The 60,948-nt window shown below is 40.4% G+C and overlaps 4 protein-coding genes, 2 long non-coding RNA genes and 1 pseudogene across 8 annotated transcripts; 1 reads left to right on the top strand and 6 right to left on the bottom strand.

The window, feature by feature from the left end:
- Positions 1-4,861: 4,861 nt before the first annotated feature.
- LOC146389984 (alpha-tectorin-like) lies at positions 4,862-15,210 on the bottom strand. Its single transcript, XM_084923065.1, has 17 exons — positions 15,165-15,210; positions 13,667-13,752; positions 13,251-13,466; positions 13,002-13,073; positions 12,766-12,859; positions 11,882-12,011; positions 11,185-11,422; positions 10,807-10,963; positions 10,592-10,679; positions 10,421-10,483; positions 10,077-10,276; positions 9,814-9,945; positions 9,533-9,720; positions 5,993-6,144; positions 5,646-5,891; positions 5,404-5,563; positions 4,862-4,948 (listed from the first exon to the last, which is right to left on the bottom strand). Exons 1-17 carry the CDS (start codon positions 15,208-15,210, stop codon positions 4,862-4,864), a joined length of 2,355 nt encoding a protein of 784 aa, XP_084779191.1.
- Positions 15,211-25,390: 10,180 nt separating this feature from the next.
- Positions 25,391-30,074, bottom strand: LOC146389983 (uncharacterized; annotated as a pseudogene).
- A 1,538-nt stretch (positions 30,075-31,612) lies between these two features.
- LOC146389982 (Fc receptor-like protein 4) lies at positions 31,613-37,368 on the bottom strand. The gene is made up of 6 exons (XM_084923066.1): positions 37,325-37,368; positions 36,895-36,930; positions 35,211-35,471; positions 34,886-35,131; positions 34,613-34,810; positions 31,613-34,525 (listed from the first exon to the last, which is right to left on the bottom strand). Exons 1-6 carry the CDS (start codon positions 37,353-37,355, stop codon positions 34,476-34,478), a joined length of 822 nt encoding a protein of 273 aa, XP_084779192.1. The 5' UTR covers positions 37,356-37,368; the 3' UTR covers positions 31,613-34,475.
- Positions 37,369-43,093: 5,725 nt separating this feature from the next.
- Positions 43,094-44,935, bottom strand: LOC146389981 (uncharacterized). The gene is made up of 2 exons (XR_014799778.1): positions 44,562-44,935; positions 43,094-43,663 (listed from the first exon to the last, which is right to left on the bottom strand). It is a non-coding gene; the product is annotated as an uncharacterized LOC146389981 (long non-coding RNA).
- Positions 44,936-50,143: 5,208 nt separating this feature from the next.
- LOC146389980 (uncharacterized) lies at positions 50,144-53,802 on the bottom strand. The gene is made up of 5 exons (XM_084923070.1): positions 53,711-53,802; positions 51,511-51,661; positions 51,393-51,428; positions 50,630-50,866; positions 50,144-50,550 (listed from the first exon to the last, which is right to left on the bottom strand). Exons 2-5 carry the CDS (start codon positions 51,539-51,541, stop codon positions 50,459-50,461), a joined length of 396 nt encoding a protein of 131 aa, XP_084779196.1. The 5' UTR covers positions 51,542-51,661; positions 53,711-53,802; the 3' UTR covers positions 50,144-50,458.
- Positions 53,356-56,735, top strand: LOC146389979 (uncharacterized). 3 transcript variants are annotated; one of them, XR_014799777.1, is made up of 3 exons: positions 53,356-53,616; positions 55,527-55,742; positions 55,977-56,735. XR_014799777.1 is itself a non-coding variant. In XM_084923067.1 (3 exons), the coding sequence occupies exons 1-3, from the start codon at positions 53,924-53,926 to the stop codon at positions 56,147-56,149; spliced, it is 465 nt and encodes a 154-aa protein (XP_084779193.1). In that variant the 3' UTR covers positions 56,150-56,735. The 3 variants fall into 3 exon arrangements, 2 of the variants coding, with proteins under 2 accessions (XP_084779193.1, XP_084779195.1); XM_084923067.1 differs by lacking the exon at positions 53,356-53,616 and adding an exon at positions 53,924-53,999; XM_084923069.1 differs by lacking the exon at positions 53,356-53,616 and adding an exon at positions 53,986-55,196.
- A 1,995-nt stretch (positions 56,736-58,730) lies between these two features.
- On the bottom strand, positions 58,731-59,295 carry LOC146389978 (uncharacterized). Its single transcript, XR_014798989.1, has 3 exons — positions 59,213-59,295; positions 58,962-59,137; positions 58,731-58,875 (listed from the first exon to the last, which is right to left on the bottom strand). It is a non-coding gene; the product is annotated as an uncharacterized LOC146389978 (long non-coding RNA).
- Positions 59,296-60,948: the final 1,653 nt, after the last annotated feature.

Here is a 60,948-nt window from a genome sequence, read left to right as displayed (position 1 = left end):
AGTTTGCACTTTACCTTTGTTGCCTGTGTTAAGACAGCATTTGGGGTAGAAAGTTTGTGTGTGCTACCAGGTTACTTGCAACAACATGAAAATGGCAAAGCAGTGTATGTACATTACGAACATCTCATCATGGCTCCCGATTCATTTTTCCCACCAGAGTTATTCTGTCTCGTGTACCTGGTTGCTCACACTCACCACAGCTGTAGAAGCACAGCTGGATCGAGGGTATTTTTGGGTTAACAGCATATGAAGAATCTTTGCAACACTGTTCAAGAGTATCTGCAATGTGCATGTTTTAAAAATCTTATATTGTGATAAAATGGCTATACATGATTTCTCAATGTTGTCAGTGTGTTGGTGGTGAGTTAAATAACACACGGATGAACACAGCAGCACATTTTTCACACCCTAAAATGTCTTAAAGTCACAAAATTTTACTTAAGTCAAACTCTTACCCACTTTATTCCCAGTGTGAGCGGAAATCAGCATTATGACTAATAAAATGAATTCCAGTTTATTCAATAAATATCCATCTTTAAACACTGACCTGTGTTTCATTGTGGAGCTGCTCAGCTTCAGGACAAACTAAGCACTGACAGGAAGCTGCCACGAGGTGGCAGCACACAAAAACAACTGTGCCAGAGGAGCTTCAGTGGAGTCAAAAACAGGTGTCACACAGCTGGCAATGTGATGGCTGTTAATTTCATGTCTATTTCATGGTGAAACTGGTAAAACAAAAACCTTCCTGTTGTGTTAAAAAACCCTGCCCAGCTTTTAGTTTTTAGATGCATAAAAGTCTCTTTTAAATTTGTTTATTGGACCAAGGTTTTATTTGACTTTGTCAGGAATCTCTAATTAAACAGAAAGACACAAAAAATAGAATTTCACTAAATTATAAAATGCTCTGGTGAAAGTCATAATGTTTGTGATGAGTATGAAATGGGGATCATATCTTTGCTGAAGATGAGGAAGAACCAGAACAGCAAAGCAATATGGATGAGCCTCTTCCTGAGGACGATACAGATCCACTAGTGGACAAAAATACATCTGATGAGTCTGAGGAGGTCAATCCCTGGACATAAGCCTTTCCTTCGGACTGAGAATGATCACATCCGTTGTGAAACAGATGTACCAGTTTGTACAGCAGTGGCTCTGACCTTCCTAAATGGGCCACACCTGACCTCACTCCCAGCTGACTGAGAGTCATCAACTGTAAATGATGTAATCTCTAGTAGTCACAGCTTAAACACTTCATAATCATGTTGCTGAAATAACATTACATGTCATTAAGTAAAAAGGATTGTTTCACCTGTAATCTTATGAGGCTGTTTGTATTCTGGTTGTGTTGTCAGATAACTTATAAAGTTTTCTAAAGGAAACTGTCATGGTCCTGGGTCACTGATCCACTCCTTTGTGTTTGTGGACCTCTTGAATCTTGATTAATCATTAGTGTTATGTTTCTAGAGTGACTCATATTTCCTAGTTTAGTTTTCTTACATTTATTCGTTTTTCTGATTGTGTTAATCCCTCGTGCTTCCGGTTTAGTTCTCTTAATGTTTTCCTTTCCCTGTATGTTGTCCGCAGTGTTTGTCAGTCTTGTTGTCATGTCCCGTTTATTATAGTTGTCGTCGCTTTAGCACACTCCTTACACACTCCCTCGCCCTCAGCGTCCCTCTCTCTCACTGTGTTTGTGGTGTCTCTGTGTTCCATATCTGTTCCAGTGTGGCTCTCCATGTGTCTCATCTCATCTCCCCAGTCTGTCATGTGTTTCATGTCTGCTTGTTACCTGTCCTCTTGTCAAGTTCGCATGTCTTTGTCGTTGTCTGGGTCTCAGTTTGAGTGTCACTTATTGTTTTATCATGAAGCTACCTCGTCTCATGTGTTTTATTTTCAGTTTTGCTTCCCTTGTTCCGTTTGTCAAATTTATTCCATCTGTGTTTGCCCCTGTTGCCCATCCTCTCATGATCCTGTGTATTTCTGAGTCCCCAGTTTTAGTTTTGGTTCTCAGGAATAAAGCTGTTTAAGTTCATGTGTCGTCTCTGGGGTCCTGCATTTGGATCCATTTGGCACTGTGTGTGGTCTTGCAGACTGGGTCTGGGCCACAAGCTCTATCCAGAGGAGACCTGTTGTATTTTACATCATAAACCTGAAATTTGAGTTTATCAGTCCAGTCGGATTCCTTTTGGACCACATTTCTCTTTTCCTAAGTCCTTATCAGTTCTCCTTCACACATTTCCTTGACGTCATGACCAGGAAAAGTGGCTATTCCAATGTACCAAATCACTAAGGACATAAAAACTCATCTCCACAGCAAAACAACAAGTAGTAAAGAGAGGAATAACAAACACAGGAACATGACAATGAAAAGAAATGACAGAGAAAAGCGAACAAAGGCAGCATGGGAAGACAAAGCAGTCAAAAAATATTTGACTGCCTGATCTACATGTAAAATAAAGTAGCGATATAGATCAGACTCTCCACCATTTAGTCTTAGAACTGAAGAAGAAGCTTTTCGAAAAGTTCTTCAAGAAACTTAAGCAAGTCCAGTGGCTTCTTTGTAAGCTGCTTTGACTCTGTTACCCAACAGTATTTTAATGGGTTCTTATCTTACATCAAATCAGCTTCTGAACCAAAAAAAACTGAAAGAAACTGAGATTGGTTTTTAATCATCCCTTTATTTGATTTTTTCCCGTATTCTAATGGAACAAACAATGAATGATATGGGAGATGGAGAGAAGCAGCTCAAATCAACAAAACAGACCAACTCCACTGTTTCAACAAAAAAAACCAACCCCTCAAACATCTGCCATGGTCTCAGATTCAGCTGAATGCTGGTGTTGTTGGATACGACAGTATTCTGTCACGCAGTGATTCAGTCTTTACTGACATGTGCCAATAAATCTGATCACCTTATCAGTTTGTCCACCTTAATAACCTTTAATTTCTATAACCATCAACAAAATCAGGTGCTGTCCTTCCTCCCTCAACTTTGACAGGTCTTGTTTCCAACATTATCTATGTGCAGCATATTTAATCAGCAAATCTGAGCTTTACAGACTCTGAAACCTAAAACATTTCTTGAGTTTACTTAATTGGTCTCCTAAGAAACTATAATTAGAAATCCACCCACATACCATCAACAAGAAAACCAAGAGTAGGAAAATAAATGATAAAACTCTCCTTCTAATGATTCACCATGGCAAAGAACTGATGTTAACATACTTCAGTACCTTTAAAGCAGCATTTTGTTTTAACAGTCCCCTAATCTTTGCATTTTTTGTCAAATGCTTGATAGTTTCATGCCTTCATGAATAGAAAAAAAAAAAGTCTTCAGCTTATATAAACCTGAGAGGTAAACACGCCAACAAGTCATTACTCTCAACTCCAATCCAACATTTGACAACTTAGAGGATTCCTGAAAGGTCCTCAAGTGCCTCCATGCATACTTGGATATGTTTTAAGAGTGTTTATGTACCACATAGATATTCATTTGGATATATATCAAAAACAGACACTATTCCCTTCACCAAGATATCAATAAAACAGTGTACACACATACAGGTATAGAGTCATTATCTGTTAGAGACAACAGTTTGTTCTTGTCTTCATTTCCACTTCAACATCATTTCCACTGCTGTGGTCAGTCCGTGTCACCATGGAAACCACCTGAGAAGATAAACCAGACCACAGCGTGACTGCTGAACAACCCTCCATCCTCTCTGTCACATCCCTTTGGTTTCTTTTCAGCCAATCACCTGCCACTTCTTCGTCCTATCATAATTTGTCATTGAGATGGACCTTCACACTGATCCTGGACTGTCAGGCTACAAACAACCAACAAGAACATTTAACTCACTCAGATCAAACTCATAGGATGGAAAGTTTATAAACATTTATTTTTATTGGCCTGATAAGAGATTTTTTAGTTTTGTGATTATTGTTTAGTTGTAGCTTCATTTAAGATAGGAGAGCTTGTGAGTTGGAACCACCACAGGAAAGGAAAGTGGAACCAGATGTGTAGAGGAATGCGGGGACATACGATACTACCTCCTGAGATAACGGTGTCCCCCCTCTCTCACTCTCCTTTTAAGGAAATGTTTAAGTTTCTATACATACCAAGCTGCCTCCTGTTTCAGCAGATAAGCGAACAGTTTTTCTTCTATTATGGAAATGTTTTTGTATACTGAACATACCACTCCTACTTCCTTGTAAGCTTGCTTGGTATAAATAAAGAATGCTCTGAGAGCCCTGGGCGGTTTTTCTGTCACATCTGTTGTGCGCACTTTGACAGCAGAGCAGATCGGACCGTGACCGCCCATGCACATGTAAAAAATTAGATATCTGAGTGTGACTTCATTTGCCTTTCTAATAATTTTCTCTTCACATGGCCCTTTTCAGCCTAATTGACAGATACAGTGAAGAAATTACAGGAAAGCGGAGGGAGGGAGAAAGAGAGCGGAAGATATGTGGGAAAGGACCGCGAGCCAGACTCGAACCCGGGCTGGCCACTCTCAGTCATAGGCCATGTGGTTCCCTGCTCAACACACTGAGTTTATAGATTTATTATGGCAATACTGAAAACATTTGCTTCAAGTAATTGAAAAGACATGAAATCAAAGTCCATCAGTAAAATTATTGTAGCATTTCTTTCAGCCTTTATCAGTGAGGTTTGACATGTGTCTGTTAAATTTACTGGAGAGTTTTCTCTGTCTGAATCATTTTGCTGCTTTAACTTCACTGATCTTTTCCCCCACAAGTTTTTTTTTCCTTTTGTTCAGTCAGACCTCATTTAGTAATAAACATAACTGATTATCAGCACAGGTCTCAGAATGGTGTCATCGAAAACAACAAACTCTCTCACCTAATGAGTCCAGGCCATGCTGATGAAGGCTTCACCTTCATATTTGGACCTGGCAGATCTGCGTCTGCGAGCACCTGCAGGACAAGTCTAAAGACAAAGAGAGACAAAGTCCAGACTTTAGAAGATCAACACTGATCCTTTCATTCAGAACTGAATCTGCTGAGAACATTTGAGCTTTTGTGTCAGAATCTTTTAATTCGACTATTTTAATGTTTTATTCTACTTTTATAAAAACAAGAATAAATGAAATCAGTTTAATAACCATAACAGATGAGGGTTTAACTTGATGTCACATGTCAGATGGCACTAAACATCTTCTAAAAGCACTTATTTCTTAAATTCAGCTTCACAGAGAGTGTTGAATCTATGGCAACTTTTCAAGAGCAGAGCTCTGTGGTGTAAATTGGCCTTTACATATTCATATACTGTAGTAGTAATTTAAGTCCACTTTAACAGACACAGAATTAGGACACAGTCTTGTTCAGACAAACATCTTGCATAAAATCAGTAAGATGCAGCCATATTTAATAAATAAGCTGTACCGGGACACAGTTGTTCTGTTTGGGGCACAGGTGGAGTTTGCAGTGCAGGTAGACGTCACCAGAGCTCCCAGTAAACTGGAACATGTTGAAGAAGAAGTAGTTGGAGGTTCCCAGTCCATTTTCCTCCACCTGCACAGTCTGGTCAGCAGGGTTGGCACAGCTGCTCACAGACAGGAAAACACACTTTGTTCAGGAGTCCATGAGAGAGATCAAAACCACATGACTCTCTGAGTCTGTCTCACCCATTTATGATCAGGTCGTATCTCGGAGTGCTGTTAGTTGATGGCTGGTTAGTGGCCCAGCAGGAGTCGGTCACCACGACGACCATGTCTCCATCCAGCCCGTCAGTCTTCAGCTCCACCCAGATCTTCTGGTTCAGCTGCACCTCAGTGTTGGACTCCACAGCTTGTGTGCGGCTGACGTCAGTGAAGCTCTGCATGGTCAGAGTATAATCCCAAACTCCAGATGTGATGTGCTGGATCACAGAGCTGCAGAACACAAACACACTTCAGCTTTCTCTGACCCACAAACCTCATGAGAAGCTTCACATCTTAAAGTAATTCAAAGGAAACCAGCAGCCACCACACACCTGTCTCTGATCCTGAAGGTCTCAGTCTTGATGTCCGGCTGAGTTTGGACGCAGGAGAAGTCGATGGAGACTTGGTCGTGACGAGTGATGATGTCAGAGGAGCTGTTCTGGGTCATGATGGTGTTTTTGTAGATCACTTGGCTGTTGTTGGTCTGCAGAGTCACACAATCAGATGTTGCTACTGAATATTTTTGTTAATTTTTCCATGTTCCGTGTTTAAAACCTGACAGTTTTCAGGAGGTGTTAAAAACAACTCTGCTAGTGAGAAGAAATGCAGGAGTAACATTAATGGGGGCTCATCCAGGATATATATTGCCCTTCCAGAAAAGCTGGGACACTGTTTAAAATGAAAATAAAAACGGAATGCAGTTGGTGACAGTGGGAACCAAAAACACACACTATTGATCATTGATCATATTGTAATATAGATTGGGCAGCAGCCCAAACTGTCATACAATATGAAAAGTGAGAAAATATCATGGAATGCATGAATAATTGAGTTGTTGAAGGTATATATTGTTGAATTAACTTAAAACACTTCAGATTGGCCACAACTGTCTTTGAAAACTTCTTTACATGCTCATCAAATTTTAGCTGTGGATCTAAAATTATTCCTAAAAACTCAAAATCTTTAACCTCTTCTATTCTTCATTCCTTAATGTAATTTTAAAATCATCAGAAAGACTATGTTTTCTAAATAAAAAAGCACATATAAATAATAGTGCCGTCAGCGTTAATCTCGTTAAAATGACGTTAATGCCATAACCGCATTAACGCGACAAATCTCCGTTAGCAAGTTATCGCAGATCGCCCCGTGCGTGAGGCTAAACAGCGCTAACGCATTAACGAGCTAACCACGCTAAAGCGTTGACGCCGGCCTCTAAATCCTCTCAATTGCCTTTGACAGGACAGGAAGTATGGAAATTGGACAATAGCTGCATGTCAAATCATGCTCCTCTTCTTTAAAAACCAGAGTAACTAATGCCTTTTTCCATTCATTTTGAAATCTTCTATTTCTGACTCATACATTTCTAAGATGTGTCAATGCCTTTGTGAGTAAATTCCTGTATTTTTTAATGAAACAAGTGTCCAAACTATATATAACAATTAACCTCTTGAATGTGAAATTAATCTGGTGATTCAAGAGCTATTTTATTGGTTAGAACTGAAGAATTAAAAAATTTTAAACTTTAATTTTTTGTCAATTCTTCTACTGATTATACAAAGTATTTAATAAATTCAGGTGCCATAGAACCCTTATGTGTAATAATTGTATCATTTAAATTCAATTCCTTAATTTTCTTCCTACCTAATTTTTTACCACCTAGATCAGGGGTCAGCAACCTTTAAGACCCAAAGAGCCACTTGGACCCGGTTTCCACGCAAAAGAAAACACTGGGAGCCGCAAATACTTTTTGAAATCTAAAATGAAGATAACACTTTAGATATTGGGTTTTTTTTTTTTTACCTTTATGCTTTGTGTGAACAACTAAAGTAAGTAAGTAAAGTTTATTTATTAAGTGCTTTTCACAGACAGGCAGTCACAAAGCGCTGTACACAAATATTAAAATAAACAATACAATCAATAGACATTATACACAATGTAAAAGATCAAATGTAAATAATGTAAAGAATATAAAATACATAGATCAACAAAAGGCTTGTTTGACCAGAAAAGTTTTTAACTGCTTTTTAAAAGAATCCACAGAGCAACTAAGGTGTGTTGCTTATGAAATCCATGAAGTGCTACAGAGAAAATTACATTTTATTCATGTAAATAACACATTTTGAACTCTTAAAGAAATATAACAAAAGGAAAGACACCCAGCTGAACTAAAATGATCCAGCAAACAAAAACTGTTGTGAGCCGCCACCCTTATATCTCCTTTGGGCTTTTGGAGCCTTGACCTGACTTTTAAAAAAATAATTGGAAAAAAAGCACTATGCTGCTAAAAAACAAAAACAAAACAGATATTTGCGAAATTCTGCCTAAATATGTATTTTACCTGGTTAATGTGTGTGGCGGGGCGTGGTCTGCAGCACTGCTGCAGGCGAGGCGGACGCACCTGAGCGGCACCCACAATCACACCTCGCCGCCTTAAAGTCTGTGCTCTCTCTGCTGTTGTGTTGTCGGGCTGTGAGCTGAAAAGCTACAGCCGGCTGTATGCGTACAGCAACCGTGTGTGAAAAGTGGTTAATAAAGAGATGCTGAAAAGCATGTTCATGCAAACATCGTCGGGTGTGCCGTGATATGTTTACAATAAGACTTATGGTCTCGAACCTCTGCGCACAGCATCTGCAAATCGGGGCTTTCATCTTTACGCAAGACTGTAAGCTGTCATCTGTGAGGCGTGAGCGGTGTTTGTTTTTAACATAGTTCACGGTGGAGAACAGCTGCCGACATAATGTGGATTCGATGATCCATAACTGGCCTACCTGGGGTCAAAAGTCTCGATAAATCCACGGCGTTTCGGCGGGTATACCGGCTTCCGCGAGTGTGACGCTTATTTTGAGCGATGACAAAATAATAAGATATAATTTTATTTTTATATTTCAAAATCACAATAATCTTACAATTTAGAACTACAAGTTAAAAAAAAGAACTAAATACAAATAAAATACACTTCAGCTAAATACTTCTAATTTATTTTCCCAAACCACCCGGAGCCGCAGTATAAGGACAAAAGAGCCGCATGCGGCTCCGGAGCCGCAGGTTGCCGACCCCTGCCCTAGATGATCTATTAACAAAATTATTTAAGTGATTCCAAAGTAAAATATTATGATGTTTAGCTTTTTCTCTAACATGAGTGTAATACAAAGCTTTAGCTTTATATTATATTAATTCCAGGACTACTTTTTTTCTAATAACGTATTTCTATTTGCTAGACTAATTTATTTCTTAGACTTTTATAGATCATATGATAAGTGTTGATTGCTATTTTAAAGTATTTCACTATTTAACAATGGTAAAGTTGTCTTCTCCTGGTTGCATCTGATGGTTTTGTGTGGATGCTGGAGTTTGGGGTACGGCCTTTTAATGACAACTGTCATGACTCAGGCTCTAGCTGTTGATTATCTGCAAAACTTCCCCTTAGCTTGCTGGAGTCAATGAACTCAATCTTGGGATCTTGGTTGTATTGATGGTATCACACTTTTAAAGCAATTATTTGTGGTTATTTGATTGTACTAACAAGCTGCCCAGGAAGTCTGTCATCCAGATTGCGTGTTTTCTCTTTAGTCTTTTACTTGTCAGATATCTGTGTCTTTGCATTGACCCAAAAAGTTTGATCTTGTTCACCAAGCTGTGCTACTTCTTGTGTGAGCTGCGATTTGTGTTTTTCCTTGAGCTAGTTTGTGGCTGGAACTGTCTGAGTAGAAAATAACTTCACAGATCATCAACATGATGAGAAGCCACAGAGGTCAGAGGTGAAGCTGAACCCACAGAAAGATCCCAAACTGGAGCAGAGCAGGAGAAGCTCAGCAGATGCTGGAAGATGTTTGGCTGCTTGCAGAAGGTAAAGAGGAGGAGATGAAACCCACCGTGACCCTCGTCCCACAGCTGTTGCTGCTGTTGAAGCTGAAGGTCACCATGTGGGTGAGCTCGTCCACCTGACCCCTGCAGGTCGGGTCGTTGAGGTGTAAGGCAGAGTAGTCGAGGCCTTTGTCCTCCAGGAGACAACCGACCAGAGTGACTGAAGCAGAGTCCTGCATGCAGACTGTTGGATCACCTGAACGTCACAATATCAGTCAGAAAAATCACAGTTAGAAGTTTTCCTCCATTATTCAGCTCTGTTGTCATGGTGATGTCACAGCTGTCGTACCCAAAGAGTTGTTTTCTTGGTACTTGGAGGCAAAAATGGCCCGACAGAAGCAGCGAGTGTCACCACCGACCGTCTTCTCACCACAGAACTCGTGATCGCTGCAGGTCCTGTCCTGACAGAAGGCCTCAGAGGCTACAGAGGGACACACTGATGTATTATCCTGAAAACATGTGAGCTCTAAAAATCCAGAGTTTAGGTCTTTAACAAAGGAGAGCTTATTAATGTCTTATTAAGGTCTTATTAAGGTCTTATTAAGTTCTTACAGCAGCCGGTCTTCGATGTCCAGCCGTCCAGAGTGTGGTTGTGTAGACTGCAGGCTCTGGCGTAGGCCTTCAGGAACTGACAGTTGAGTCCGTCCACTGCAGGATATTTACACAAAGTGTCGGTGCAGGCGGTTATGTAGGGCTCTGGGTCAATGTCACTGTTACAGGAGGAGAAGGGCGCCTCCTTCAGGAGATTACAGCTGTACCACAGATGGAAAAACATAAAATAAAGAAAAAAGTGATCATGTGTGATCAGGTGTTTTTATCTTTCATCTGTGCTAGAGTCACATGATCAAAGTTTAACACAAACAGATGTTTCCTGCTGTGTGGATCAGTCTGCTCACCGTTCAGTCACACTGGTGCAGTTGATCGTGCTGTCAGCAGGCTCACTGTACTGCATCTCACAGCTAGGGGGCGACAAACAACAAAGTTCAGGCTCATTCATGCAAACACAGAATATCTGCAACATCAGCAGCAGCAGTCAGAGGGACTCTGAGCTTGTGATGAGGTCTTACCTGGTGGAGCTGTACTCAGAGAGTCTCAGGTCACTCACAGACCTGCTGGAGTTTCCACACAGACCCTCCACAGATGAACCAGCAGGTCCTGCACAGGATCAGGACAGAATGAGTCAGATCAGCATCAATATTCAAACTGGACAAACACAACAGCTCAATAAATAACAGCACAGTTTACAGTTTATGTTACATGAATTAAACTTTATTTTCTGTACCTTCTAAGAGGATCTGTGCGGTGTCGCCATCAAAGAAGACAGAGATGTTGAGGTTGGAGAGCAACAGCTTGGCGGTGACTCCAGTTTGGTCCTTAGAGAGCTGCACACCATGAACCAGCTGAGATGAGCTGCTGAGGGTCAGTGTGGAGTCGTTCAGCTGCATCACAGCAGAGACAAAGTGGAGGAAACACTGAGTGAAACATGTCAAACACACAAACAGGCTGATTTCACAGCAACAACCACTGAGTTCAGCAGCTCTGAAAGAACTGCTTCTAACAGCCCTGAGAAGAAAGCTGAGAGGAGACACAGCAGAGGATGAGGGAGGACTTTGGATCAGACTCCACTCTGACACATGAACTGTGGCTGTAGGTCACTTACCTGAACTCTCCCACCTTGTTCCAGGTGAATGTAATTCCCGTCCACACGCAGCGTCACACTGTCCAAAAAGCTCACATCTTTACGACGCCGGTCCTCAAAGTTCCCCTGAACATGGAAATCTGGGAGTGACGGAGTCGAGAACAGAGAGTACGCACACCGATCCTGGATGGAGTTAATCTGGCCGTGGACGTCGATGATAGTGGGGCCGGTAAAAGTGCAGGTGGTGTCCAACACACAGCTGACAAAAGAAAAGAAAAAAAATGAGCAACCAAAATGATCATCATGAACTGGTGTTCAGTGCTGCAGCCACCAGGGAGAGCTCTCATGTTCAAGACATCTCAGAGAAAAACCTGATGGTGGCGCTACAGAAAATACCAGCATGACAAAGTGAGTAGGCTGCATGATGTGGGACCATCTGCAGCTACATTTAAGCATCAGGAGGAAGCAGTCAGTGTTTTATTAATTCCTGATTCATCAAATAATCCAGTTGTGAATCAGCAGCTGTGTATGAAGTGTGAGCCTTTTATCAAACTCACTGTTCACTGATCTCTTTGCTCTGATTAGAGCTGCTGTTCAAAATGAATTTCAGTCACTGCTGATGTAATACCCACACTTCCTGCTGCTGCTCCTTCACAATAGACAATGAGTCTCTGTGTGATCACAGCTTTTCTTTGAAATACAAAGATTACATATTTACATGTTGTTGCCTTGACAACGCTCCAGGGGACCACAGCTGGAGGTGTGGAGGACTGCGGTCTCATCACAGGTGAGACTGAAGCAGGTTTCTGGATCAGAGCTGATCACTGTACCAGGTTGATACATCTCACCTAAGGATTGAAGAAGGGTTTATTTGAGTTCAAACACTCACAGACTCGTCTAACAACTGTGAGCACAAACATCACTGCAACTGTCTGGTCTGACAGCCTCCGCAGGGCTGCCTGCCTGTTGTGTCAGTGTTTTGTGTTTCTCTCTCCCTCCCTCTCTCTCTCATGTTCAAGAATGCAATGCATAATCTAGGAAGAACACTACAAATAAAGTTATAAATAATACAAAATAAATAATTCATGTGATGACGAGTGCTCCCAAGAGTGTTCCTGCACTGTGGCTAATTATCCGCCATCTTTGGGCTGTCTACTTAACGGTGTGATCGGGCTTCAGTCAGCGCTGGATTATTGTGTGAAACTCGGTAGCACTGCTCGGACGTGTTCTCTGTGTGAAAGCTTACTTTAAGCCAGGGACTGTCTAGTCAGCATTTTGTATGTGTTTTGTCACTAGGAGTCGGGAACAGAGAGAAGTCACGGGACCCACTGAGGATAATTGTTTGGGAGAAATCACTGCGTGTGTGTTATCACTTCACGGCCACAAGCACTGTCAGGAGGTGAAGGAAGAGACCGCAGCTGTGCACTTTCCACTAGGTATTGAACTGTTGTTTATTCACCTCACTGTAAATAAATCCACTGTTTTCTTTAAAGGAGCTCTGCATTCGAATCTGCTCATTCCCACACTACCCCTGACAGCAACATTTAAATAGTTCAATTTTGCAGAATGCCAAAGTCAAGTTTGGAGCTTTGATTCACTTACCTGAGTGTCTGCATCCACTGAGGTCTAAGAAACCTGCAGGTGAAGTAACATTAATCCTTTGGACTGTGGTTCCACCAACCTGAACATCAAACTCCTGGACAGAAACAAACACAATCAATGTTACGACCACAAAGCAGCGACAACGTCAGCCACGGTACGATGGAAACAACGTTTATGTTAGAAAGTATTTAAACAATAACAGATGTGTGTAGTTGTTTATAAACACTCAGACTCACCACAGGATCAAGGCTGGGTGTGAAAACCACCAGAGCTGCTTGTGTCCCGAAGTTACTCAGATACAAACCAAACTGTAACGAGCAAACAGAAAAGTTTCAGACACTGCCGGGAAGTTTGCTCTAAAAGCTTTTACAAAAGTGTTTGATGTGATAATTTTTGGTTTGCAGTGTTTATACAATTAATTAGAGGTAAAACAGTGAAAAGTGGCACCAGTCACATTTAACTGTGTGATATACAATAACACTCACACTGGACATGGGGAAAAGGATGCCAACAAGGCATTCCAAACTGTTCTGAATGGTTGCCAAATTTTCATGGATAATATTTTCAAAGCTGTTTCCTAGACTTATGAAAAATGAAAATTGCTGTGCGCCCCGTGAACGCTCCACAACACAGTCGCCTCCAGTTTCAGGACTGAAAAAGCCGTTGAAACAGATGGTAACATTTCCAGATGTTATGTTCAGCTGTGGAAAATCAGAGACACAATGAGTCAAACATCAACATCTTTTGTGGTTTGAGTCATTTACAGCTGAACTGTTGGTGTCAGAGCTGCTCAGGTTTCAGTCAGAGCTCTCGCTCTGCTTCAGGAAGCTGCATCAGGTGATGTTCACATACTCAGCATCACTGCAGAGGACATTAATGAGACTCTGAGCTTAAAGCCAGCTGCCCTCTGAGGGTACTGCTGTCCATAATATGTAATGGGACATGAGCTGATGTTCAACACTGAAGACTCAGTGAATGTCTGAGCACCTGAAGACACAGAGACACATGAGAGCTGTGAGCTACAGTCTGTTAGCTGGTCGGACAAACAGGGAGAGCTGCAGGCTGAAAAACTGACTTCATGAAGGGATTAAACAGCGTTTGTTCAATAATCAATTATATTACATTATCATTTATGATTTAAAGTGTTGCTACATGCTGGATATTCTCCTGCAGGGAAAGGTCAGTTAGTGCTCAGCTGGGATGTTCTCAGATGGGAAAACACCATGGCTGCACATCCATGTGTCTCATCCTCTGAAATGAATATATGCCACATACTCAGTTTAAATAATAAATTCAGCTTGATAGGCTATTGCATAGTTTCTGTAATTGGTAAATCTATGTTTTCAGTAGAGAGGTGATGGGCATCCATTTGGACCTTTATGGTTTGCAATTTCTCCAGTGATTCATTTCATTTTGATTTTCTTTATACTTTGACTTATTGGTTATCTATTGGTACTAAAATGATATTGTAAACTTTATATAAAGGAAAGGAAAATCAAATTTAATTCCACATATTCTTCCTTCAGCACTGCAAAGGTGAGCTAAAGCCACAGAGGTCCTTCAGTACATATGGTCTTGTATAATAAAACAGTGTCCAAATTTCATAATCTATAATGCATTGCTGAACCTTGTTACTAGTATTTGTTCAGACAGTCCAAGCATTTTACATGGAATAATGTCTCCATTGCTGTTCCCCTGCTGACTTTTCCTAGTGCTACTTCCTGGAGCAAAATCACAGGATATAATATTATAGTGTCTGTAATGGCAGTTTTCATTCAATATATTCAGGCTTTCAAAGTCAAAATAAACTTTATTGTCATCACTGCTATAAACAATACAGAGACGACGAGGCTCCAGTTCCATCCGATCCAAAAGACAACAGTAAATTTAAGAAGAGTAAGAAATAAATATACACTTTAAAATTAAGGTAAAGGGATCAATAACAATCTAGATTTACAGTTGAATGATTTAAAGTGACCTTGAATCTCCCAGGCCTCATGTGAACAACTGTGTTTATATATTAGGCATACCAGTGTATTCAGATGATTCTGATTGCAAAAGCTGTTCAGGTTTGAACTCAATTATGACAGTGCTGCAATTCCCAATCTTGTAACATGCGATTATGTTTATTGGTAAAAATGTCCCTTTAGGGTATGCCATTACTTAAACAACTAATGAGTACAGAATCAGAAATTAATGAAATATGTGATAACAAAAAATGAGAATTCTTTGATGTGAATACAAAACAAGCTTTTATCTAATGAGAGAACGTGTAACTCCATACAGCATTTAAAGCTTCCTTCATTACTCCTCGTCACTTTGTTCTTCTCTGGTTTTACTGTTGCTACTCAGGTACTGTGGGGAAACATTCAAAATGACCGCTGGGTGTGTGTGCTTACCTGCCAGTGCAGTAAGAGCAGACAGGAAGAGCAGGGGGCGGAGCATCTTGTAGGGAGCCAGTCAGCCGACAGGGAACTGAAAGACACACAGGTAGATATGTCTGATTGGACAGAAAGTCTCTGCCACATTTGCTTGCTCTACTTTGCCATCATTTATGGCATTTATGTGGCACAGTGTATTTATCCAAAGGAAAAAAATAACACAACACCAGACTCAGTGTTTGAACTAAAAACGTATAATGAGGCTGTCTCCATTACAAGTCTGTAAAACGTGATTCCTCGCACTGATATTTCACAGATTTCTCTAGACTGGAACAGTAAACTATGCAAGAAAGCTTTTAAAATGTATTTGTGGCGTGGGTGTGGTCTCTGGCCAGCTGCAGAGGAGGGGTGACGCAGTGAGTTCCCGGGGCGGCGCAGGGGCGGGGTGAACAGGTGTGCTGGGATCTGACAGTGATTGTGTCTCTTTATATGTTGGCAGTGACAGTCGGAGGTGGGAAGCGGACGTGACAGCAGAGAGAGAGCGGGAGTGTCTGTGTCAAAGTAAAAACCACAGTATTAAATAAAAGTTCTGCTGTCATCATATTCACTCCACCGTATGTTTCTTGGGTCCAACGTTACAGTATTAATAAAATCTATAAGATTGAAGCCTTCCTCACCTATAAAATAAGCATTTACCATAACCTTGTTTGTAATAAAGTCACTTTGTTTTTTTAATATACGGCATTTTATATACCAGACGCTATTTCCTTTCTGGCATGTAGAGTTTGTGTTTGCCGTGCTGTGTGTGTCTGTGAAAAACACACCTGTGCTGTGGGTGAAGAGTCACTTCTCAATTCTACATCAGATAATAATAAAAAAATAAAAAAAAATCAGTTACAGCAGTTTTAACGAGTCATGTAGTGGAAATTTTTAGAGCAAACATTTCTTTTTTGTCTTTGGAGTTGACAAAATTTAAGGACTGCTTACAAACAAAACTTGTGGGCAAGAAGCATCAAATTATAAAATACTAAAGTAAAAATGTAAGACTGAGGCCCCATTGCAGTAACCTGAGTAAACATTGTGTAAGATTATTGGTTCACTGCAGAAAAGGCACTGTGACTGTTGAGCTGTCACAACTGGTAATGTTGGAAACTTACCAAATTATGACTAAAAAGTGGCTCAGATAAAAGTCTTAAATTGATTTCGGGCAATCATTAAAACAGATTTTTACAACAGAGGGACTGGATTTCAGGAAAACCATGGAAAAAGTACATTTCTGTTATTTCTACTGCTAAAGCCTCAGAGCAGCATGTGGCTCTCAGCCTGTTTTTGTGTACTTATTGTTCTTTGGTGTTAAGTGAAGTTTATTTATATAGTTATATAGTTATTTCCACAGACATAAAAGTCACAACGCACTGAACAAAAATTAAAACACAATATCAAAAGAGAACAATGTTAAAACTGAATAAAAATAAATAAAGGTACAGGTGTGCCGAGGAGGAGAGAGTGCGGCTTGTCCTACCTTCTGCAGGTCTGATGGAGGATGAGGAGGATGAAGGCTGTTGTTCAGGAGGTTCTCTGGTGATCTTGCTGCAGGTGGACAGATTGTCTGTTGAAGACACTACTGCTTTCTCCGTCCGTCTCTTTTTATGTGCATCCTCGCTGCTGTTCACGCCCAGGAGGAGAAGAGGGGTGGAGGTATAGTTCACAGTGGAGCTGCCTGATGGAAACTTCCCAGTGATGATTCAGTCAAGCCAGTCAAGCCCTGGTTAATTGCACCACCTGCTTAAAAGGGTAGCAAAGAGTTAGTCGGGGTTCTGGGACTTCAGAACTCACAGTACTGCGAGTCTTGCTAGTGCACCTTCATTTTTCTGCTTTAGTGCCTTAATTCCCATTTCTGCTCCTAGTGTTCCTGGTGACTGACTGCAGCAGACACAACTGACTTTCTGTGAAAAGAAGCACACAATATGTTAGCCCTGTCTAACACATTATGCACTTTTTCATAGATTCAACGAAAGAAATGCAAAGAAATGATGTATATTTGACAGAATGCTAGTGACAAACTCCCTCCAATTTAAAACTGGTTCTTTGCTTTTGAGTTGTCTGGTATGTGTAGTTATAAAAGTGCTCCTTTAGTCTGGTGACCTTTTCGCTTAACACAACAATTCTCTAAAAATGGTCAGCTAGCTCACGACCTCTTCTGAAAGTCTGTCTCCTTGGAAACAAAATATAAAGAAGGCTGTTGTTACTGTTCAAAAGATTCATTCCATAATTTGTTATTATGTTATAAAACAAACTAAACCACCTGATCAACAGGTCCTGAAAATGGTACAAATGTGGGTGGGCTTTGAGACATAAGATGCCTTTAAAATCACTTTTAGTTTTACATTATATTTTACTGTGGCTTAAGTGTCATTAAAACCAATAAAATTAATAATATTTAAAAGAGCCACACAAACTTTACTAAAGAAAAAAAATCTGCTAATGTTGCACGGGTTAAAGTGGGATTTGGCAGATTGCGTGAGTCATTACGGCTCCAATGGATTCCAAAGAACATCATAAAATAGTTAACAACTTGAAACGCTTTAAATTGTTGTCCTGTTAAGAGGTGCGCTGCAAATCAATCTTCAGAGCTCAATGTTATACTTCCTGTGACTGTTTGTAAAAAAAAATGTTCTTTCTGAAGGATTTTCAAAGTTGTCTTTTACAAGATGTCCAGTATGTTTGGATGATGAATAACAGGGGTGCACATAAGTGGTCCGCAGGTGCGCATAGGCTGTCAAAATGAGACGCGTGTTTGCGTAAATAAGATTTTCTGGAATAGGACAGACATTTGTTTAGAACTCTTAAAGATGTCAAAGAAGCAAGCTCCTTTAAGCAATTACTTTGGTTTCCCTCCACCTCCAAAGAAATGTCAGAAGGAGTCCGCACCGCAAAAGAAGCGCATATTCTCGGAAAAGTGGTTGCAGGAGGTGAGCTGACTTCAAACAAATGATGAACGCACAGAGATGTGGTGCAGAATCTGCCGTGAAAATCCCACACTAGCGGACAAAAACAGTGCCTTTTATATGTACGCAAACGCCCGTTGAAACTTCTTATCTGGTGCGCCTCTTTTATTTTGACAGCGAATGCGCACATGCGGACCACTTATGTGCACCCCTGTGAATAAGCCATCTGTCAGCCTGGCTGTAGAACAGCAGAAACCCTGCTAAAACAGTTTGCGCCTCTTTATAAGGTCCATGTGTCCATGTGAGAGGCTTCTACACAGCAAATTCAAAAGTGTTAAATGTTTTGGTGTTAGTAGTCTTCTTGCAAAAGTAGAGTTAATTTTACTCTAAGTAGAGTCACATTCTTTTAATGTAACTCTGAGGTGTGGAATGATAGTAGTTAAAATCGAGTGTTAAAAATGAGTGTTTCTATGTCAAATCTGGAGGTGTTACAATGGAAACATTAACTCTTGACCTCTTAACTCTGAACTCCTAGAGGGGCTATGACACCAATAGAGTAAATTCACAGACTCTGCCCCCAGCACCATAGGCTCCAATCGAAGCTGAAGTGAAGCCGTTTCAGAACATTTTGCTCTACATATTTGAGTTGTTTGCCATGCTTGGTAAGTCATTTTTTCAAAGATTGTTTCAATTATTATTATTAGCTTTTACTTCTGTGGCTCTTTGGAGTTGAGACAAAGCTGTGTGGAAGGCATTAGCCATGTTGCTCGGTGATAGCATAATATTCTGTTTTAGCTAGCTGAAAGGTATTGTTTGCGGGCAAATACCACAGCCTTGAAAAAAAGCTTGCATGTGAATTTTCAGTCAAATTTTTGGTCAAATACACCTAAAACAATGTCTAGAATGTGAAATGTTGGTATAATGGTGCTACTTGAAGCCTGAAAATGATCTCCCATAAAAAAAACACACAAAAACGAGCAAACAGCAGTAGCAGATGCTAGGATTAGGGAAGCAGCAATGGCGCCTGTGTTTGGCTTTGCCTCCGCTGCTACAGCTCGTTGGAGGTGACAGTGTAGTTTTTCACTGTCATCACTTGTCGTTTGCAATATACTTTTTGCTCTTTTGTATTCTGACTTATCTTCTGCTGCTTTAATTTATGATCGGGATACACTGTTAAACATCAAAGACTCAATGGAGATCTACTATGACAGCTACAGAAAAACTTTTCCTCCTCCTCTGGAGTGTTCCGCACCTCAGTGCGTGCTACTGTGCACAACCCGCGGCATTTCCACCCTCAAGAGACGAAAAAGGGGAACGAGGGCTGGCGTCCAGGTGAAACGGAGAAGGTACCGGAGGCTAGCTGTGGGGTGACTCTCGGTGCCTGCGACCAGTTCCTCTCCTGTCGTTTGCTGGGGATGTTACGCCGCCGCCTGGGACCCGAGCCCCATGGCTCGAAAGCAGTTTGCTCACTCTGTGTCCGTCATCCATTTTCCGTTTTGCTGGTGACAGCTACGTCTGCTCATCGATCAAGGTTTTTCCCAACTCTGGAGTCGCCGCCCTGCCCGGCAGGTCCACAGGTTTGCACAGGTGTTTAATTCAAGTACCGCTGCAGTCAGCTGTAGATTCCGCAGATAAACCGTCATCAATTCGGTTCGCCCTGCTAAACGTTCGCTCTATAACGAACAAATCATTTATTCTAAATGATCTTTTTATTAAAGAGTCTCTAGATTTTATGTGTCTGACTGAGACGTGGCAGCAAAATAAGGATTATGTCCACTTGAATGAAATCTGCCCGTCTGGCTGTTCTGTCATTGGAACTCCGCGTCTTTTAGGACGTGGTGGAGGACTTGCTGCTGTTTACCAGGACAGACTCATATGCAAACTGATAACCTCGGACTTCTTTTCTTCATTTGAGTCACAGATGATGAAGGTCGGTTCTCTGAAAACCTTTTACTGTATTTTAATCTATCGACCTCCTGGACCTGCTGGGGTCTTTCTAACTGAATTTAATGACCTTCTGACATTGATCATTAAACTGGAGAAGGTTGTAATATTGGGAGACTTAAACCTTCATATTGATGACGCTTCCTGTAACACTGCTGCTGAGCTCATCACTATCACTGAGTCTTTTAACTTTAAGCAGCATGTTTCTGGCCCCACACATACAAAGGGCCACACTCTTGATCTTGTTTTCTCCCTGGGTTTAAATATACATGATGTATGTGTGGAAGATGTCCATGTGAATGACCATAGTTGTATATTCTTTAATTTGTCATTTTACGTGGATCTTTCACCTCCTAAATTGATGATCCAAAGGCGGATTATAAACCAGGATGCTGCTAGAAGGTTTTCTGCCATGTTTGTCCCTCGCATGGCTCAAAATGATATGGATTCACTTATTTTGTCTTTTAACAATCAATGTAAATCTATTTTAGATACGGTGGCACCTCTGAAACTAAATGTTGTCCATTCTTCAAATTTCTGTCCTTGGATAAATGAAAATATTCGAAATTTTAGGAGATATTGTCACAAATTAGAACGTTTATGGAAGGCTTCCAAGCTTGAGGTCCATAGGGTACATCTCAAGGAATCAATTTTCTCACTTAACGACATGATAAAAAATGCCAGAACGGAATATTTTGCTAATCTAATAGCTTCAAAAAAGAAAAATCCCAGAGTATTGTTTGATACAATTAAAAACATTGTCTCTCCTGATATTCCTCATGTACCAGTCTATACTAAATCTGATTGTAATGACTTTTTAAACTATTTTGTTAATAAGGTCACTGCTGTCAGGTCTAATATTTCTCCATCATCCTCTCAGTATCACACTGACACATTGCTTACCTCTGATACCTGGTCCTCTTTTACTCCTGTTACCTTACAGGACATCAGTGCTCTGCTTGGTCGAATGAAACTGACTTCAAGCCACCTTGATGTACTTCCTCCATCATTTTTCATTAGTGTGTTTGACTCTATTGGCCCCTGTATTCTGGAAATAATTAATACTTCTCTTTTTACTGGCTCAGTTCCCAGCTATTTTAAACAAGCTATTGTTGAACCAATATTAAAGAAACCAAATTTGGACCCATCTCGTCCAAGCAGTTACAGGCCAATATAAAAATTACCATTGGTGTCAAAGATCTTGGAAAAAACAGTTGCAGAACAACTTAACAACTTTTTGGAAAAGAACAATGTTCTGGACATTTTCCAGTCTGGTTTCCGCAAATTGCACTCCACTGAAACCGCTTTGCTTAAAGTGTCTAGTGACATTCTGATGGCAGCAGACTCTGGAGAGTACACCGTTCTGGTTATGTTGGATCTCAGCTCTGCTTTTGATACTGTTGATCACAGCATCATGATAAATAGGCTGAAGGACTTGTTTGGGATTACTGGTGTTGTTTTAAAATGGTTTATGTCGTATCTATCTGAGAGATCCTTTACTGTCTGTATAAATCATGTGCTGTCGGAAACATCAGTTCTGCCTTCTGGGGTACCTCAAGGATCTGTTTTAGGTCCTATTCTCTTTTTGCTGTATATACTCCCTCTAGGCCACATTATCAGACGTTACAATAATATTTCTTATCATCTCTATGCTGATGACATTCAGTTGTACTGTTCTTTCAAAGCTTCTGAGTTTTATAAATTGTCTTGTTTAAATAATTGTCTGTCAGAAATCAAACAATGGTTAAATGACAATTTCCTTCAGTTAAATGCAGATAAAACAGAAACGTTGATTATTGCACCTGATCACATGCTCTCAGAAATTAGGCAGCATATCAGTTTTTTTAGACCCTTCATTTCAGTCGAGTCTCAGAAACTTGGGTGTTATATTTGACAGTTCGATGTCTCTTGAGAAACACTCTAAACAACTTGTCCGGAACTGTTTTTATCATCTAAGAAACATTTCTAAACTCAGACTACTGGTGTCAAAGGCAGAACTTGAGATGATTATTCATGCTTTTATCTCTTCTCGTTTGGATTATTGTAACAGTCTTTTTACGTGTCTCAACAAATCAGCTCTGGATCGCCTTCAGTCTGTACAGAATGCAGCGGCAAGACTTTTAACTGGTACAAACAAGAGGTCACACATTACTCCAGTTTTGGCTTCTCTTCATTGGTTGCCAGTAAATTTTAGGGTTCATTTTAAAATTTTATTTGTAACTTTTAGAGCTCTGCACGGTGAAGTTCCCCAGTATATCTCTGACCTGTTGAAACCTCATGCTTCATCCCGAGCACTTAGGTCTTCAAGTCAGAGGCTACTGGTAGTCCCACGTACTAGGTTTAAAACACGTGGGGATCGGGCTTTTCAGGCACTGGCACTTAGGCTGTGGAACTCTCTGCCGTTGTCTTTACGCTGTCTAGACTCTACTGACTCCTTTAAAAAGCAGCTGAAGACATTTTTATATAAACGGGCTTTTAATTAATTTTAACTTGTATGTCTGATCTTATTGTAAAGCACTTTGTGATTTTTATCTGTGAAATGTGCTATATAAATAAATTTTACTTACTTACTAGATGTCCTGACTGGGTTCTACGTTAGCATTTAGATCCCTCCAGAGTTTTGTGCACACGGTTTAGGTAAAAATGAAAAAGGTTGAGGTTTTACATATAGTTCAGTATTACCTGTTGCCTGTGTCCTTGTCTTTTGGGAAAATACTTTACACAAGTAATGGCTCAAAGAGGATTCCTTTTTTTTTTACTGTGCTGCAATTGATTACCGGATTATTTGTGCCATTAATTAGTGTCAACTAATTTTTATTCAATCTCCACATAGGATATGCTTGTGAAGATGGAATATGGGGGAGAGCAGAAGTGCGTTGAAGTTCCACAAAGTGATGAATGAAGGACATGCATATTGTATTGAAGAAATAAGTGATGAGAATGCTGTTATTTGCATTTACCAGCTCACCTATGTCAGACCTTTTGATAAACAAAATTCTAATGAAAGTGAGAACATGTACACTGTTACATCTTTCAGAAAATGTTTTGAAATTGTGGTGCACAGTTCAGAATAAATGTTTTTCAAAAACCATTGCGTCTTTTTAGTAAATGTTTATTTCCAAAAGAAATTTCTAGAAGTTCAGAACAGTAAAATTCCCGCTTTTTAGAATTAATTAGAAGATAACTCTTACGTAGTTAAACTAAAATACTCTTTGAGAGTTAATATATAAATTCTTAACACCTAGTTAGCATTAGTAAGTGTTAAATTATCAACTCCAGACAGATTTGGTGTTTAACACTAAATCAGAGTTAACGTACCAACTCTCCAAAAAGAGTTAAATTAACACTTTCTGGTGTGGACCCATATAGACACTTTAATAGTGTTGAAATCAAATGTGACAGTGTTAATTTGGACATGCTGGATTTGCTGGGTATCCTTGCTCAGAGCCTGCAGCATGTGGTTTTGCCCACTATGGGTTTTGGGACCTGATGGGCCTTTAAAATCATCGTGTCAGTTTTATATTATATATTAATATAAGACTGCAGCTTATGTGTCACTATGGCAATTAAAGTTGCAATAATCTTGAGCCACCTCTCATTTCTTAATTAACTTCTTCTAAACAGTGTTTGTGTAATTTCTAAAGTGGTCTTGAGCAATAGTTCTCCAGGTTTTCTAAATGTCTTTCAGATATTTCAATTATTTCCAGTCCCATCCTTGTGTCCGGCTACTTTCAGAAGAATGTTTGATACAGTTTGGGAAACATGAAATAGCATGTTTGCACCAATGAGGCGATTCCCAAAAAGCTATTAGCTAAAGACTTAGCATATTGTGGCATGGTGTGCAGGGTTTCCTTAAAAACTGGAGAAAAAGAGAAGTATCAGGCTTAATAATAATAATAATAAATAAATGTATAGGCTGGGTCTCAGGAGGGTATATTATATAATATACAGCAGAAAATGAAGAAAAAAAAATTTAGAAAATGATCAGGTACAAGGACGGGACAGAAAATGAATGAAGTAAATCTGCCAATATCAAAAGAAAAACTTAAACTTAAAAGAACATCTGGCTGCTTGGAAGGAAAAGACAAAGAATTGAGGGGTGGCTCAAGGATTGTACTAAGCACTTTGCATATCTTTGCCGTACATTCTTCCTGTGTGAAACATTTGACTTCTGTGCTATGTACCAAAACAAAGTACATTGCAAACTCGATTTCATGCCAAGCCTGAGCACTTTAATAGTCTGGCACTTTGACTTGACCACATTTGTACCTTTATGAGAATCTGAGTGGCAGCATTCTGTCACTCTGAAGATGACTCACAGATGCGTCAGCAGGGACACAGCTCATTCCTGGGACTTTTGCTTGACATCCTTTTGTTCCTGCAAAAGTTGTGTTTGCAAAGTCTTGAGACAACTTTTGTGTCTTTATATTTTTCCCAAGCAGCCAGTTGTTCTTGTAGATTTTTTTTAAGTGGTCTTCAGTTATAGTTCTCACATCATCTTACAGTCCTCGTGACAGTGTTGTTAATTCAAAAAAACAAAGTTTGTTCCCACACAAAGAACGCAGACTTCGTGCCAAGAACCTTTGCGCTCTTTTAAATGTCGTGCAGATACTTTGACAGCTTTAACATGATTACATATTTGTGGTTTCATCAATACTGAAGATGTATTAAAGTAAGCCACAGGATGCAATGCTGGTTCATAGGAATGGAATCATGTACTCGTACAGTTTCTCATTATTACTCATACGTTTTTCATCTCAGTACACAGACTCAGATCTAACTCATTATCCAATTAGGTGATCTCGTCAGTTATTCATGACAATTAAAATGTCCAAATGCACAGCAGAAATAAACATGTTTGTAGGTTGGTGAAAAAAATATAATTACTTGGACCTCTGTGGGTGATTTTTGCCATTTATGATAAATTTGATATTTTTTAATGCTTCCATTTGAACAATGTTAAGGTTTTATATCAGGGTCAGCATCAGAAATCACGCCATGGTGTCATGGTAGCGCCGTCCATCTTTTATACAGACCATGGGCTCCTGACAGAAACTACACCCTCAGTATTGCCTCTTTTCCACTCATGGGGTGTCTGCGTTGGTGTTGGTGTGGTGCCAGCTCAGAGTCTCACCTGACATAGATCCAACATAACACCTCTGCGACATTATGTTTCTGTCATGGTTGCACCTCAGGCTGTCCAAGCTTAGTGATGCCCTGGTCTATATGTGGGAAAAGATGCCCCAGCACATCATCTGTCACCTTATTAGGAGCATGCCCTGACATTTTCAGGCATGTATACAAGCAATGGGGGTCATACAAACATATGACAGTGCCTCTCATATCCAAGGCTTAAGTCACATTCGTAGCTGTCATGCACTTGGACAAAACCTGGACACAAGCCCACAGCGGAAAAGTAAAAGTTAAAGGAAGTTTACTACTGACAGAATGCAAAACACATTTTTTTTTTTAACAGAAGATGACAGGATTGGTCCCTCCGCAGCTCCTGTGCATGGGCAAAACAGGAGGGCAGAGAAATAATCAATACAACTAATTGTTCTCCTTTCTGATGCTCCTGACTCCAATCATCTCTCCGCAGCACTCCTAACTCCTAACTACTAACTGGTAGCAACTGTGGGATAACTCTTAATCAGCTCTATGGGACACAGGTGCATAATACATTTGTGTTAGTAAGAGAAAAGTCTAAAGCACCGAGTGAAAATGTGTTAAATTTGATTCATGATGTTAGTGTGCTCTGTGTGTGTTCACACTGCTGATTAAAGACATTGAAATCTGACAGGAATGACAGTTTGCTGACTTTGCCCCAAATGTAGGCTTAATAACCCCCCCCCCCCCCCCCCCCCCCTAGAAGTTAAACTTCTGCTACCATCTTTGCTGTTGCATACCATACAGCCAAAAATATCCACTGGCCTGCCTTCACACGGATGTGATCTTCAGTGACATCTCATTCTTTGCAGATAGAACAGCTAAACTACTCTGGAAGGTTTAGGAGTGTAATTGTGGGAATCAGATTATTCTTCCAGAAGCCCATTTGTGCGATAAGACACTGATGTTGGACAAGAAGGTCTGGTTTGCAGGATGAGGGCGACTGTGGTTCAGGGGGTTGGGAAGCTCATCTTAAACTGGAATGTTGCCGGTTCGATCCCCTGCTCTGTCTGTCTTGGTCGTTGTGTCCTTGAGCAAGACACTTCACCTACTGGTGATGGCCAGAGAGGCCAATGGTGCATTATGGCAGCCTCGCTTCTGTCAATCTGCCCCAGGGCTGCTGTGGCTATAACTGTAGCCTCCACCAGTGTGAGAATGAATAGTGGAATTGTTAAGTGCTTTGAGGGTCTCGAAAAGCGCTATATAAATGCAATCCATTGTTTATCATTATGAAATTGTCCAAAATGTGTTGGTATGCTGAAGCGTTACCAGTTTGTTTCACTCAAACTGAGAAGGGCTGAGAAAATGTATATTAAAAAAAGACTGCCTACCATCCAATGAGTCTGTGTTTTTAACTTTCTTTATGTAATTAATTTAATTTAATTTAATTTGAGCCAGTGAAATGTCCTGATTGATCCACCATAGCCTGACATTCTTGCAGACTCAGGGAGTTCTGGCGTGTTGGTCAGGAGAGAGGAATTCTGACAGCCTAACAGGCATAGGACTAAAGGTGGAGGTTAACACAGAGAGACAACTATTCACATTTACCCCAATACTCAATTTAGAATCACGAGTTTTAACATCGAACGTCTGACTTTAGTGTCCCTCTGGGTTCTTGGCTAGCTTAGCGTTAGCATGCAATCTGTGCAAGTACTAGTAAAGAGCCAAAGTTGCGTGAGCAGGATGATTTAACTTCATCCTTTAGTAATGTCCATATCCACACTGTAGTCAGCGCCACTATCTTCCTCCAACAGAGAAGTGAAATCAGCCAATTATAGGGCAAGTGAAAAAGGCAGCATGATCGATAGGCAGTTAGGTAGGCTAAAAATGCCAAAGAACTGAACTACTGGGAACTCGTTTGCTACAAGAACGGAGTATTTTTATGTTGTCAGTTTGAAAACCTGAAATATGAATTATTTATCAAAGACTGAGGTCTAAACATAAAGGAATGATTTTCAGTGTCACTCTTTCAAACAGCTTATAAATCTTAGTTACTGTTTGGAATTTAGGAATGACCGAGGATTATTAATAGTAGCAAAAATACCAGTGCTCTAAGTCGGCCCAGAGTATTCATATGCTTCGCATGCTTATACTCATTTTAGATACTACACTGTAAAACCGAATAAGTTGACTGAACTTAAAACATTTGTGGAAAGTGATTACCTCAAAAGATGTAAGTACACAAACTCATCTCTTCTAAGTATGGGGGTACTCAAAATTTGTATTTATTGTTAACTTGAAAATTTTAAATTATATTTTGTATTTTATTAATTGAGCTTTACTTAAAAACTATATACTTTAATTTTAATATTTTTGTGTTTTTTGTAGTTTACTATTTTGATCCAACACAATGCAATTATATTACAACCTAAACGCAAATTATATGATTATTAATTAAAAGATATTTATTTTTAAATGTTTTTTGAGTTTAGACTACTAAAAAAATTACAGAAATTCATTTACTTTACATTTTGTTTATTTAACATTTTTTTATGGAAATGTAAAAACATCACAAATGTTTTTATAAAACCACTAACATGGACATGGGCACCATAAAGTGAGCCTTATAAATTCAGTGTAGAACATTTATCTTTTTATAAAATCACAAAGGACAACATCAGTCCTAATTGCATCTTTCTGAAAATACACAAAAATTCAAAACAAAAAGTCAAATACTAATCAGTTTTGTTTGAAAAAGAAATGAAAAACAATTTTTTAAAATGGGTAAAAATAAACACCACAACGGCCATGCTTGAGGAAGTAAAATGGACAGGACTGGTCTGGGAAGCACCGTCGGTAACCACTGTGAGAGGGGCAACTGGAGTGTCAATGAGGGTCGACTCATCCAATGTGTCCGCCTGGAATAGACACAGTATCAATAAGTAAGGTTGGTTTGAGAGAATGTGACAAGCAAGAACTGAATTCTAGCAAAACATTCAGCAGTGTTACTTTGTAACGAGTTAGGGTACTCTACTTTTTTGAAAAATGTACATTAATGTGTTAGCTTCTTGCATTACATAATTAGTATGTTTGTTATTTTTCTAAAAAAAAGTATTTTTTTATTTTATGACTTTATCTCAAAAAGAAACTAAATCTTGACTTCAGCCTTGTTTTTAGGCCACCTGCAGCATAGCCGAAGTGCTGTGATACGCCTGTGCCCTGCTCCTGACCCTGTGTGTGTGTGTGTGTGTGTGTGTGTGTGTGTGAGGGTTTTCTAAAGAGAGGTTATTTTGCTTGTACAATTTGGTAGCTGCTAGGGTATTAAATTGTATTTTTTAAAAAACACGGTGTTTTATCTCACTGGCAGAATTTAAGTAATGAAAAAATACACTTACATTACATGTCTTAAAGAATTCTGGGTTCTCCTCCCGCAGGTATACAGGAAGGGCACGAAGCACTGCAGTGTGTTTCACTTTGACATCAGGCGTCTCCTAAAAAGGGAAAAGAAAAGTTCATTTAACACAAAGTTTTCAGGTGTCATTCTTTGGGGAGAATACATGTTTATGAAACTGCATGGCATTAGACTCTACATAATTTTAGAGACATTTCTTTTAAGACACAACCTTTCTGTCTCTTATGACAAAGAGTCTGTTTCTTACTCATCTGACAAAAATCCTACACAGTATTTTAAAATAGTCTTCTCCAGATCAGAGCTGTAATCTGTACAGAACACAGATGTTCAAAGCAAGGAAAAATTGAGTTTTTAATCAGTGAAACTTTTAATTTCTGTTAATTTTATCATTATCAATATTCACCCAAAGATCATAATGATTCAGGATGGTTCGCAGAGCCTCCGATATCTTGCCAGTCCATGCGGCCTTCTATCTGTATAGAGCCATGAGTCATGGTGTGTGTCTGTCAAGTTCAGCGTAGAACTGGTTCCGCAGGTTGATGTTTGTGACTCGGTGGAACTCCGCACAAATCTAAAATAAAACAGGAACAAAAACATCCAACAGGAAGCCAAATTACTGACCAAATTTACATCTTATCATTAAAGAGGAATTGCCCAACTTCTGTTTAACCTTGTTTTATAGATGTCCTACTACAAGCACAAGTGTATCACAAAGCTGAAATATATTTTTATTTGTTATCCATTATTTATTTATTTGTTATTTATTTATTATCTGAATCTGAAGAGATCTGTTGAACTTGCATTGTTTCATGTTAAACTGAATAAGAAAAAAAATCAAAGCACAGATACCTGAGAGTCAAATCGCAGAGCAGGCCATTTCTCTAAGAAGTTCTTTACCATTGGGTTGTCTTGAACAATTTCATGGCGACGAAGTGCGAAGGTAGTCTGCATCAGTTCTTCAATCATTACTTTGTTGGGCTCAGTCTTCTCAACCTCATTTTGTATCTGGACTCTCCTCCAGACTGACCTGATCTTCTCCTCTTGGAAAGTTTGGGAGGTAGTTCACCTCAGCTCTTCTGGCTCTTTTTATGTTTGAGTGGGGATGCTCTCCTTCAGGGTTGTTAACACTCCTCCTGCCAGCGTTGACAGACACCTCCACACATCCAGATCTGGCTAGCTTGGTGCGATAATTTCCCATCTTGAATTTTAAACTGGTCTTCCAACCATAACTTCCATCCTACTTCCTGGCTCTTTAAGACATGGATGAGTGGTAACAAGAGCTTCTGCTGCCAAACAGTTAGCCCAACATGCATGTCTGTGGGCTTCAGAGTACCTGGAAACTGCACAGTCACAAGGAACCTGTTTTTATTATATCATAATTTCTAATTATTGTTTCTCACACGTCAAAATTAAATTTCCAGTTTTGATTCTTGTTTTTTCTTAAGTGGGGTATGGTGAAGCTGATAGTGCTGTCCTACAGCTTTTATTTTTAAGCCATGTGACAGTAAATCCCTCCATGCTCCACCATGTAAAGTCAGAGTTGTAATGTAACTATAAGTACTTTTACTTTACACTAAACTTTTTAAAATCAGAAGCCAACTTACTTCACAAAATCAACTTTTTACACATGAAAAAAATGAAATGCTGGTTTAAAAAAATAGGTAGAGCTAATATCATCAGCTAATTATAAGCAGCGTGTTTGAGTTTGGTTATTTTTACATACAGAAATGTTGCAGTTCTTCACTTCTCATCTGCAATGATTTCATGCTTTTTCTTTGAATCTTTCTTAAAAGTAATTTGGAGTAGTTAGGAGGGTTGTTTCTCCCCTCCATTTATTCTCTTTTCTGTTTTAAACCACAATAAACACAAATCTGATTAAGAAAAAATAATATATTTTTTTTAATATTAAGACATTTACTAATTGCAGCTTGATTAATAGCAACAACAAAAGTCATTATTGACAATTTAATCATATATAACTCTAATGTGACCCTAAAAATAATACATTTTATTTAAAAGTGCCTTTCAAGACACACGAGGACACTTAACAATAGAGTAAAACACATAGTAGAACGATGACAAAATGAAGAACAATATAAAACAAGTTCAAATAAACAAACATTAAGTTCACAGTGAATATGCAGATTTGAACAGATGGGTTTTGAGCTGAGATTTAAACTGGGGGAGAGAACCAATGTTTCTTATATCTGGGGGTAGAGAGTTCAACAGCAGCTAAAATCTCTGCTTCCCATAGTGGTGAGGGGGAAGGAAGGCACAGGAAGCTGGATAGAAGAAGTTTGATATGAGTGGAAAAGTGCTTAACAGGTCAGAAAGGAGGAGCGAGGATATGAAGGGCCTTGAAGGTGAGCAGAGAAAGCTTGTACAATATCCGGAATTTCACTGGGAGCCAGTGAAGTTCCTGAAGGATAAGGGTGATGTGCTGTAATAATGTGGGGGGCTGAGTTTTGAACTAATTGAAGCTCATGGAGGGATTTTTGGAGGAGACCATGTAAGAGAGAATTACTATAGTAAATGAAATAGGTAATGAGACTATGAACAAGAATGGACACAGACTGGGTGGAAAAAGAAAAATAGGACTTAATCTGTTAATGTTGTGTAGATGGAAATACGAGATGTGATTGGAACCAGGCTAAGGGTGTGTCGGAGACGTAAAGAGACAAAAGTCTGTTTAGAAGGATGGAGTGAGAGATGGTGTCAAAGGCTGAACTTAGATCCAAAAGAGTGAGAATCATGAGAAGACCGGAGTCAGCTCCGATTAGAAGATCATTAGTGACTTTAAGTCAGACAGACAGATTGGAGGAACAAGACGCAGATGCACACAATCCACATGAAAATGAGGAAGTAAAACTAGATCTCAAACACAGGAGACGACAAATAAGGAAATGAGAAACAATAGCTAAACACAAACACAAAAGCAAACGACACAAAGAGAAAACTGAGATGGAGACTAAAGAATAAGGTGAAATGATTCCTTGAAAATATAAATAGAACCTAATCTGCCAAATGTGAAGACAAAAACCTAAGAAAAGCTGAAAAATTCCAACAATCATATGACCCCCAAATGAGCAAGCGCTTTGGCAACAATGGCAAGGAAAAACTCCCTTTTAACAGGAAGAAACCTCCAGCAGAACCAGGTTAAGGGAGGGGCGGCCATCTGACTCAATGGGTTGGGGATGAGTGGATATTACTGGAGCATTTTGCAGTGTTTTAGCACTCATAAGTAAATAATGTGACTGTTTCTTCCTAGCTGAGAGTTCACAAGGTTGAACTCCAGAACTGAGGTTCTGCACGGACGCCCAGTACAAAATAAAGAATGATTATTTTCAGTTCTGAGTCATGCAAAGTTACTCCAGCAGAGCCAAGGAATTTTAAAAAAATATGGCAGTGGAAAATAGTGGCTTATTTTGTCGAGCACACTGGACAGTCACAGGCTCTACTTCGAAGAGTTTGTACAGAGGATGATTGTGCTTATTTAAAGCAACGTAGCTGCAGGACTCCCAGCCCAGCAGGGGGGCAGTTAAACCTGCAGCCAAGTTTAGAAAGCATTTTTCTGAAAAGCCTGTAGAGGAGCAAAAACCACAGAAACCACAGCAGATGTTCTGAGGAGGAGTCACAATGTCCGCACTTTGAAAGCCTGAAACTCTCCACAAGCGTGAACGAGCATACACAGTCTTGGTTTTGCCTTTTAGGAGGACAGAGGCATCATGTAAAGGAGATCTGAAGCATAAACCCAGACTTCAGCTTCACGGGCTCAGTGTGTTGAGTCTGCAGTGTTCAGTAAAAGTAAGAAAAAGAACAAAAAAACAAACTCAAAGAGGATGTGTCGCTCTGTCAACCACAGCCAGACCACAATAAGCACACGGACTTTCCATCTAACTGATGAGTGGAAAAACACTGTGAGTGCCTCTTTATTGAAAAAAAAAAACTTTATTTATTAGATGAATATAAGCATAACTATAGCATATACATATATATGTACAGTGTTGGGAAGGTTACTTTTAAAATGTATTCCACTGCAGATTACCGAATTCATGCCCCCAAATGTATTTTGTAACGTATTCGGTTAAGTTACTCAATGAGAGTAACGTATTCTGAAGACTTCGGATTACTTAATATACTGTCATGCTTTTTACAACTACATGAATGTACTACTGCTGTGTGATTTATTAGTATTACTGAAGGCTACTCGCCACCGCACTAACATTGTTAGCTGCCGTTTGCTGAGGTTAGTTCATAGACTGCTTTCAGAACTGCACATGATTATTTGCAGCTAACAGGTTGTTAACCCTATCCATCAAGTCTAACAGTCTGCAGTCTATGAACTAACCTCAGCAACACTGTCGCCAAAGTGCTCGCTCATAGGAGGTTATCTGATTGTTGTGGTTTTCTCTCTTTTCTCTGTATTATTGTACAGAGAACATTCATTGTACTTACAATATAAAGCACCTAAAGGCAACCTTTGTTGTGATTTGGTGCTGCATTAATCAAACTGAATTGAAAACGTAATTGTTTTTTAGCCAATAAAGAGCACTGAATATAAATCCTAAAGAAAAGAGAGGTCCCAACGGTTAAGTATTCATAATAATAATAATAATAATAATAATAATAGTAACAATAATACATTTTATTCAAAATGTGCCTTTCAAGACACCAAAGGACACTGCACAATAGGATAAAACACATAATAGAACAATGACACTATGAAGAACAATAAAATAAAAGCACAAGATAAAATGAACAAACAGTGGATTCACAGTGAATATGCAGATTTGAACAGATGGGTTCTGAGCTGAGATTTAAACTGGGGGAGAGAACCAATGTTTCTTATATCTGGGGGTAAAGAGTTCCACAGCCTGGGAGCAGAGCAGCTGAAAGCTCTGCTTCCCATGGAGGTGAGGCGGAAAAAAGGCCGGTCAGGTGCTTAACAGGTTAGAAAGATAAGGAGGAGCAAGGTTATGAATGGCCTTGAAGATGAGCAGAAGAAGTTTGTACACCATCCGGAGTTTCACTGGGAGCCAGTGAAATTCCTGGAGAATGGGGGTGATGTGCTGGTAGGAGGAATTTTGAACCAGTTGAAGCTTCTGAAGGGATTTTTGGAGGAGACCACGTAAGAGAGAATTACTATAGGAAATGAAGGAGGAAGGAAGAGAACGAGACTATGGACTAGAATGGACGTAGACTGGGTGGAAAGAGAAGGACGTAATCTGTTAATGTTGTGTAGATGGAAATAGGCAGAAAGGGTGAGATTACTGATGTGAGATTTATAGGAAAGTGAACTGTCTAGGATGACACCAAGGCTCTTAACCTGAGGAGAAGGGAAAACTGTGGAGTTATCAATGGTGAGTGAGAAATGATTCCCCTTCAATAGGTTGGATTTGTGCCAATAAGGAGGATTTCAGTTTTATCCTCATTGAGCTTTAGAAAATTAAAGCTGAACCAGGATTTTATTTTAGATAAGCATTCTGTAAGAGAAGAAGGTGGGAGGGAGGAAACAGGCCTGCAGGATGTCATCAGCAAAACAGTGAAAGTGAAGATCAAATTTGCGGAAAATGGTACAAAAAAGGACGATGTAAATTATGAAGAGAAAAGGGCCGAAGACTGAAACTTGGGCACACCAGAAGTGAGCACAATATTCATCAATTAAACACTCATGGACATAAAAAGAAGAAAACAAAACTCTCTCTCTTCGGCGATTCACATATTGATCCTAAGAATGTATTTAAGAAATTTTACGAGTGAAAAGCAACAAAAACAACTGCTATTAATGTTTTTAAAAGGATTTATGGAAAAAGCCTGACGTTAAGACCTAACAGGGGAAGATCAGGAAGCAGACATATCTTTGTACAAAGAGTCTATGTTGACTTTTCTAAGCTGCATCTCACACTTGATGCTCAGTGGTCAGTCAAACAAGTCGTCAGGCAACTTCTGTCCAGTGCAGGTAGGTGGTGCTGTTACCAAAGAAACAAGGAGCACCTGTGAAATAAGGTAATCCCAGATCGAGCTTTAAAAATATTCGAGGGGAATCAAAGTGTTACCTTTGGCTCTGCGTCGACATAAAGACACCATGAGGACAGTGGCAATGAAGTACGGACAGAACACCAGCAGGTGGAAAGGCAGTCTGAACTCAAGCTGGAGGGAGGGGGCATCAGGGTGTGGAGCTGATCCAGGGGTGAGGGATGTAAATGTGGGTGGTGGGGGTGTAGATGTAGGCAGGACTGTGGTTATTGGATTACCTGTAGAGAGAATCCCACCTGTTCAGTTGAATATGTGGATGAAATCAGAGCTGAAATCAGAGTGAAGCTCCTCACCTGTGACAGTGATCCAGCTGGATGGAGACTCTCCATGCCCGCTGATGTCACACTTGTAGAGGCCTTCATCAGACCTGGAAACATGCTGGATGGTCATGTGACCTGTAGGCTCCTCCCTGATGAGGGAGCCATCTTTATAGAAAGCAGCTGGGAGGTTGGAGGGAGTGGTCTTTGTTTTACAGAGCAGAGTGACGTCATCTCCCTCCATCACAGGGAGGACAGGACTCTGCAGGATCACTGATCCACCTCAACACAGAGACAAACGACAGCATTTCATCCATTTACACACAGCTTCATCAACACTAACTCCACACACTCAGCTTACCAGTGACTGTCAGGTTAACCATGTTACTGATGGGACCCTCTCTGGACTCACACCAGTAAACTCCACTGTCCCATGGGAGCGTCATGCTGATCTTACAGGAAGAATTGGACCATCTTCCCCACGTTTCTCCACAGTGACTCTGTCCTTCAAGTGTGCTTCTCCTCAGAGTCCATCCAGCAGAGTTTTCGGCCCCCTCACAGCTCAGAGACAAAGACTTTTCTTTGAAGAACTGAGAGCTGTTTGGGTTCACAGTCAGACGAACTGAATGAAACAGGGGAAAAATACTTGGATATGAGAAACTGTCAACCTGAGCACTGATCACAAAGGTCAAGCAAGTTTCCACCGTAAATGTTGAATTTTTAAAAGTATGTAAGTGATCCAGTTTTGGCAATCACACTGATCCAGGTACAGACTTTTAAGGTTTATCAAATCTGGATTAGCAGGACTCTAATTGGGATTACTGGCAGTGCCGAAATTCATTCAAAATAAACAATGTTTAATTACCTGTGTTAGGTTTAAAACTAAGAGGTATTTCATTAGCAAGGCATTAATTTTTTTTACACACAGCCATGTTTACCTTGCATACACAGTGACACAGAATCCCCTGTAGGACCACAAAAGCCACAAGTAGGAGAGAAAAAGTTGCCTGCTGCTGTTAGCTAGAAGAGCTAGCAAAAATAACAAATGCTTCCAATACGAACCACCAATCTTTCCACGCTTTTGTCTTTATGCCTTTACTCCACTGGCTGTAAACATTAAGACCATATGAACAGATTCTTATCTCAACTCTAATCTACTTGTGAGCACCCTTGAATGACTTAATTCATAACACATTTTTAAATGAATGTCTTGACTTTACCAAACAGTGAACAGTTTGTCTTTATAATTCTAATGAATAAAAACTTCTGAATATAAAGAAAATATTGCATACAGTTAATCATAAAAACCTAAATGTGTACTATAAAATAAATATACTACTTCTGCTATATTTATTTAATGGTACTGACAAGTGGAGGTGAAATTTTTAATTGTTCTAAAAGCACATATAAGATGTCTCTGCTCCAGTTTTAGTGATTGAAATTTTAGGATTTTCTTTGGATGTCACTTAGCACTAACTGGCTAGCATTAGCCAATAGCTTAGCATTGACCTCTCACCCAAGTACGGTCACTTCTAAGTACGATGTTCCCGATTGAAGCTAAAACTAAAGCTTTAAACAGTTCACTAATCATTAACATACTGTTGTTCCATTTGACTTCAGCCATCCTTTATATACAGTTTATAGTCCCAGACTGCACAGATGAACAAGCTCTGGTCACCTGCTGATGAATTTTCTGCTCTCATGCTCCGATCACTGTCTGTTTGTCTCTGTAACAGCCTCACTTCCTCCTTTTCTGCTTTCATTATCAATGAGGCCACCAATGGGAGCTCTTGTTAAAACCATCTCCTCCCTTTGTAGCTGTTTGTTTCCTTTTATTTTATTTTTTTCTCTTGGTACAACACGAGTTTGACCTTTTTCATGTTTTATACCATCATGTTGCCCTGTGAAGCATCAGGGTGAAGCAGATTGTATGAAATGAGAGTTTAAGCATGTCATCAATGAGTAATAATAATCAAAACTTTTCCTTAAACCAACACCTGAATGTTTAAATTAAGTTTTTACTAACAAAGACGAAGCTCACTGACCTTGGTTTGTCGTGTAGATCAGCAGTGAGGTCAGGACTGAAGACAAATGACACTTGGGTTAGTTTTTAATTTGAGAGGTTTAACGAAGTGATCAGAGGGCAAAGTGAAAAAAAAAACACTGAAGAAAAGTCAGCAAAGGAAGGAGAAAAAGTGCTGAAAACAAGGAATTGATTCAAACGTGAAGAAAATTTAACTACAATTTCAAAGTTTGTATTTGTTACGGCCCTAGCAGGACGTAACAGTATTAAAATGTATTAAAATGAAAAACATGCAAACTTCCTGTAAGAGTATCATTACGACCTTTCTGAGTAAGTCTCACAAATTAATCGTAACAAAGCCAAACATCCCTAAAAGCATACTTCGGAGAAATGTTTTTGTTCCCTTTTGCACGTATCTTTAACTAAACTTTGTAGAAACAGAGGGAACTTACAGAGCAGCCACAGCACAGAAACTTCCCCCATCTTCACACTTGGTAAGTTAAAAGTTTATAAGTGATCAGTTTCTATGCACACCCTCCTCTTCCTCCTCCCTCTGTGACTGTGGTTTCCTCTTCACTCATCAGTACGAGGCTTTTCTATTAAATCAAAGCTCTAATATCTAATATGAAGTAAATATGAATGTGATTTTATTAACCATGAGCTCTTTGATTCCCTTTCATGGGGAAGAATCAGAGAGCTTTAATGGACAATGATTGATGAGGTGATAACCTGTTATGTCAGAACATTAGGTTTTGTTTTCCTGATAGTGAGAGCAGTTCACATGAAAGGAAGTGAGATGGAGGTGGTGTTGTGCTTCTCTCTCTTTTAACCACAATCGGGTGGTTTGTAAAGGTGTCATTAGACAAACTTCCTTATGCCCTTATGCAGTAGAGGTTTTTGATACAGGCGACACGGGCGATTGCCCGGGGCGGCATCGTGGTGGGGAGCGGCATCACGCGCATGGGCAAAAAAAAATAAATTGCTGTACTCATACTGCCCCGATGTCATGCCAGCGCATATTGGGAATGGCATAGGCACCGATCGGTTTTCTGCCGCCCATTTGCTGGGAGTAAGGGCGCCCTCCGTTTGCGAGGTGCGCCTGCTGCTTGCTGCGCCTGCTGCTTGCTGCACAGGGAGGAGAGGGCGGGGCGGCGGGGGATTCTCTGACCAGCTGGAGCAGCATCTAATAACTGTGTGTCTTTGTCCTGTCTCCCTCCCCTCACCCCCAACCAGTCACACGAAATAGCTGCCACTGAGTGTGATTCTGTCAGGTATTTCTTCCTGTTAAAAGGTAGTTTTTCCTTCCCACTGTTGCCAAGTGCTTGCTCACAGGGGGTTGGGCTGGGTTGTATTATTGTTCGGTCTTTACTTTACAAGATAAAGCACCTTGAGGCAACTGTTGTAGTGATTTGGCAATAATAATATTGAAATGAATAGAAATTATTTATAAATCAATAAGTTATTACTACAGGTGAGAACCTTCACAGACATACAGGTGAATACTACTAGGCTGAGCTATGGCAGAATAATGAATGAGAAATCCATAGAAGTTGAATAATAGTATAATAATTCTGTTTTCTTTTTATGGCTAAAACAGACTTTTCTGAATCATTTCACATGGAAAGTGTTTTAGCCCTTCAAATTGAAAAAAGTATGAAAAGATTTTTTTTTATTGTGAAATACTTGCAGAAAGTCTGAAATATGAAAAAATGTTAAACTGTGAAACATCGGGAATATAAATAGTTTCATTCTTCACACCATAAAAATGAAGGTTTATTGACATCTAGTGGTTCAAAACAAGAACTGTAGTGAACATGTGTGAGCACTGTCAATCAATTTAATCGAAAAAGTATTTTCTTAAATTAGTAATTATTATTATTAGAAATCATTTTCTGTGACACGAAGCAGGTAGGATAGGCTGAGACTCTGCACGTGTTTCATATATCACAGTAAAGCCTGTGATATTGTAAAGTGAGGGTTCATTATGTTTATCTGAATCTCTCTGAACCAGGGGTAGGGAACTCCAGGCCTCGAGAGCCGGTGTCCTGCAGGTTTTAGATGTGTCCTTAATCCATCACAGCTGTTTTAAATGGCTAAATTAGCTCCTCAACATGTCTTGAAGTTCTCCAGAGGCCTGGTAATGAACTAATCATTTGATTCAGGTGTGGTGACCCAGGGTGATATCTAAAACCTGCAGGACACCAGCTTTCGAGGACTAACATCCCCTACCCCTGCTCTGAACTAGTAGAAACAGCAAGATGGAGACAAATAATTTTCTTAGAAGCACCTTTACTCTCAGGACACTTCAACAACAACACTTTGTCAGCCCCCATGTGACTTCACTAACCAATCAGTAGCCAGGAAATCCTAGACTTAGGTAAATGCAGGAAAACAAACTAGGTAGATTTGACACATAGTTATTACTATGTGTAATAACCAGATACTTGATCAGGAGTTGAGGGGACAGCCTCTGATTGGTCTATCACCCCATGGCCAGAGGTGGGAGTCGTTACAGTCTCAGGTTAAGGAAAGGGTTCAAAGAAGAATGGGAAAGGTGATGTTACTGGTTTAGAGGTGCTGGATGACAAACCTTAGGGTACCAAAGAGGTTACGGGGCTGTGGCCCTGAACATTCCAGCTCCTCTTAGCTGTGGATTTTAATGTTTTGAAAGGCAAAGCACCCGATAATGCAGTCAACTGATGAAGCTGGGACTGTAGAGATATTTCACCAGCAGGTGATTTGGTCCCAACTTTGGGGAAAGGTTCATTGTAAGGCCTGAGAAGATTATAGTGAATAATTTGAGACTTTGGCAATTGATCAAGGAGGCAACAAATCTTGAATGTGATGCCAGGAGTTTCTTTATCGGATCAAAGGCTCCCCAATATCTCAAATGGGGCCCTTCCAATGTAGTGCAAGTTTCATTTAGCTGTTGTGGGGTCATTTGACCACACAAGGTCATCAGGAACGTAAGGAGTGTGTTTGATACACCTATCATACTGTTGTTTCTGCTGGTTGTGGGCACAGTCTTCTGTTCCATGCAGCAGTACTGAAGGCAAACTGAAGCCTCTCAGTTAACATAATCAGCAGGACAACCTGAACCAAATATTTCAGCTGCTACTTTTTGAGAAGTCCATTGGAAGCAGGGCTGGACTGGGACAAAAAATCGGCCCGGGCCTTTTGACTAGAGACCGGCCCACCAAAAATGTGACGTCATTCAGGGGTAAAACCGCAAAGGATTCTGGGAACTTGTGGCAAGAGGTACTAGCGCATGCAGGCTTTCAATTGAACTCAGTTACACAGCGATAAAAAGAAACACAAAAAATGGCAAGAAGCTGTTGTATTATTAACTGCAATAGCCGGTGTTGTGCCAAAAAGTGATTGTCTGCCAAAAACTGATTTCCGGTATTTGCCAAAAACTGATTGCTCGTATTTAAATTGCTATAAGTAACTTGTTGGGCTATATATATATGTGAAACATATGTCAAATGCATCCCTCATGGATGACATAAAGTCATCTCTCCATCTCTCTCTCCTGCTCTTTTATTTTCTCTCTCTTGCTCCATCTCTCTCTGCTGCTCTTCTGTCTCCTCTGTCACAGACTTCTCCACTTTTGATGATAAATCAGCCTGGTGCAACATGTAAGGATTGGCACAATTTGTTAAGATTTTGAGGAGTTTGAGAAACTAACTAACTTAAGCATAAAATAAAATTTACTATCAGTAACTTCATAGCACCCGCCCAGCAGTATATAAACTCCGTACTAGTACGCAGTACCAGTTATTCTAAGCAACTGTAAAAAGTCAGCACAACGAAAACAAACTACAACTAAACTTGGTTTATATCTGACACAGATAGACAGCAGGTCATAACTTCTTACCTGAAGTTCAGTTCCTCTGCCACTATGACCGGCGGCCGCCTCGGGGCTCTCCTCCTCTTGCCTCCCCTTTCCCTTATCCACCTGCTGGCCTCCACCACTTGCTGGTGTTCCTAAATCTGTGGAAGCTATGCCATAGCTACCGCCAAACAATTCAGTTATTTTTACACATTTGGCAGCGTCTGCCTGAAGGGCTTGTTTCTTTTTGGCCCTAATTTTTTCTGCACCTCCTTTCCTTTTTTGTTCTCCATTTTCTTTAGTTCGTCTATAAGATTGCTAAACAAGGGGGAGGGTGCATCCGACCTCCTCGGCTGTAATTGGTCCAGCCCAGAGTCGATCATGACCAATTGGCCAATCCAACACCTTTCATTATTTATACCCTTCCAAAAAAAAAAAAAAAATCGATCGGCCCATAAAAACAAAAAATCGCCAGCGGCCCATCGGGCAAATGCCCGGTATGCCCGATGGCCAGTCCAGCTATGATTGGAAGTTGCATTCTGTTCAGTGAGTGCATGTAGGGGGACACTGTGATGCACAAAGATTTTGCAATAACATGAACAGGGCCCCACAAATGCCTTTGCTTCTGTTGCTGTTCGTGGGATAAGCAAGTTTTACGGTGTGTTCACACCGAACGCGATAGACGCGAACAGAGCGTCAGGTTTACATGTAAAGTCAATGGAAAGGCGCGATGACCCGCGATTGCGGCTCCCGCGAAAATTCGGAAGCAGATTTGCGTCGCGAAAACGCCAAAACGCCTGAAACTCGCGTCAGTCTAGCGCGTTTGGAGCGTTTGACTCGCGAAAAAAACCACGCGCGTGAGTTTTTGTGTTGCATTTCGTGCATACGCGCCTTACGCGTCTACCGCTCGAGTTGGAAAAATCTGAACTCCAGCGTCAAATCGCGCCGCAACAACCAATCAGGAGCCTGGTCACAGCTACGTCACCAGGCTCCAGGCACCAGGACAAAGGGGCAGATCCAGCCAAAGCCCTTCATTCTTCAATGGAGGGAAGGCTAATCAATGCTGTAGCAAACAACCCAGAGCTGTACGACACCAGCTGCTTTCTGTACCGAGACAGGAATATAAAGGACCGAGCTTGGAGGAAGATATGTAAAGAGATCGGGCAACCTGGTAAGTTCATTCATTTCTCTTTTGAAAGTTTTCGCTGACCCGGGGAAGCCGCACAAAAGCTAGCAAGCCACCGCTATTTTCCCACTGACGTACAAATACCGTTCTGCTTTTATGCATGTTGTCATATAGGAATATATTTTATTGTTTATTAATAAACAGCACACAGTGGTCCCGCTCATCCGTCACTTCTTCGCTTTTTCGCTGATTTTTTTTTGCACCGTACAGCATTGCATTCTGCAGCCTGATTGACAAATCTCCTCCGTGTCGTGTCTCCTGCGCTTGCCAAATTTATCATGTTTGGTTTTGATAACCATCACGTCCAATAGAAAAAACAGCACAAAAACACCCATAACTATGACCCTCATTCGGAAATAGACACCTGCACCGCGAGGGAAAAAGGCGCACGAAAGTGGCAGGCAGATGAAGACAAAACGCGGCATAATAATACTTTTACGTTTTGCAGTCTACAAAGGTTTGCACTTTGAGAATCAATTGTGAGAACTGTGACCAATGTTCATGTGTGTGGGGAAAACAGTGTATAAAGTGCGTGACCAGGGGCTAGTTATTCTGAGAACCCCTGCAATAAATGAGGGACCACTGTCTACTCTATGATTATTATATTCAACCTGTTAACATTTAATACTGTCTTGATAGAACCAACTGATTCTGCAGCAGAGCATCCCCTGTTGCTTCTCCTGGCTCCCCAGTCCCTGAGCTCCTGCTGCTGCACCCACAGGTATGTACAGCAAGCACTGATAGCTTTTTACTCGGTTGGATTCCCTTGTGATCACCTTTACTAAATATCTACAACCAATCTGATTATATCCTGTTTTTGTTTTTTTTTTCAATGTTGAAATTAAAATCTAGTAGCAGTCTTCTCATTGCTTTGTGTTTTGTGCTGTTTTACAGGCCCTAAGAGGAGGACGGCTCCGAGGCAGATGAGGGACGGGTCCCAGGACGGTCCGTCGGCGGTGGAGCTGGCCATCCCGGTGTCCCTGAAGAGTCCACACCAGTCTCCAATGGAGCATTTCCTCCTCAGCCTTGTTCCTGCTCTGGAGAGCAGCTGGGTCCTTGTTATTCCTGTCTGTCTGTAAATACTTATATTTTATATATTTATGTTTAATGTTTTTCTGTTTGAGAATTTTAATATTATTTCATATAAATTTTTATAATGACTAATGTCTCAGTTCTACTACACAGCAAATGTTGGCACACGACTTGACACATGTAGAATTTATTTCATATTATACTAATGACAAAATATACTAATACAGTGGGATGCAAAAGTTTGGGCAACATTGTTAATAGCCATCATTTTCCTGTATAAATCGTTGGTTGTTACAATAAAAAATGTCAGTTAAATACATCATACAGGAGACACACACAGTGATACTTGAGAAGTGAAAAGAAGTTTACTGGATTTACAAAAAGTGTACAATAATTGTTTAAACAAAATCAAGCAGGTGCATAAATTTGGGAACCACAAAAAAAGAAATGAAATAAATATTTAGTGTATATCAATGTGTGTGTCTCCTATGTGATATATGGGGTGCCTTTGTCTGGACGTGCTTCCCATCCAGAGCTCCACAGCAGAGAGGAAAGTTCCAGCGCTCCTGGAATCCCTCTGCGATGGACCGCCAGTCTCCAGGTGAAGGCACAGCCATGAAGTCGTCCACTAGACAGTCCCAGATGGCCGTCGCTACCTGGGGGGGTGATCTGGCTCACCGTGGACACACCGACTCTGTAACTGAACGCTTGGTCCTGAAGGAGTCCCCGGTGGCAAGGAACCTGGACAGAATTGTTCAATATTAGTATTATGTGTACTGCAGTTACAAAATACATAATTCAAATTCCAAAAAACTTTTGTGATGTCAGATTTAAATCACAAAATCTTACATAAAACATTTTGTAATTATAAGGATAATTACAAAATGTATATTAGATAATATCTAAAACAGTTGTGTTTTCTTTTAACTTTAACATATCATAATTTGATTGGTAGCAACTTTTGCCACTACAGTGTGCCAGTCACTCATAATTCCTAAACATGTCAATTAGGTAGGAATGAAGTAAGACATTAATAGAAATAAAGAGTTGTATGTTGACATGTAGCCCTTTCCTTGCTTAAATCATTGTTAATATTTTTGACAAATTAACCTGTGATAAGACAGCATATCAAGATAGAATATGCTAGATAGAACCATATAACTAAAGATGAATCAAACTGTTCAGTTTTATCTAACTCTCAGTTTAAAGAAAGGCTGGTGACCCCTGTTATAGAGTCTGACAGCTGCAGGGATTATATACAAATATTCATCTATACCAGAATTAAACCAGGTCTAAATAAAAAGGAGTGAGTATCACAACAAAGATTAACCCACAGTGGTCCTAATACCAGTTTGATATCAGCAAACACCGAGAGCATACGTATGACACCAAAGCCATGCTATCAATGCAAACACTGATAACAGCATAAATTGAATTAAATCAGGACTTGATGAGACCTTTCGAGTATCACTAGAAATATTATAAACAGTCGTCTCCATACCACAGTTTGCGTTCAGTAAACACAGACGGCATTCATTGATAGCATAGCACATCCATGTTAGCAGTGTATAAACGATAGTTTAGCATATATTAGCACAGGTATCAATAAAGGACTACCATATTAAACACTTTTACTAACCTCAGGCAGACGGACAGGCGCTCTGCAGGTGGGATTGAGCGCCTGTAGTTGGTGTCTAGGCGGGCGATGCTTGGACCAACGCGGGACAGCAGGTCCTCAAACTGGGCGAGGGAAAGACGGCGATATCGCTGAAATCGAACGTCATCCAGGCGCAGCTCCTGGAGCAAGTGGTGAAACTCACCAAACTGCTCATGCGTCTGAAGGACCTGATGGACCCAGGTACGGCGAGGACGTCCTTAATGCCGCTGCTCTGCTCTCCACAGTAAATAGAGAAGGGAGACTCTCTCTTCAAACGCTAGCTCGACAGCTGCCATCTAGCAAAGATACTGGTCTGGCACAACTTCCTCCCACATTCCTCCCACATTTCCGGTTCACGCGCGTCAAAATATGCGAATGTGCACGCGTCAAATTAGGGGCGTTTTGTTCGCGTTCGGTGTGAACACATGGTGTGTTCACACCGAACGCGATAGACGCGAACAGAGCGTCAGGTTTACATGTAAAGTCAATGGAAAAGCGCGATGACAGGCGATTGCGGGTCTCGCGAAAATTCGGAAGCAAATTTCCGTCACGAAAACGCCAAAACGCGTTTCACGCGTTTGACTAGCGAAAAAAACCACGCGCGTGAGTTTTTGTGTTGCATTTTGTGGCTGTGATCTAGGTCAAAGGGGCAGATCCAGCCAAAGCCCTTCATACTTCAACGGACGGAAGGCTAATCAACGCTGTAGCAAACCACCCGGAGCTGTACGACACCAGCTGCTTTCTGTACCGAGACAGGAATATAAAGGACCGAGCTTGGAGGAAGATATGTGAAGAGATCGGGCAACCTGGTAAGTTCATTCATTTCTCTTTTTACATTTTTGACTGACCCGTGGAAGCCGCACAAAAGCTAGCAAGATACCGCTATTTTCCCACTGATGTACAAATACCATTCTGCTTTTATGCATGTTGTCATATAGGAATATATTTTATTGTTTATTAATAAACAGCACACAGTGGTCCCGCTCATCCGTCACTTCTTCGCTTTTTCGCTGATTTTTTTATTGCACAGTACAGCATTGCATTCTGCAGCCTGATTGACAAATCTCCTTCGTGTCGTGTCTCCTGCGCTTGCCAAATTTATCATGTTTGGTTTTGATAACCATCACGTCCAATAGAAAAAAACAGCACAAAAACACCCATAACTAGGGATGGGTACCGGTATCCGGTGCCATGATGGCACCGGTTCTGACATAAACGGTAGTAACCAGACCGAAAAGCAGCGCACATTTCGGTGCTTTATTTCGGTGCTTTTTTTTCCTGAGATGTCATACACTTTAGATTCTAGCCAATCATTTTACGTTTCCGAGGATAGTAGGCGGGTCCAGGTACGTACGTTCTTTTAGAGCAGAGCTACAGATTAAAAATGCCCAAGGCGAAGCGGTCAAAAGTCTGGCTGTACTTCACAGCAAAAGATGCAAAGTCAGCAGCAACAAGTGCTTTAAACTGATACTGTGATACTGTGCAAAGGAGGTAACACCTCAAATCCGATGAAACACCTGGCGACGCATAGCGTTTTTTTTAAAAGCCGAGAAATGCGCCGTATTTGATAGCTTGCTGCGAGACCTCACACCGTGCACATCTACTGCGGGTGGGTTGCCAGTTATCGGACCCGGAGCAACATCCCCCAAAAACCCGAAGAATAGAGTCCTGGCCCCTAGCCCTGCCAGTGTAGCAGAAATGATGACGGATGATGATGGCAGCAGCAGCCGTTCTTCTCTGCGTGAGTAGCTTAATGTTGTTCGTGTGTAATCAGTGCAGGTCTTTAAGTCCAGATTGAAAACCTATTTTTATTCCCTGGCTTTTAACTCTGTAGGAAACTGACACCTTCTTATTTATTTTATTGTATGTAATGATTTTATGGTATTTTTAATTTGGTAGTTGTTTTGATCTGTGTTGTTCAGCACTTTGGTCTGCCTGGTGTGTTCTTAAAGTGCTATACAAATAAACGATGATGATGACGATGATGATGAATTTACGTTGAGTAGGCTAACCACGTTATTACATTAATGCATGTAAGGTGAACTAGCAAACATCATCATAGCTACATGCGGCTGTCTTCTTGTTTGATGGCAGATACTCCCTTCACCCTGGCCAAAAAGGCTAAAATGACCAAAGAAAAAGTGGAAAACAGTTAAACATGAGAGGTTTTTGGACAAAGTTTGTGTTTTTTCCATTGATTAAGCACTGCTTCCAGCCAAGAGTGATACCATATATGCCCCATAGCTGCAGAAAAGGCTAACATTGTTATCTTTTTACAAAAAAACAGCTGAACATGAGAGGTTTTTGGACCAGTTTTGTGTTCTCCATTCTCTAAGCACCGGTTTGAGCACCGTTTAAGCACCGGCACCGTTTTAAAAGTACGGTTTGGCACCGGTATCGGATAAAACCTAAACGATACCCATCCCTACCCATAACTATGACCCTCATTCGGAAATAAACACCTGCACCGCGAGGGAAAAAGGCGCACGAAAGTGGCAGGCAGATGAAGACAAAACGCGGCATAATAATACTTTTACGTTTTGCAATCTACAAAGGTTTGCACTGTCAGAATCAAATGTGAGAACTGTGACTAATGTTCATGTGTGTGGGGAAAAAAGTGTATAAAGTGCGTGGCCAGGGGCTAGTTATTCTGAGAACCCCTGCTGCAATAAATGAGGGACCATTGTATATACTTCCTCTATGATTATTGTATTCAACCTGTTAACATTTAATACTGTCTTGATAGAGCCAACTGATTCTGCAGCAGAGCGTCCCCTGTTGCTTCTCCTGGCTCCCCAGTCCCTGAGCTCCTGCTGCTGCACCCACAGGTAGGGATGGGTACCGGTATCCGGTGCCATGATGGCACCGGTTCTGACATAAACGGTAGTAACCAGACCGAAAAGCAGCGCACATTTCGGTGCTTTATTTCGGTGCTTTTTTTTCCTGAGATGTCATGCACTTTGAATTCTAGCCAATCATTTTACGTTTCCGAGGATAGTAGGCGGGTCCAGGTACGTACGTTCTTTTAGAGCAGAGCTACAGATTAAAAATGCCCAAGGCGAAGCGGTCAAAAGTCTGGCTGTACTTCACAGCAAAATATGCAAACTCAGCAGCCTGCAACAAGTGCTTTAAGGTGATACTGTGCAAAGGAGGTAACACCTCAAATCCGATGAAACACCTGGCGACGCATAGCGTTTTTTTTAAAAGCCGAAAAATGCGCCGTATTTGATAGCTTGCTGCGAGACCTCACACCGAGCACATCTACTGCGGGTGGGTTGCCTGTTATCAGACCCGGAGTTAGCAACATCCCCCAAAAACACGAAGAGGAGAGTCCTGGCCCCTAGCCCTGCCAGTGTAGCAGAAATGAGGACGGATGATGATGGCAGCAGCAGCCGTTCTTCTCTGCGTGAGTAGCTTAATGTTGGCCGTGTGTAATTTACGTTGAGTAGGCTAACCACGTTATTACATTAATGCATGTAAGGTGAACTAGCAAACACCGTCGTAGTTACATGCAGCTGTCTTCTTGTTTGATGGCAGATACTCCCTTCAGCCTGGCCAAAAAGGCTAAAATGACCAAAGAAAAAGTGGAAAACAGTTAAACATGAGAGGTTTTTGGACAAAGTTTGTGTTTTTTCCATTGATTAAGCACTGCTTCCAGCCAAGAGTGATACCATATGGTATCCCATCCTCCTATGCTGGCTCATAGAGAGTGTGACTAAATTAACCACACCCTGTGTTCAAAGGGCAGGTTCTTCCTCTGCTTCTCGTGCTTCAGCTCTGCACACCTGGGTTCATTAACTCACATACAGGTAAAGCTCTGATCAGCTGCCCACTACTTAAAATGGAGGAGGGATTTCATCAGATGCTTGATTATTAGACTCAAACAGTTAGGAAAGTTGGCTTTTTCAGTCTGAACCTTTGGCTCATTGACCTTGTCTTACCTCTTCTTGTTCTCTGTGCAGGAAATTGGGAGAGAGAGAGAATTCCTGTGGAGAGAGATTCTGTGGACCTGCCTGAACTGAAGCTTTGGATTCACTAACTGGAATTTATCTCTACTTTTAAGATTAGGCTTAAAACTTTTCTTTTTGCTAAAGCATATAGTTAGGGCTGGACCAGGTGACCCTGAATCCTCCCTTAGTTGTACTGCAATAGGCATAGGCTGCTGGGGGATTCCCATGATGCATTGAGTTTTTCCTTTCCAGTCACCTTTCTCACTCACTATGTGTTAATAGACCTCTCTGCATCGAATCATATCTGTTATTAATCTCTGTCTCTCTTCCACAGCATGTCTTTATCTTGTTTTCCTTCTCTCACCCCAACCGGTCGCAGCAGATGGCCCCGCCCCTCCCTGAGCCTGGTTCTGCCGGAGGTTTCTTCCTGTTAAAAGGGAGTTTTTCCTTCCCGCTGTTGCCAAAATGCTTGCTCATAGGGGGTCATATGATTGTTGGGTTTTTCTCTGTATGTATTATTGTAGGGTCTACCTTACAATATAAAGCGCCTTGAGGTGACTGTTGTTGTTATTTGGCTCTATATAAATAAAATTGAATTGAACTGAAAAAAAAATCCTTCTGTTGTCACATTCTGTTGTTACTTCACTGTAAATAAACGCACTGAACTTTGGACTAACACAGAACTGAGTCTGTGTTAGTCCAGTCAGTCCATTAGTTAGGACCGAGATGGGGAATTCCTCGCCTGATTTCAATGTCTCAGTGTTAAAGTATAAACGCACCAACAAGAAAGAGATCAGTAACATTCAGTTCAACTCATGGCCATTGATCACTGGTCTTTGTTCAATGGGCTTTCATCAATGGATAAACTCGACCCAGATTTGTAATATCTCATCAACTCCAGCTTTTAGTATTCTATCCTGTGGTGTTTTGTGATGCGCATGTTTATTTGAATTGTTTTTTTCTGTAACACATCTGAGCCTGTTTGTTTTTGTGTTATATTTTTAAAATCTAAAATAAAATAATAAAATATGCTGTTGTTGATTAATGGTCATGAGAACTGATATTAATTATTAAGGAACGGACCTCACAGCCCATTGTTCCTTCAGTGGGCTTGTTTCAGTCATTATGCAAATGTACTGTTTATAAGATTGGGGAAACCTGCAGTCAGCTGAGACTGAAGAAGTCACTTGGATGAGTGGTGAAACGTTTTCCCCACTGAAAATGCTACATCCAGATGAACAGAATCAGCTTTTGGGATGTGGTCCCAGTTAGTGTCAAAATATAAGGTTGTAAGAGTCTTTTTTTATCAAATAAATGTGTCCCATAGTCCAAGAGTGAGTGAAAACACAGTTCTGCTGTAATACATCAGTATTGTCAGTAGATGGAAGCAGAGTTTACATGAGAAATAAGGTCATTTACAACATCACTGACTTTTTAGAGTCTGTTTGTGCTGATTCAGGATGAGAAGATGGAAAATTGATTCAGAGGTCCAGTCTTACTTACATGATCAGGAATTTACAGATATTGGAAAATATAAAAAAAGAAAAGAGAAAAAGGTAAAAAGGAAACATATTTTATTTTATCAAAATAAAACAGGATGTGGCATGAGTTTGACTTCCTTTGCACAGTGGCTGTGGCATGCGAGACCTATGTAGTTATTTCTCACTGAAAGCATTTGCTAAAGCTAAATAAAAAGATCAGTATTAATGAACTGTGAAATAGTTTGGGTGCAGTGTATTTTTTGCATACAAGTGTAATAGGATAGTTTTAGTGTTTTGCTTTTTACAACTTGAGTATGAACTTATACAAAATGCAGCAAGACATTAACAAAACTGTTTTATTGATTATAAAATAGTGCCATTCCTGGAAGACACACAGAATATGTTGGCCATCCTCCTCTGAGCACTAATGTTTGGTTTTTATCTACAATTAATTATGAGTGGTCTTTGTTTTACAGAGCAGAGTGACGTCATCTCCCTCCATCACAGGGAGGACAGGACTCTGCAGGATCACTGATCCACCTCAACACAGAGACAAACTACAGCATTTCATCCTTTTACACACAGCTTCATCAACACTAACTCCACACACTCAGCTTACCAGTGACTGTCAGGTTAACCATGTTACTGATGGGACCCTCTCTGTCTGATAGGTAAACTGTGATGTTACAGAAATAACCAACCAATCTTCCCCACCCATCGCCACACTGAGTCCTCTGTTGTTTGCTGTTGTTTCTCCTCAGAGTCCATCCAGCAGAGCTGTCGTCCTCCTCACAGCTCAGAGAAACAAAGTCTCCTTCAAAGAACTGAGAGCTGCTGGGACTCACAGTCAGACGAGCTGTGAGGAAGAAGATACATCAGATTGACTGAACTACTCACATCAGCAATCCTTGTACTGGATGTTTAATGAAGCAGAAGTAATTTCTTAAACAAGGCTGATTGTCAAAAAGCGTGACTTGTTGGTATATTTGATTGAAGTAGGACATTAAAAAAAAAAAAAAAAAAAGTGTACTTTATTGATCCCCGTGGGGAAATTCCTCTCTGCATTTAACCCATTCACTCAGTGAAGCAGTGGGCAGCCATTGGGCGCCCAGGGAGCAGTGTGTGGGGACGGTACCTTGCTCAGGGGTACCTCAGAGTAGCTGTTCAGGGGAATCGAACCCCCAACCTTCCAATCATGGGGCCACCACTCTACCTACTGAGCTATCCCTGCCCCATTAAATCATTTAGATTATCAGGAGGAATGAGATAACACTGACATTATTTAAAGGGAGTTTGTCTGCAGTTAGCTGCAACTGGTTCTTACTAAATGTCTCTTGGAAGAGTGAGTCAGGTTTACAGTGTGACAGAAGAAGGTTACTGACCTTGGTTTGTGGTGCAGCTCAGCAGTGAGATCAGAACTAAAGAGAAATTAAACTCAGGTTAGTTCAGAGTTTCACATTCAACAAGACAGCAGAGGCATGAAAAACAGAGTGAGCTTACAGAGCAGACACAGCAGAGACGTTTCCTCCATCCTGCTGCTCAATGATATCAAACCAGCTCTGAGATCAGCTAACGCAAAAACCTTCCTCCTTCTCCTCTTCTTCCTCCTTGTGTTTGACTTGGTGTCAGCATTCCCCTTTCCCCCAAAACTCTACAAATACAAAAAGCAGAACCTCAGTGGTTGCTCAGAGGGGTGTGTTTTGCAGTTTTTTCGTCATAAATAAAAAAAGAATCTAAGCTACATTATTGAAAGGATTGATTTTAATAATAGGTTTGCAGATCGATAGAAACTATTTGTGTCTCCCTGTGAGAAATGAGCTAGATTTTACTCCTGCTGTCAAAACGTGAATAAACTGTGACATCAAACTGTCAATCACACTTTAGATGAGCTGCTATAAAGTCACTTCTTATTGTATCTGAAACATAAATGGTTAGAAATCAGGGATGTGATCACCACTAACTGATAACCTGGTGGGATTTTCATGTGTTTTTGTGTGTCCGTGACACTTTCTGATCAGTAGTTATGTGCAATACCACTGATTTCCTTTCCAATCGGATACCAAGTAAAATTCAGGGTGGTGTCGGCGATACTGATCCGATACCTCATAATGATTCATAATGATTACAGGACGTCAGGTTACTTGTTCTTATCACTTAATAATGCAGAATTATCACATAGAAATAAAAAATAATAATTCTGAACGCCTTGCCTGCCCGCAGCACTAAAGGACTCCGCGAGAGACGTCTGTCTCACCCTAGCAGCACCTGACCCTGTCCACCCCTCCTCTTCAGTTCATCTCAACATAAACATAAACAATATGATTTACTCTGAGGTGTTTGACGATTTTAGTGGTGTTACCACAACACCTCACTATCTTGCCACGTTTACCACAAACCGCGTCTTGGCTGTTAGTGGAGGTAAAGTACATCCGCCAATGACTCCATTTACACACAGCCATTGTTGTGAGTGTGTGCACCAAGGGGCAGCGACACATTGATAAAACCGTATTTTGCACATGACTATTAAAGGCGGAAGAGGAAGTAGTTCCTTCCAATGTAGACAATCCGAATTATATAGTTTCTTTCCACTCTGTATCTGTTAACGATAAACTACAAATTTACCTTAAATTACTAAAATATCGATATTTTAAAATGAGAATCGATTCTAGGACATAAATGACTGGTATTGGATGAATCGATATTTCAGTATCGATCTGCACACCACCACTGATAAGCAGCAGGTATGGTGGATGTTTAATAGAGACACTATGTGAGTGCTCTAAGTGTTAATTCAAGTGATGGCATGGGGAAGGAAACTGTACAAATTTCTGTTTGTTTTGGTGCACTGTGCTCTTGAGCGCCTAGCAGAGTTGGAACAGCTTGCATTTAGGGTGTGAGGTTCATTATTGTTCCTTCATTCATTTTATGAGGTGATAAAACACTCAGTCCCCATGCCTAATCTTATGAATTAACAATGAAAGCCTCATGATGTCAATAACTTAACTCTGACCTTTGAACTTTACTCATCCACAACCTTCTTGCTGTGAGGCAACAGTACTAACCACTGGAGCACCGCGCTTTTACTTTTAAAAATTCTTTTTGGATGAAAATTTTTCGGGTCTATTTAAATTTTTTTTAGAATTGTTTTTGTTGTTCTTTTGTTTTTACTTATAAGTGATTCTCTAAGTGCTGTACCTTTCTGTAGGTGCTTTCTAGTTTATTTGTTTTTCTTTCTTTTGTTTTTTTAGGGGAGGGGGCGTGTTTTATAAGTAAGGTTTGAAGAGGAAAAAAAAAAACCAGCGGTTTGTTTACTTCCTATATGAACGGGAACCGCCCACAGATTAGTTTAGTTTTTTATTGAAAAAAAGAGCGCCATCAATCAGCTATTTAAACGAAACATGTTTACTTTAATGTAAAATCGCAACATAAAAATCTAAACGAATAAACAACTGTCGGTTAAGGTGCCTCGCAGCAGTCTGGGCTCCTCCGCTGGTCCGGAAAACTCCAGAAAGTTCTGGAGCCGGTAAAGAAGCTTCACCGGAACCGGCGCGCTCATTCAGAGTAGTTTTCACCGTGGTCGTGTTGGCGGTACCTGGCTGAGAGCTCGTGAGTAACTGACGGAAAACCTTTAAAAGATAAACGTTCACCGGCTCCTCTGTTTTTACTGACACATTGAACGTGACCGTCGCTGTTTACTTACCGTTAATAATCTGTAAAGCGCTAACGTTTTAACGGGTTCACGGTACGAGCTGGTACAGCAACGTCACATCATTTTCTGCCGTAGTTTAAAACGACGGTAAACAAACGGATATTTGAGTAAATCTCTACTGTGCAATGTAAACTAACTGGACTCCGTGACTTTAATCCTGCGTCTATTCCCTCCTCATTCTTTGCTGTTTTAGGTTAAGCGCAAATGGCTGTTGTAACGTTTTCGTGGCCCTGCTGGATTTTGATGCTCGTTGTCGTCGCCACCGCGTCCACTTTCGCCGGTGAGATTTCGCCTTGGCGCCGAACCGAACAAAACAAATCACTCCGCTGACTGTGCAAACCTCTATGTGTGATTAAGTATTCGGTGCCTTTTATTGGTTGGAAAAATGTTCCAAAATCTCAAAGTTGTGGTCACGTCATCGTAGATGGCGCGTTGGTCGTAAGTTTGGAAGCCTTTGAATGGAAGAGTCGTGAGTTTAAACACGGAGACTTAAGATAGTTCCCTGCGGTGCTTACTTGTCAAACATATTGAGCCACAAACAATGTTTCTGTCAAAAGGGAGAAGCTGCTATCAATTTTCTGCTAAAAACTTTAATAGACATAAAAATACCTTTCAAGTGGGCCAATATATAACCTCTCTTTAATTTTGTAAAGATGTTTTAATTGGCTGAAAAAAGGCAGGCACAAATATGTTTGCAAGCAGGGGCGCCTCCAGAAATTTTCTTAGGGGTGGCCATATAGGGGCCCCTAAAAACACTGGGCTTACACACCAACAACAGAATTTCCAGTGTTATTATGCTTTTGTAAAATATAGGTTACTTTAAAAATATGGCAAAAAAAGAGAGAAAGAAAATAAATATGTACTTAGTTAATTTCCTGCTGTTAAAGTTGATATGACTAAAAATAGGTACATAAGAAAAATTTTGAACTCAATAATAAAATGGAGATAATGCGACTCTTCCATTTAACGGCTGTAGTATCAGCTGAGTTGTGCATTAGATATGATGCGTTATACTGTATCAAATCCCTCACGCCCGACAAGTTGGAAGGACGCCTCTTCTACGTCACACTGGATGCTCTTATTCACAGAGTTACAGTAAACTAGGCGCCACGTGAGTTACACTGATATGTCCAAATATCAAACTGCAATATTTACTTAGGGAGTTTACACTCCACTGATTAAAAAGGCACTTTTGAAAAGTTTTTTGAAAATATGTCACTTCATTCTGTGCAACTGTGCAAAAATTAGCTTTTCAGCCAGTTTCTGAGGAAAAGGAGTATCAAGGACACACTAAGAAGAAGAAAAATATTTTCATTTTGAAGGGTTTTTTTTTTTTAAAAAATCTATGGGTTTATCAAGCAAAAAAAAGTGGTGCTCCAGAGTGGAAGGAGCGCGAACAGGAGGATGACTGCAATGCTAGGACTTGGGATTTGGGTATTGAGGCCCATGGTGGGTGTGAAACATGAAGGTGTCATGGGTGAGTAGTTTGGGATTTTTGTAAAACAATGAGATATTGTAAGCACTTATGCACTTGTACTGTAACTTGTGTGATATCTGCTGGCTCACTGAAAATGAGGAGTCATATAGACGAGTGTGGCGAGGCTGAATCTATTTCGTGTGTGTGTGTGGTAACCCAGATGACAATGACAGTGTGAGTTTATACCCTTAAATAAATGCGTTCAGACAGAGAGAGCCAACAATATCTTGCTGCATTATTAACCAAAAATGTACTTACAGATTTTAGAAGTGTACCAGATAAACATACCTTTTGTAAATTCTCTAACCTCTGTGTTGTTTCGTCTTTCAGAGCACAAAATCATCACCGCTGGACCCGTCGTCATTTTGCCGTGTCAACCTCCAAATGACCGCTCCATCCTAGCAGTAGAGTGGACAAGAGCTGACCTGGGCTATAAATACGTGGTTTTGTACCGGGATGGACACTTTGAAGCTTTCATCGGGTTTAAGAACCGGGTGGATCTGCAGCAGGGGAACATCATCAACCTGAGTGTTGTTGATCCTCCAGGTGAGTGAGTAGAGTTGTGTGTGTGATCAGAGGTGAAGCTGCTTCCTGGTTGTTGATGTTTGTTTCTAAAGATGTTGTTGATGAGACTTTGTAGAAAGCAGCTGGTCTGAGTGATGTGATCAGAGTGCAGTAGATAATGTCTGACAGCAGTTTGAAGAGGAAATGGATTCTGTTCTGTTCTTCACTCATCACCTACCTGACAGCTGGCACCTCACACCTGTTTCTCACCTGCAGGCCAGACAGGAGGAGACACAGAGGATGGATCTGTTGGAATGAAGTTTTTGTTTAGGGAGTTCATGGCGGTGGTGTGTGTGGTGGGGGTGTTGGTGATGTTTTCGGAGCTGCCTTTGAAAATGTCTTTGTTTGTTTTGTTGGTGGTGGTGATGGTGTTGTTGTTGTTTTTTTGAGGTACATAAAACTTAAAACAACAGATGCGGGGTTCATATCAGGCTGCAGTTGAACTTGAGTCTGTTTGAAATGTTTCAGTTTTTTCCAGCTGATCTGAGGTGACCGCAAAGATTTTCAGGTTTCATGTTTAAACATCCATTAATTAATTAATTTATTTATTTATTTATTTTAAGTGGTAAAAAAATGTCCAGAGTCAAAGTTGTGCTTTTAGTTACTCACTGTCTGTTCACAAAAATCATGCTTAACTGGAAGTCTTCATATTCATTTGAAAAGAGAAAGTTGTTACTTTTACTTGTTACATCAAACTACCTGCTGCTTCACTTTAAACAGATAAAACACTCATGTTTATATCAGAGAGGTTTCTAAGCATTAAGCACTGTGCACACTTCTTAACTTTGTTATTGCACACAGTTTTTAATATATTTATTTCTATTGCAGACTTCATTAGTAATAGTGAAATGTAGGATTTATTTTTATTCTATTTTAAAAATGAAATGTATTTCATCAGAAATCTGGGAGTTTGTGATTCTAATGTTTCTACTATAAAGTTAAAGTGCCCTGTTGATATCACCTGAATAAAACTGAAGCTGGAATCAAAGTATCATGCCTGTACTGGTTCTTTTCATTTTAAAATGTTACTTATTTGATGGTTTCAATAATTTTTAATACAGAGAGGAGTTAAACCAACTCAACCCTCTCTACCGAAAAGTCACTTTGGACTCAATCTGCTTCAAACTTCTGCTAGTCGTGAATCAAACATCAAAATGTGGTTATACAAAGTGGAAAAATTACAATCAAATCAAAATCTTTAATGTCACAAAATGTACATGTAATATATTTTACACTACATCCCAGCAGAACTATGAAAAGAGGTTTTGGATTAAAAAAAATTCCAAAAGACAGCTACATACACATCTGGGCTCATAAATAAACCCATTTGGTGATCTGAAGGTTAAACGTGGTTTCATGTTGAAGAACAGAAGTATTTAGAGCTACCAGTGAATAGTTATCAGCTATTTTTCCATAACAGCAAATGAACTGTACAACACAAAATGAAAATGCTATTTATGTTCTCCTCACAACAATGATAAGAAAAATAAACTGGGCCAATATGGCATGTTTGTTGATACAGAGACACACATGTTAATGTGATCTCTGGTCTCCCATTCAGAGACACAGGTCTCCGAGTGTCCAGCATTCTCATGGCTATCTGAGGACACTCATGTGAGAGAAAATTTGCTCACACAGATGTGTAGAGCCAAATACTGTCAATAAGGCCTCTGCAATGTTCTGAAGACAGTTAAACTTGTCAGGTAGTGATGTCCAGCAAGTGAAAATGCAAGCTCCATGAACACGCACAGCTGTGGATTCCAGCTGCGTTCGTAGTTCTGCAAACTTTGACCCCCACAGAGTCAAGCTTTTCAGTTCAGTCAGCTGCATTTCGATGTCATTGGCATTACCTCAGCCAATTAATGCCAGTAATTCCTTTAAAGAACTGCAAACTGCTGGGACTCACAGTCAGATGAGCTGGGAGGAAGTGGAGAGGATACATAGAAATGTTTAATTAATTTAGTTTGTGGTGCAGCTCAGCAGTGAGATCAGAACTAAAGAGAAATTAAACTTAGGGCTCTACTTTGAACTAACCTATGTGTGAGTATTTCTAATCCAGCTCCTGCAATATTTGTGTTTAATCCTGCCCACACCCACAGACTCACTGATATTCATAATTTTTACGTGATGTTAGAGCTACTGGGATACGCCCACCTCGAGGGCAAAAGCTATACTGGGTCCTTTGCCCTCCAGTCATTCGAGTTTAACTAAAGTGCCAGATGTTTGCTGTGCTCTCCGATGCACTAATCAGTGTTTATTTACAGCTGAAGAATGTAGAGTATGGCACCAACATGTGAGCACACCTCTCCTAACCCTGCCTTACAGACCAAATCACACCAATGCCTGCTTCTTCATCAAAGTAAAACATGAACCCACAGCAGAGGCACGGACTACAAACTGAACAAAGGGAACACGGAGTACAAGGACAGGAGTGACATGAGAAGCAGAGGAACCAAAACCTAAGAACTAGAAATCCAAAATAGAAACCAAAACACTAACAGACTAAACAATGAGGAAAATAAAGATCAATAATGATACAAACGTCAAAACATTGGGTCACCGAGCCAGGACTGTGACACTGGCTGTGCAGAGCAGCTGGGAAGTGGACCTGAGCAGAGAGTCCAGAGTGTGGAGAACTGATCTGAGCAAATAAAGAATGAAATCCAGGTTCAGGTCTGAGCAGGAGAGCTGAGGAGGTGAAGTTGACCACTGAGCGGAGCACAGTGGAGGGTGGATGAAAGGCAACAGGTTTGGTGATCAGATGTGGACGAAATGATAAACTTTCACTGTTCTACTTTTACAGTAATATTGTTTTTAAATGTGTTTTAGCTGTGAAGTCAGTTTTAAAACAAAGACAATCAGCTGTTCAGTCTGTTTCACAGTGAGACTCCTACTTTGAAAACACAAAAGTTACTAGAAATAAATCATCTCTAACACTCAGATGACAGAAGACCTCTGTAGAAATGACAATAAATGCACAGCTTTATTTATTACTGATATTACGTTTGCAGAAATCACTGAGACACAATAGAGGCGATTCAGAGGTGATGCTCTGTGGTGACATCAGTGATGACATCATTATTCTCATCATTATGAGAAGCACAAAGGGAATTTCCTGTAAATATGTAGAAAGACTAGTTTACACAGGGAGACAAGTTCATCATTAGCACACTGAGTGATGAGTCAATGATTCAGTGTTACCTTTGGTTCTGCATCGATACAAAGACACCATGAGGAGAGTGGAGATAAAGTATGGACAAAACACCAGCAGGTGGAGGACCACTCTGAATGGATGGAGCTGCAATCAGGGAGTGGAGCTAAGGAAGGGGGCACTGTTTCCGTGGTGGCTCGCACTGTAGCTGTGGTTGTAAGTGTACCTGCAGAGAGAATCCCACCTGTTCAGGTGAATATGTGGATGAAATAAGAGGTGAAATCAGAGTGAAGCTCCTCACCTGTGACAGTGATCCAGCTGGACGGAGACTCTCCACGATTGCTCATGTCACACTCGTACAGGCCTTCATCAGACCTGGAAACACGGAAATGGAGAGGAAACAGAATTATTTCAGTATTCAGGCAGCTTTTACAAACACTAAACTCCTCACATCAGCTGCCATTTCTGAGTATTGTTTAGTAAAACAGACATTATTTCTTAAACTAGGTTCATCAAAAACAGGAAATATTAGTATGTTTAAAGGAAGTAAGAGATGAAAATCTTTGGACTGTCAGTAGGAGTAAGATTTAGTTCAATTCAATTCAGTTTCATTTATACAGTACAGCGCCAAATCACAACAACAGTCGCCTCAAGGAGCTTTATACTGTAAGGTAGACCCTACAATAATACAGAGAAACAGGATAAAGAAATGCTGTGTAATAAAATCAGAGATTAATAATATATATGATTCAGTGCAGAGAGGTCTATTAACACAGTGAGAAAGGTAACTGAAAAAGATATACTCATTGCATCATGGGAATCCCCCGCAGCCTACAACATATCTAAAGGAGGATTCAGGGTCACCTGGTCCAGCCCTAACTATATGCTTTAGCAAAAAGGAAAGTTTTAAGCCTAATCTTAAAAGTAGAGATAGTTTCTGTCTCCCGAATCCAAACTGGAAGCTGGTTCCACAGAAGAGGGGCCTGAAAACTGAAGGCTCTGCCTCCCATTCTACTTTTAAATACTCTAAGAACAACAAGTAGGCCTGCAGTGCGAGAGCGAAGTGCTCTAATAGGGTGAGATGGTACTACAAGGTCATTAAGATAAGATGGGGCCTGATTATTTAAGACCTTGTATGTGAGGAGCAGGATTTTGAATTCAATTCTGGATTTAACAGGAAGCCAATGAAGGGAAGCCAAAACAGGAGAAATATGCTCTCTCTTTCTAGTCCCTGTCAGGACTCTTGCTGCAGCCTTTTGGATTAACTGAAGGCTTTTCAGGGAGTTTTTAGGACATGCTGATAATAATGAATTGCAGTAGTCCAGCCTGGAAGTAATAAATGCATGAACTAGTTTTTCAGCGTCACTCTGAGACAGGATATTTTTAACTTTAGAGATGTTGCGCAAATGGAAGAAAGCAGTCTTACATATTTGTTTAATATGTGCATTGAAGGACATATCCTGGTCAAAAATGACTCCAAGGTTCCTCACAGTGTTACTGGAGACCAAGGTTCTTCATCATTTTACATGGAATGTATTTCAGCCCTTCAATTTGAAAAAGAAAGTAGCAAAACACAGAAGAAATGCTTCATGCAGAGAAAGAGAACAATAATACTATGAGGTTAAACACCTGTGAGGGGCGGTACCCAAAACTGGATTAAAACTACCCTGAAACTGAAAAGGATATGCCATCGGTTACTGAACACTATCTGGATGCTGTTGGAGAGGAAGCTGATCAGGATCCTCTACTACGGAGCAAGTTCAGCATAAACCAGTTCAGCATAGCTCTGCATGATTGTTTTTACTCAGTCTCACAAAAACAATGCTTTGTAGAGGGTGTGAATTTACCAGCAGCTCTCCAAAGGTGACCTGAGCTCTACAGATGGTGCTTGGCTGCGTCTACTGACACAGAGGAAGACAGTTGGCAGTAACACTCAGAGAACCTTGTTAACTTCAGATTACTTGACAATTAATTTCAGTGTCATTTGTTCAGTCTTGTCTCATTTTCAGCCACTGCCTGCCTTATATGTCTGTTTCC

This window comes from Perissodus microlepis, chromosome 3 (assembly GCF_051167445.1).
Source record: "Perissodus microlepis isolate ML-2025 ecotype Zambia chromosome 3, ASM5116744v1, whole genome shotgun sequence".
Classification (NCBI taxonomy): Eukaryota; Metazoa; Chordata; class Actinopteri; order Cichliformes; family Cichlidae; genus Perissodus; species Perissodus microlepis.
The sequence above is the reverse complement of the archived record's forward strand: the minus strand, read 5'-3'. Positions and strand labels throughout refer to the sequence as shown.

Bases quoted from the DNA above. Each gene is read 5' to 3' on its own strand.
- LOC146389984 (XM_084923065.1), bottom strand. From the start codon at position 15,210: ATGCTCCGCCCCCTGCTCTTCCTGTCTGCTCTTACTGCACTGGCAG. The intron at 13,753-15,164 runs GTAAGCACACAC...CTGTGTCTTCAG, and splicing joins TGCTCTTACTGCACTGGCAG to GTGCTCAGACATTCACTGAG. The intron at 10,964-11,184 runs GTAAGTGACCTA...GCTGTGATGCAG, and splicing joins AACAAGGTGGGAGAGTTCAG to CTGAACGACTCCACACTGAC.
- LOC146389982 (XM_084923066.1), bottom strand. From the start codon at position 37,355: ATGGGGGAAGTTTCTGTGCTGTGGCTGCTCT. The intron at 35,472-36,894 runs GTCAGTGAGCTT...TGTTTCATTCAG, and splicing joins GATCTACACGACAAACCAAG to TTCGTCTGACTGTGAACCCA. The intron at 35,132-35,210 runs GTAAGCTGAGTG...CTCTGTGTTGAG, and splicing joins GGTTAACCTGACAGTCACTG to GTGGATCAGTGATCCTGCAG.
- LOC146389980 (XM_084923070.1), bottom strand. From the start codon at position 51,541: ATGGAGGAAACGTCTCTGCTGTGTCTGCTCT. The intron at 51,429-51,510 runs GTAAGCTCACTC...ATTTCTCTTTAG, and splicing joins GTCTCTGCTGTGTCTGCTCT to TTCTGATCTCACTGCTGAGC. The intron at 50,551-50,629 runs GTAAGCTGAGTG...CTCTGTGTTGAG, and splicing joins GGTTAACCTGACAGTCACTG to GTGGATCAGTGATCCTGCAG.
- LOC146389979 (XM_084923067.1), top strand. From the start codon at position 53,924: ATGGCTGTTGTAACGTTTTCGTGGCCCTGCTGGATTTTGATGCTCGTT. The intron at 54,000-55,526 runs GTGAGATTTCGC...TTCGTCTTTCAG, and splicing joins CACCGCGTCCACTTTCGCCG to AGCACAAAATCATCACCGCT. The intron at 55,743-55,976 runs GTGAGTGAGTAG...TCTCACCTGCAG, and splicing joins GAGTGTTGTTGATCCTCCAG to GCCAGACAGGAGGAGACACA.